This window comes from Prunus avium, chromosome 4, assembly GCF_965620075.1.
Source record: "Prunus avium chromosome 4, drPruAviu1.hap1.1, whole genome shotgun sequence".
Lineage (NCBI taxonomy): Eukaryota > Viridiplantae > Streptophyta > Magnoliopsida > Rosales > Rosaceae > Prunus > Prunus avium.
In genome coordinates this window covers 18,555,337-18,616,284 of record NC_142287.1, presented here as the reverse complement: position 1 = coordinate 18,616,284, position 60,948 = coordinate 18,555,337, and the positions used below count along the sequence as shown (strand labels likewise).

At 38.0% G+C, this 60,948-nt stretch overlaps 4 protein-coding genes, 3 long non-coding RNA genes and 1 other non-coding gene across 16 annotated transcripts; 4 read left to right on the top strand and 4 right to left on the bottom strand.

The window, feature by feature from the left end:
- Positions 1-554: 554 nt before the first annotated feature.
- LOC110760154 (uncharacterized) lies at positions 555-3,869 on the bottom strand. 2 transcript variants are annotated; one of them, XM_021962375.2, is made up of 5 exons: positions 3,620-3,869; positions 1,638-2,395; positions 1,405-1,554; positions 1,080-1,316; positions 555-875 (listed from the first exon to the last, which is right to left on the bottom strand). In XM_021962375.2, exons 2-5 carry the CDS (start codon positions 2,382-2,384, stop codon positions 666-668), a joined length of 1,344 nt encoding a protein of 447 aa, XP_021818067.1. In that variant the 5' UTR covers positions 2,385-2,395; positions 3,620-3,869; the 3' UTR covers positions 555-665. The 2 variants fall into 2 exon arrangements, with proteins under 2 accessions (XP_021818067.1, XP_021818059.1); XM_021962367.2 differs by having other exon boundaries at positions 555-923; positions 3,620-3,867.
- A 20-nt stretch (positions 3,870-3,889) lies between these two features.
- LOC110760169 (polyadenylate-binding protein RBP47B'-like) lies at positions 3,890-35,246 on the top strand. Of its 5 annotated transcripts, none has more exons than XM_021962387.2 (8): positions 4,013-4,199; positions 5,616-6,099; positions 6,275-6,351; positions 6,458-6,588; positions 6,838-6,934; positions 34,249-34,407; positions 34,572-34,672; positions 34,967-35,246. In XM_021962387.2, the coding sequence occupies exons 1-8, from the start codon at positions 4,017-4,019 to the stop codon at positions 35,055-35,057; spliced, it is 1,323 nt and encodes a 440-aa protein (XP_021818079.2). In that variant the 5' UTR covers positions 4,013-4,016; the 3' UTR covers positions 35,058-35,246. The 5 variants fall into 5 exon arrangements, with proteins under 5 accessions (XP_088108221.1, XP_088108222.1, XP_088108220.1 ...); XM_021962396.2 differs by having other exon boundaries at positions 6,278-6,351; positions 34,967-35,242; XM_088252095.1 differs by lacking the exons at positions 34,249-34,407; positions 34,572-34,672; positions 34,967-35,246 and adding exons at positions 8,662-8,763; positions 19,169-20,057 and having other exon boundaries at positions 3,890-4,199.
- LOC110760180 (uncharacterized) lies at positions 29,142-31,970 on the bottom strand. Of its 3 annotated transcripts, none has more exons than XR_015835256.1 (7): positions 31,658-31,970; positions 30,983-31,411; positions 30,766-30,896; positions 30,313-30,382; positions 30,155-30,229; positions 29,966-30,060; positions 29,142-29,379 (listed from the first exon to the last, which is right to left on the bottom strand). It is a non-coding gene; the product is annotated as an uncharacterized LOC110760180 (long non-coding RNA). The 3 variants fall into 3 exon arrangements; XR_015835257.1 differs by having other exon boundaries at positions 30,766-30,845; XR_015835255.1 differs by having other exon boundaries at positions 30,766-31,411.
- A 5,825-nt stretch (positions 35,247-41,071) lies between the features above and the next one.
- On the top strand, positions 41,072-42,891 carry LOC110760147 (DNA-directed RNA polymerases II, IV and V subunit 12). Its single transcript, XM_021962355.2, has 3 exons — positions 41,072-41,257; positions 41,350-41,442; positions 42,645-42,891. Exons 1-3 carry the CDS (start codon positions 41,218-41,220, stop codon positions 42,665-42,667), a joined length of 156 nt encoding a protein of 51 aa, XP_021818047.1. The 5' UTR covers positions 41,072-41,217; the 3' UTR covers positions 42,668-42,891.
- A 942-nt stretch (positions 42,892-43,833) lies between these two features.
- Positions 43,834-51,932, top strand: LOC110760414 (origin of replication complex subunit 1A-like). 2 transcript variants are annotated; one of them, XM_021962676.2, is made up of 16 exons: positions 43,834-44,759; positions 44,862-44,997; positions 46,931-47,080; positions 47,181-47,321; positions 47,412-47,563; positions 47,646-47,745; positions 47,876-47,998; positions 48,080-48,241; positions 48,402-48,459; positions 48,608-48,786; positions 48,918-49,032; positions 49,949-50,019; positions 50,523-50,618; positions 50,933-51,009; positions 51,434-51,517; positions 51,706-51,932. In XM_021962676.2, the coding sequence occupies exons 1-16, from the start codon at positions 43,909-43,911 to the stop codon at positions 51,767-51,769; spliced, it is 2,559 nt and encodes an 852-aa protein (XP_021818368.2). In that variant the 5' UTR covers positions 43,834-43,908; the 3' UTR covers positions 51,770-51,932. The 2 variants fall into 2 exon arrangements, with proteins under 2 accessions (XP_021818368.2, XP_021818376.1); XM_021962684.2 differs by having other exon boundaries at positions 51,595-51,733.
- On the top strand, positions 46,988-47,065 carry LOC148294963 (small nucleolar RNA snoR28). Its single transcript, XR_015835592.1, has one exon. It is a non-coding gene; the product is annotated as a small nucleolar RNA snoR28 (small nucleolar RNA).
- Positions 51,933-53,076: 1,144 nt separating the features above from the next.
- LOC148294962 (uncharacterized) lies at positions 53,077-53,690 on the bottom strand. Its single transcript, XR_015835005.1, has 2 exons — positions 53,407-53,690; positions 53,077-53,277 (listed from the first exon to the last, which is right to left on the bottom strand). It is a non-coding gene; the product is annotated as an uncharacterized LOC148294962 (long non-coding RNA).
- Positions 53,691-56,816: 3,126 nt separating this feature from the next.
- Positions 56,817-58,982, bottom strand: LOC148294961 (uncharacterized). Its single transcript, XR_015835143.1, has 4 exons — positions 58,773-58,982; positions 58,204-58,250; positions 58,061-58,105; positions 56,817-57,034 (listed from the first exon to the last, which is right to left on the bottom strand). It is a non-coding gene; the product is annotated as an uncharacterized LOC148294961 (long non-coding RNA).
- Between the last annotated feature and the right edge of the window lie 1,966 nt (positions 58,983-60,948).

The window sequence follows — 60,948 nt, the reverse complement described above, 5'->3', positions numbered from 1 at the left end:
GATGAAGTCCGAGAGCGCTTAGAGCAAACTAATGCAAAGTACAAGGCTACGGCAAACAAGCATAGACGCTCTAAGGTGTTTCAGGTCAGTGATGCTGTCATGGCGTTTTTGCGAAGGGAGAGATTTCCTGTGGGTACTTACAATAAGCTCAAAACTCGCAAGTATGGTCCCTATAAAATCCTACATAAGCCTAACGATAATGCATATGCCGTGGACTTACCATCTTCTATGGGGATTTCTCACACTTTCAATGTCGCTGACTTGTTTGAGTTTCATTTGGATGATGAGCTACTGTATCCAGATGATAACTCGGGGACAAGTTCTTTCCAAGAAGGGGAGACTGACATAGGGCTAGAAGAGGACATTAGGAGGCTTCACAACAGCATTTAGTTATTTTAATTATTTTAATAGTTCTTTTCTTTTCCTTTTAAGAGTTTTTTCCTTTTCCCTTTCTGTTACCTATTTCATTAATCTCTAGTTTTTCCCTTTCTGTTACCTATTTCATTAATCTCTAGTGTTTCGAAATTTTATCAAGGGGAATCGTTCGCGAACCCTTTTACTTATAACTTCCGTTGTTTCAGTTTATAAAAGTTGGATTGAAAGCAAACATCAGAACTGATTTTCATGCATGAGTAACCCATGATTCTTCATGGACCTTCAGCACGTCAATTCAACAAACCAGATGCTTTTTTCAACTCCGCCATTTCCATCATAAAATGTTGTTCCATCGAAGCAGCCTTCTTGCTAAAACCCTCAATAGCCTTCTTATTTTTCAAAGACTCACTCTCTACCCTCTCTTCCAAGTCAAACACTTTCTTCTTAAGCACCTGATTTTCCTTATGTACCTTTTGCAACTCATCCTTTGTACTTTGTAACTGATTATTCAAACCATGAAAGTCAGTCAAAGAGAGTTTACTATGGCCCTGCATCAAGATATAATGCAACTGTTTTAAATTAATGTAATATATAACACCACAATTGTGACTTTATTGATATTGTATTCCCTATATATTAACAACATATCACCAGCATTAAGTTTATTATTGTCTATATATTGCAAAAAGGTTTTGCTCATATACCTTCAATGACGATGGAAGGCAAGATATATCCTGGCCATCTTCTTCTATGTCGATGGTTGTATTTTCTTGCCCATCATCAGCACCCTCACCATCACCGTCCCTATCGTCACCACCATAACCAAGGGACTTCGTATCGTCATACTTTTCAACATTTTCTTCATCCTCTTCACTGTCATCCCAAATCCAATAAGCTTCTTGCTTCTCAAGTTCAGTGGGACGGACGAACTTCACGTCAACCTGCAATTGAAACACAAAATAAACTTTTCAATACAATTGTAAATTAATCAAAGGTATGCATAACATAACCATTACTAACATAACTAACCTCAATGTTTTCGTATACATGAGACATTAGCTCATTATAACGAGCCAAATTATTGCTCCTCCAATGTAAGATGCGTGGGCGGAGCGCATTTTCTTCGTGCACAACATATTGCAGCTCAGTCAAAGCTGGGAACACTTCAAATGCCCATATCTATTTTCAACAATGAACCATCAATTATGCACATCAATGTAAACAATCAAAATTAAGTTAAACATTAATGGATTTTTGCTTACCTGAAATGCAAATCCAAACCCTTTAATGTGGTACTCTCTAATCCTATCACATGTCATTGTTGTCTTTGCTTTCTTTTGAGTTCTTTTGGGTACTTTAACTCGCTGGTAATCTGCACAAAGTGCCCTCACAAGTGACTCATGCGTCTTTGCATATGACACAGCACCCCAAGGATACTTCTCAAATGCATCAAGATCTTCTGCCAACTTCAAATACCTCATGTTCATGTTAACATGTTTCTCTGTACCCAACAATACAAATACAACAAAATACACAAAACCAAGCTTCACTACATCCTCCTCGTCAGTGCAAGCCTTGAATGCCTTTTCGAGTTCCGAAAGACTCACAGTTTTATTCTTCTGAAAGTATTTGTTCTTCAATGCGCAATTCTCATTAGTAGGATTCCGAATAAATGGGAGCTTTCCAAACCTTAGCCCCGTGATGAGGCAAAACTGTTGTTTTGTGAATTGAATCAACTTATTACCAACCAAGAATGTAATACCTTTCACGGTCTTAACTGTCTTCGGATCAACCTTCCTCAGCAGCAACCCATGGACAATTTGTGGAGCCCACTTTAAGTCCTCAATCAGTAGTAAATGACCAAAACAACTCATCTTAAACCTTTCCAACTGCTCTGAACTGAACTTCTCTTTAATTGCAGTAATGGCGTTCTTTGTGTATGACAGGGATAATGCCTTTCCTTGAAACTTGTTCTTCTCTGCAATCATGAGCATCACATTCGAACCCATTCTTCACATCCCTGCACAACAAAATTATACATATGGAAATTAGATAATAAAATAGATAATAAACTGCTTATTAGAAACAAATTAGAAGCAAATCCTTCACGCATATCAAGCAATCACCACCAAATTCAGTACGAAACAATTATAAATGAAGTATGTAGCTTAAACTAAAATGGTCCTCACATATCCGATACATTAAATGGTCTAAAATCTCTGCTTATTAGAAAACAAAAACAATATGGCAGAATTATCAAAACCCTAATATGAATTAGCATTGAGTGCCTTATAAGTGATGAAAGAGCTCCAACGCAAACAGGGGAAAGTGGCCCAAAAAAATGTAAAGAGTGAGGACCAAGGATGGGTTATGGTTTTTTTTTTGGGGGTCTGAATGGGGTATGGTTTAGGTGCACAAGTTTAACAAAGGTGTTCAAGTGCTTAAAACCAAGGCAACAAAATAAATGATTTTGTGTCCAAAATAAACTTTTGGCTAATTTTGTGTCCAAAATAAATTTTTGGCAGATGATCACAGTTACCAACGTACTTTGAATAACAGAGGCAGTGTCCCTTCTGTAAATGAAATATCACCCACCTGGTATTGAGCAAAGACACTGTTCTTGGTTTTCTAAACATAGCCAGTGGCATCTGTGTTTTTGCCCAAGTTTAGATTCTCCACCAGAAAAAAAAAAGAAAGACGAAGGGAAATTTCAAAGTTTCTTTTTTCTTAAAATTTTATCAAAAAGTGTAGAGTTGAATTTTGAAGAGGTGGGTGGAAGCGGCTCTTGAGGTGCTACTAGCAAGGAAGATGGAAAATGGAGGTGGGTTCTCTCTCTCTCTATACAATAACCATTATCCTGTTGATATCAATCATTCTAACATGAATTTGACAATGAACCAAATGTAGGACGAGAAGACAATATCTACAATTATATACTGTCATGTTCAGATGATGACCATGATTTGATTATTCTGCACTTTTTTGTTTAGTATTTTTTTCAAATATTTTGGAGCACATATATTTTGGACCAAAATAGTCTCTATAATTTCACAGCCAATTGATAAAATAAAGAATCTCCATGTATTATTGTATCTCATGAACTCTCAAAGATTTGAACCCCAAATGTATCCCCGAAAATAAAAGGGTGGATTTAGTATAGAGTACCTAATGTAGCGATAATAAGGCAAGGGCGAGCAACGAATTTATAAGAGACAGAGAGTACAAAACCAATATCAGAACTCACCACCGTAGAGATCGACGATGGAGGTCGGGTTGCGACCGTGGCTTGGCTGTGGAGGTCGCGAGTCGCGGCGGCTTAGCTAGGGTCTCACTAGGGTTTCAAATTTGGGGTTGAGCCTTGAGGTTGAAAGCATCGGTGAGTTGGAAGAGATGGCTAAGAGGAGATAGGGTTAGGCGAGATGAGGTCGACGGTGGAGGTGGATTTTCTCTGAGGTTTCGCAGAAGAAGACCAGAGAGAAGAGAAAGTGATAAGAGGGCAATGAGAAGTATTTCTAGGTATTATTTTAGTAAGAATTATAAATGGGTAAATTTTACTAAGAAATTTTTACCGGGTGACATTTAACCAGATAAACAAAGGAGAGCAAAGTAAGGAAGTGAGCAGAGTTTCAAAAACAGAAAAAATGATGAGCGCTCAGCCTCAACCGCCAAGTAGTATGATGGCAGCTTCCACGACGTCGTCTCAGGGGTACCAGCCTCATCATCAGCAGACTTCAGTTGAAGAGGTCAGAACCCTCTGGATTGGGGATTTACAGTATTGGGTCGACGAAAACTACCTCAATAGCTGCTTTGCTCACACCGGCGAGGTCTCTCTCTCTCTCTCTCTCTCTCTCTCTCTCTCTCCATATAAATATCTATTAGGGTCTGACTGGCCATTTAGAGCTTATAATCAGAATTCAGTTTGAATAAAAATGGGATTTGCATTTTGCTTGTTGTATTGCATTGTTTGGGGTTGCGTGGAATTGATTTCTTTTAGGGCTGCTTAATCTTTTTAGAACATATATGTATATATAAATGTGTATAAACCCTGATGAATGTGAGATTCTATCTGTAGTTCATAATTCCAAGACAATATCTATGCTAGTTGGCACCTTCTTCTTTATTGTTGACATACCCTTCACATAATCTCTGGAAACTAGATCTATCTTTACTTTGTGTTGGGTCCGAAGTACTGTGTGAACTATGACATAGACGAGCTGATTAACTTGTGTTGAATGCATTCCTGCCTTACATATGGGTTTTGTTTGATTGTCCTGTCCTCTTTTGTATGCTTGTTTTATCTCTAATACAACCAGTTGGAGCAAGTAAGTTCCATTTGTTTTTACTTGTATTGGTCTTTATTTGGGAAGATATTTAGAATGTTGACTCATCTTTCCAATCTTTAAATTCTTACTTATTTCAGTTATCTGTGAATTATAATGCAGTAATTACTACTTACTGTTTTTTTTTCTTCCCCACTTTCTCTGCTATTTCTTGGAACTTACATTTAGGAGGAACTTTAAATAGAGAATTTTCAAAATTGTCAGGTCTATTGTGGTGGCTTAATAATAGCTGAATGATCCCAATTCGGTCTGACGAATGTTTTTAACTTATTCATGGTGTTTTTCCTTGCAAATTCCTTTCCCATTCTATATTAGAAAAACCAGTTGATCCCATTGTAGAGCCATATAAAATGATTTGAAAGACTGGTATAGCTACTAAAGTACATATTTTTTGGTTTGTGGTTCATGAATTATTACTACTTGTGTGCTCCGAGTAGAAGACATTATACTTGTATATCCCCACATTGGTGTATTATTAAGTTGCTGCAAGTGCTTGAATGATGTGGGCTTGGTGAAGAATTTATTCTTTGCTGGTTGAGGTTTATTTGACTGTTGGGGCAAATAAGAGGGGGATCACCTTTGGTGGTGTGTAGTTTTGGGTTCTCTTTTGATTTGTTTGGATGAAAGAAATAATAGAGTCTTTGATGATAAGGTGAAGGAAGTGGACTTTGAAAAAGAATTAAACTTTTTGGCTTGTCAGCATATATGGACATCTCATTCATCTTTTGTTGTAACTTGTAATCAGTCTTTCTTTGCTTTAATTAAAGTGTGTCCCATTGAAATGTAAATAATAAAAAAAGAATCTTTGCAGATGTCTTATTTTGAACAAAGTAAGCAGTTCTTTAGCAGTGTGATGAAAATAGATTCTATTATTTACTTTTGGATGATTACTTTATGCAGGTCATTTCAATAAAGATAATACGTAATAAAATCACTGGCCAGCTGGAGGGCTATGGGTTTGTGGAATTTGTTTCTCATGCCGCAGCAGAAAAGAATCTGCATTCTTACAATGGGATGCCAATGCCTGGAACTGAACAACCATATAGGTTAAATTGGGCTTCTTTTGGCATTGGAGAAAGGCGTCCTGATGCTGGGCCTGAGCACTCAATTTTCGTAGGGGATTTGGCTCCTGATGTTACAGATTATATGCTGCAAGAAACCTTTCGAGCTCAATATTCATCGGTTAGAGGTGCCAAGGTTGTGACTGATCCAAACACTGGACGCTCAAAGGGGTATGGGTTTGTTAAGTTTGCTGATGAGGCAGAAAGGAACCGTGCTATGTCAGAAATGAATGGTGTTTATTGCTCAACTAGGCAGATGCGTATCAGTGCAGCAACACCAAAGAAAACCACTGGTTTTCAGCAGCAATATGCTGCAGCAAAAGGTAATACCATTTCGTAAACAGATACAGAAATAACTTCAAGTTGTGGACAGGAAGACTTGCTCCTTTTCTTCTTTATTTATTATGCTTATGTAGTATTCTATTATCTCGATCATGTTCTCTTGCAAAGTCTAGTTATCCACTCCAAGATGCACTTACCTGTGGATTTTTCTGGCAGCAGTATATCCTGTTCCAGCATACACTACACCAGCAGTTCCTGTGCTTCCAGCAGATTATGATGTGAACAACACTACAGTAAGTCTCACATGCTTAACTGTATTTGTTTTCTTTTTCTTGAAGAGCTGTGTTTGGGTTTTGTGTCTAAGATTTTATTCTATCTATATGGTTAAGTTTGATGCAGATTTTTGTTGGCAACTTGGATCCTAATGTCACAGAGGAGGAACTGAAGCAAACTTTTATGCAGTTTGGCGAGATTCTCTATGTCAAGATTCCTGTGGACAAAGGATGTGGTTTTGTACAGTTTGGGACGAGGTATTTCAGCATTTAATGGATAAATGGAATTAGAATGTTGGCTTATTAATTAGCCCTTGTCACATTCCTCCTTTGCTTAAACAAAAGACAACCGCATAAGTATGAAGGACATAGGAAAGAAAATGTCTCAGTGTAAAAGGGGCTTGGTTTGTCTTTTTCAGGCCTTTTGTCTTCCCCTCCCCTCCCCAAAGAACGCAAAACTGTCACTTTACTTTTTTATTTATTTTTATTGTTTCACTTCCCATATAGGGCATCTGCTGAAGATGCTATCCAAAGGATGCAGGGAAAGATGATTGGTCAACAAGTAGTCCGCATTTCTTGGGGCAGGAGCCCAACAGCTAAACAGGTGATTGCTTTTTTAGATGGCTTGTCTATATCAAATGCTCATTTTGCTTCAACCATAATGATGTTTTGCTTCATGTTTTCCTTGTAAGAGATGGGTTCCATTTTAAAGACATGTGAATGGATGAAGTCTTTGAAAAATTGAGATGAAATGGTTTTGATTTGGGATAGGCTCGTCTCCACTTTCAATGGAAATGGAGAGGTCGTTGTTAAATCTGGACAGCCAACATGCAGGGCTCCCTTGTATAGTGTGCTTATGAGTTTAACTTCCCTCTTCCATTTTATTTGGTAAAAGGCGATATGCTTTTGACTTGGGAGTTGATAATTCAACTAAATATTAAGAAGCAACATCGAGGTTGAAAGTTCTTAAGTAAGAGCTTACTAATGGTCATAGTGATAAAACATATTGTTTGTATGTGCATGTTTACAACTTTGCCTAGAATTTAGATACTCATGGCTGCCGTAGATGCTTAGTCTCTTACCCTAACGCATTGAGAGTCGCATTGTGTACAAACTACAGTGTTCTGAATTATTGCATAATTAGGTGAAGTATATTATGAATAAAATGGAAAGAGAAAACATACCACTTCAAGTAAATATCAGTGCTGTTGTTATAAAATGTTTTTTTGGTGCCAAATTATGTTTTCCTCTTTTCGGCCGGGTAGGCCGATGGAAGGAGTTTTTTGGTCCTTCTCTTGAGATGCGTAGGCATGCCACCACCAAGCCACTTGATGGCTTGGATGGAAAGATTGTGTGAGTGTTTGCGCTTCTGACTTCTAATCAAACAATTGATCGGCCAAGCAAGGAACCTCCTCTTGGCCTAGGTTCTTTTTCTCCCTCGAGATCAAGGATGATTGAGCTTTGTATGACTATTTTTAGGATTTTTGTGATAAGTGCAGTGAATGTAAATGCAGTAAACGAAATGACAGGAATGTAAATGCTATAAAATAGATGACAGAAATGTAAATGCGATAAAATAGATTAAAGCGATAAAGACTTGAATTAAACTTGAATTTAAAGACAACTGAAATTAAATTGCAAGAAAGTGAGCTTACACTAGGAGAAATGAAGAACTTGGATAATCTAATGCGCTCGAAAGATAAAATCTTAAACTATGAATTGAAAAGTACAGGATAAAAAGATAGGTTTTGTGTGTTCAGTCGGAGGTCCTCTTCTCTTCTTCTGACAACCAATTTATAGAGCTTCCTTCAACTCGCAGGATTTGGCCATTAAATGTCCACAAGTAATTCTGTCTTGAAAATCCTTCCAATTTTAATGTCTTCCGGAGCTCTAGGCATGAACTGCCCAAAATGTCATTGGGATTGTGAAAACTCTCCCCTTGATATAAGGTGCAATGAATCTTGGTAGGTTGACACTTAATCTTTCATGTCTTTAAACTCCGCCACTTGCAGGGAGACTTTTGTTGGAGCTCCTAAGCATACTTCTTGGATCGGGCTACTTTGGCATTCTTGAATTGGGGAACATTTTTACAACCGAGGATTTTTTATTTAACACGCATATATACATATGATAGTTTTTGGTTGGCCAAAATAATTCAAACCGTGGGTGGGTCTAATCATGACATATATAAATATTAAAGTAAAGCTTTAGCCATCCTTCCCGTCACTTTCTCCCCATCATATGCACATATTATATCCTTAGTTTTATATTGAAAAGGTTTGATCAAGTTGCAACCCCTCACTGTTTAGCATCTTTTCTCATCTTTTGCAGAGAATTCCCACGCTCCTTTCAACAACTACATCCGCTCAACTCCAACTTCCCCATAGCCATCCTGTGCGTGAGCTCCTCCATAGCCAATTAATCCATCAACAAGTAACTCACTTTAACATGCCAAATTCTTTATCATATGAAAATTTAGACGGATAGCAATAGGCCAATTGATGGCCCTTGAATCATTTTCATATCTTAATGCATTTTTTCCTCTCATATATATAGCAATGGCCTGCATATATTTATTTATATATATGTAGATATGAACGCATGAGAAGAAACGTCTCTTACACTGACTATGTGAATTCTGCCAGGCCATGCAACCTCACCCACACTATCCCACTTTTGAGTTCCACCTTTGGATGGTGGATTTTTAACCACACTCAAACAAATGGCTACAAGTCTTCCCATCTTCGAATTCCACCACTTGCAACCTATATAAGATAAACTTTTCAGCCCAATTTGCTCCAGTTGCACCTTTGCATCCACCTTCCTATAATATATATACATATAAAGCAATAACTTGTCAGCCAACTTGCAAACCACCCAAAGGCTTATGATGGAGCTTATATATATAAACTTGGTGACATGCAAAATGGGCTGGAAAGTTCTTTATCTTTAAGAAGACTTAGGCCGCACATTTGCATTTGCTTTCTTATATATATATAAAAGCATACAATAGAATGAGGAAGGCTTTGAACAGACATTCCTTCGGCCGCACATTTATATATATATGGTGGACTCCAAAAACCTTCAGTCCAATTTTCTTCAGCTGCAGCTTTTCAACCGAATAGGCAGATAATCAAGAGATTCCAGCCATACTTTGCTCATTCATCTACCTATTATATATATATATATATATATATATATAATAGGACAAAAGGCTCCAGCCAAATCATTCCAACAAAGCTTTAGCCGTGTTCATTCATGCATTCATTCATATATATATATATATATTATATTATATTACCTTATCATAAAACATGAATGGAGGGCTTAAAAGTTGGGAGCTTCAGCCGCACACTTTCTCCAACCTAAAGCCCCACTTGCATTTATACATATAATATAGGCTTATTTACTGTAGTACTCTCTGAAACTATGGTCAAATCTCAGTTTGCCCCCTGAAAGTTAAAATGACCCACTTTACCCCCTTGATCGATGTTTTGCGTCTCACTTTGCCCCCCACCGTTAAGTCTGTCAAAAAATCTGTTAAAAATACTGATGTGGCATCAATGGGACCCACAATTTTGCTGAACTAAGTGCCATATAGGCAAAGTGGAGCCCACTTACACATGGAAACTTAATAAAATATTATTTAAGTTTAAAAATAAATAAAACATAAAAATAAAAGAAATTAAAACTAAAATCCTCCACATACGGACAACCCCCTAAAACCCCAGTCCCACCGTCACCCCAAGACACCTCCAGCCAAATCTAACCCCAGCACCGTAACCCCAATCTCCCCCACCCCAGCGGCCTGCAAGCCTTCAGACCCCGCTCAGAGTTTTTAGTGTTTCTAGGGCCGATCAACAGTTTTCGATTTGTGGGTTTTTTCTTGTTTTGAGTTTTTGGTTGTACTAAAATTGAGTTTATGGGTTGTTCTGCAGTTTCTTTAGGTAGCTTTTAAACTTTTTTGGTGAAATTTTGACCTAATTTAGTGTTGGTTGCTAAGAATACATCCGATGTGGGTTTTGGGAAATAATGGTGTGGAGGATGGGGAGATGGGATGGTGAGTTGGTTGCTTTCTCAGGGTAGTGGGAAGAGGAGGAGCGGGTGTTGGATTTTCAAATCAATGAGTTTAATAATCAGACTTTCAAAATCACTCAAAATTAGTCAAATCCTCCATCCGTTTTCATATCCTCTAGGATTGGCAAGCCTTCATCAAAAAACACCAAGAACCATTAAAAGCAAATGAGCTCTACTTGACCTTACTATCGAAGACCCAACCCCAATTCCAATAAAAGGGTTTCCATTGTTTCCTTAGGAGTTTTTATTCTCAAAACGTAGGACCTAGTTGTATCATACAAGGATTTTTGACTGGTCCAAGAAAAGAGAGAGAGAGAGAGAGAGAGAGAGAGAGAGAGAGAGAGAGAGAGAGAGGTGATCATGGTGCACAGTAGGGTTTTGGGTTGGAGAATGGTGATGATGATTTGGGTTAGAAGATGGGTGCCATGGTTTTGGTTCAAGGAGGAGGTTGGGTTTTGGGTATGAGAGAGAGGAAGAGAGAGGACGAGAATTGGGGATATTTTTTTATTTTTAATAGTTAAATTAAGTTTTTTAAAAGACAATTTTTTATTTTTAAATTTTTTTTGCACACATGGCACTTAGTTCATCAAAATTGTGGGTCACATTGATGCCACGTCAGTATTTTTAACAGATTTTTTGACAGACTTAACGGTGGGGGGCAAAGTGAGACACAAAACATTGGTCAATGAGGTAAAGTGGGCCATTTTAACTTTCAGGGGGCAAACTGAGATTTGACCATAGTTTTAGGGGGCTCTACAGTAAATAAGCCTATAATATAATTAGTTTTGGCCTTACAAACCATTCAGCCACATGTATTCGGCCGTTCCTGCTGTCTAGCACGCTCAATGCAAGCTGAGCTGTTTTGCTCAACTTTCTCCACTTTCTCCACGGTTCTGAGCATACCCAAGAGTATCACTGGTTGGGGGTCGTCCATATTCAAGACGTTGCCAAGGTACATCTTTTGCTTTTTGAGACTCCTTAGCTTTTGGTAGGTCCCTTTCAAGATTTCGGCCTCAACTCATTCTCTTACAACACCCGGTCGAGATTTCCAACAACCCCGCCTGTGAACTCCTCCAATCCCGACAGCAATCTTTTCGCAAGCTTTAAATTCGGTCGTGATTTTCAACTGCCCCAAACATTGCCCCCCGATTTGTTTAGCTCAGAATTGGTGTAGAGGTAAGCAAATCGAAACCCAAGACCTTTCAATTTATGAAGTTTGAGACTTTCTAATTGGCTTGCATGTTATTAAATTTTGAAATTAAATTGGAGGGACTTTTGTTAAAAAAATCTTAGGTATTACAAATACCCAAATGTTCTCTTTCATTTCCTCACCAAACATTCCCACCATAGCCATAGGTTTATAGAAGGTTTTCCCTCAAAACCCATATCCTCTTTATCTTCACATTCATCATTTCACACACCAAATCCATCCGAATCAACATCAAACTTGAAATTTGCAAGTTTCTAGGTATGTTGCACTAATTTTTTGTTGATTTTGGTATGATTTTGATGAATTTGTAGCTTTGAAAAGTGTAGACTTGAAACTTTGAATGTATGGATAGTGCCATGATGTTCTTCGGGTTCTTGATTTGAATCTCACTTTCTTCACTATATTTTCATTTGATTCGATTTTACTTCATGTTTTTAGGATGGACTCTATTCCAAATGATAGTGCCCAATTTTTTGAAGATATAAAAATGGCCATAGACAAAGATTTGGTCAAGCAAGTATTTGCCTACTTCCTCAATGCCTTTCCCAACTCCGCCCAATATATTCTTGACCCATTTTTCTTGGCCTACCCGGAAGAGGTGGCAAAGGTGTGGGTGACGCAGCCGAGAAATGGCCCAACTTATTTTTTAGACTTTACATGGGCAACTTTTTGGGAGAGCTCCAAGCCATTCAAAGGTTGGCCAACGGGGACCTCCATCAAAATGGATTCCGCCGGAACTAAAGAAGCCCCATCAAAGAAAGCATCATCTGCCGTCGGGAAATCCGACCCCTCGAGCTCGGCAGAAGGTAAATTTGATTGGTATCGTTGGTTCAAAATTTTAGAACCAAAATTGAAGGGCCATTGGAAGAAAATCGGAATATATGATACATTGCTTCTATTTGCGGGAAAAGCCTTTACTTGCGATCGATCTCTTGTTATTGCAGCGCTATGCTTTTGGTCTTCATCCACCAATTTCATGAGGCTCCGTTTCGGGATGATGACACCCAATTTGCTAGACTTGGTCGCCATTGCCGGCCTTCGCCCTCATGGAGATGATTGCTCGCCCACATATTATGCCTTTCCTCCTTTGTCTTTGCCGTAGGATATGAGGAAAGATCCAGGGCTAGATAATTCGGGAAACGGTAATCTAAGCAAATGGAGAGATGCTCCCTAGTCCTCTCCTGACACTCATAGAAAAATCGAAAGCAATTCTCAACATAATGCTTTCGGCGTGGGGCGTTGAGCAAGGGTGGACCCAGAAGAGCTTTATCGTTGGGGCAAACAGTGGCAGGACTTAGTTCCGGAAAATAGAGCTGGAGCCACAATTGAAAAATTCATATAGGGCCAGAAGCATGATAATCCATGGGTTTAGCAATTACCTCACGAAGCCCTCTATAAAGATAGGCAAGAAAGATTGGGCCCATGGCCACCTGATGGCCATCCACAAGTACTTCCGCCAAGGCTTGGAATTCCTTAGTAATTCCATCGGATTTTGGGCATGTCAAGAACTTGCACAACCACATCACAAGAAAAGCCACATGCTCAGTGTAGGATACGCCATTGATGGAAGGGGGGTCGGTGGGCTCTCCGCTATGGCCATGACACCCAACTCCCGGAGGTTTTGACCGACTTGTGAAAATCTAAGCCCACCTTGGCTTCCGGAAGGTTGGCGGCCGAGAAATCACCTCCATGAGGGTGAAGGCCGGCAATGGCGGCCAAGTCTAGCAAATTGGGTGTCATCATCCCAAAATGGAGCCTCATGCAATTGGTGGATGAAGACCAAAAGCATAGCGCTGCAATAACAAGAGATCGGTGGCAAGGAAAGGCTCTTCCCGCACATAGGAGCAATGTATCATATGTTCTGATTTTCTTCTAATGGCCCTTCAGTTTTGGTTCTAAAATTTTGAACCAACAATACCAATCAAATTTACCTTCCGCCGAGCTCGAGTGGTCGGATTTCCCAACGGCGGATGATGCTTTCTTTGATGAGGCTTCTTTAGCTTCATCGGAATCCATTTTGATAGGGGTCCTCGTTAGCCAACCTTTGAATGGCTTGGAGCTCTCCCAAAAAGTTGCCCATGTAAAGTCTGAGAAGTAAATCAGGCCATTTCTTGGTTGTGTCACCCACACCTTCGCCACCTCCTCTGGATAGGCCGAGAATATATTGAGCAGAGTTGGGAAAAGCATTGAGGAAGTAGGCAAATACTAGCTTGACCAAATCTTTGTCCATGGCCACTTTCATATCTTCAAAAAATTGAACACTATCATTTGGAATAGATTCCATCCTACAAACATGAAGTAAAATCGAATCAAAGGAAAATATAGTGAAGAAAGTGAGATTCGAATCAAGAACGCGAAGAACATCATGGCACTATCCATGCACTCAAAGTTTCAAGTCTACACTTTTCAAAGCTACAAATTCATCAAAATCATACCAAAATCAACAAAAAATTAGTGCAACATACCTAGAAACTTGCAAATTTCAAGTTTGACATTGATTCGGGTGGATTTGGTGTGTGAAATGATGAATTTGAAGATAAAGAGAATATGAGTTTTGAGGGAAAACTTCTAAAAACCTATGGCTATGGTGGGAATGTTTGGTGAGGAAATGAAAGAGAACATTTGGGTATTTGTAATACCTAAGATTTTTTAACAAAAGTCCCTCCAATTTAATTTCAAAATTTAATAACATGCAAGCCAATTAGAAAGTCTCGAACTTCAGAAATTGAAAGGTCTTGGGTTTCGATTTAATTCTGAGCTAAACAAATTGGGGGGCAATGCTTGGGGCTATTGAAAATCACGACCGAATTTAAAGCTTGCAAAAAGATTGCGGCCAGGATTGGAAGAGTTCACGGGCAGGGTTGTTGGAAATCTCGGCCGGGTGTTGTAAGAGAATGAGTTGAGATCGAAATCTTGAAAGGGACCTACCAGAAGCAAGAAAAGTCTCAAATAGCAAAAGATGTACCTTGGCAATGTCTTGAATATGGACGACCCCCAACCAGTGATACTCTTGCGTATCCTCAGAACCGTGGAGAGAGTTGAGCAAAACGGCTCAGCTTGCATTGAGAGTGCTAGACAGCAAGAACGACCGAATACATGTGGCTGAATGGTTTGCAAGGCCAAAACTAATTATATTATATGTATAAATGCAAGTGGGGCTTTAGGTTGGAGAAAGTGTACGGCTGAAGCTCCCAACTTTTAAGTCCTCCATTCATGTTTTATGATAAGGTAGATGAATGAGCAAAGTATGGCTGGAATCTCTTGATTATCTGCCTATTTGGTTGAAAAGCTGCAGCTGAAGAAAATTGGGCTGAAGGTTTTTGGAGTCCACCATATATATATAAATGTTCGGCCGAAGGGATGTCTGTTCGAAGCCTTCCTCATTCTATTGTATGCTTATATATATATATATATATATATATATATATATATATATATATATATATATATATATAAGAAAGCAAATGCAAATGTGTGGCATAAGTCTTGGTGACATGCGAAATAGGCTGGAAAGTTCTTTTTATATATATATAAGCTCCATCATAAGCCTTTGGGTGGTTTGCAAGTTGGTTGAAAAGTTCTTTGCTTTATTTTATATATATATATATAATAAATAAATAGATGAGTGCAAAAGTTCGGTTGAAGCTTTGGTTGGTATGCAAAGTATGGCTGAAAAGTTATTTGCTTTATATGTATATATATTATAGGAAGGTGGATGCAAAGGTGCAACTGGAGCAAATTGGGCTGAAAAGTTTATCTTATATAGGTTGCAAGTGGTGGAATTCGAAGATGGGAAGACTTGTAGCCATTTGTTTGAGTGTGGTTAAAAATCCACCATCCAAAGGTGGAACTCAAAAGTGGGATAGTGTGGGTGAGGTTGCATGGCCTGGCAGAATTCACATAGTCAGTGTAAGAGACGTTTCTTCTCATGCGTTCATATCTACATATATATAAATAAATATATGCAGGCCATTGCTATATATATAAGAGGAAAAAATGCATTAAGATATGAAAATGATTCAAGGGCCATCAATTGGCCTATTGCTATCCGTCTAAATTTTCATATGATAAAGAATTTGGCATGTTAAAGTGAGTTACTTGTTGATGGATTAATTGGCTATGGAGGAGCTCACGCACAGGATGGCTATGGGGAAGTTGGAGTTGAGCGGATGTAGTTGTTGAAAGGAGCGTGGGAATTCTCTGCAAAAGATGAGAAAAGCTGCTAAACAATGAGGGGTTGCAACTTGATCAAACCTTTTCAATATAAAACTAAGGATATAATATGTGCATATGATGGGGAGAAAGTGACGGGAAGGATGGCTAAAGCTTTACTTTAGTATTTATATATGTCATGATTAGACCCACCCACGGTTTGAATTATTTTGGCCAACCAAAAACTATCATATGTATATATGCGTGTTAAATAAAAAATCCTCGGTTGTAAAAATGTTCCCCAATTCAAGAATGCCAGAGTAGCCCGATCCAAGAAGTATGCTTAGAAGCTCCAGCAAAAGTTTCCCTGCAAGTGGCGGAGTTTAAAGACATGAAGGATTAAGTGTCAACCTACCAAGATTCATTGCACATTATGGGCAGTTCATGCCTAAAGCTCCGGAAGACATTAATATTGGAAGGATTTTCAAGACAGAATTAGTTGTGGACATTTAATGGTCAAATCCTGTGAGTTGAAGGAAGCTCTATAAATTGGTCGTCAGAAGAAGAGAAGAGGACCTCCGACTGAACACACAAAACCTATCTTTTTATCCTGTACTTTTCAATTCATAGTTTAAAATTTTATCTTTCGAGCGCTTTAGATTATCCAAGTTCTTCATTTCTCTTAGTGTAAGTTCACTTTCTTGCAATTTAATTTCAATTGTCTTTAAATTCAAGTTTAATTCAAGTCTTTATCGCTTTAATCTATTTTATCGCATTCACATTTCTGTCATATATTATCGCATTTACATTCCTGTCATTTTGTTTACTGCATTTTCACTCAATGCACTTATCACAAAAATCCTAAAAATAGTCATACAAAGCTCAATCATTCTTGACCTCGAGGGAGAAAAAGAACCTAGGCCAAGAGGAGGTTTCTTGCTTGGCCGATCAATTGTTTGATTAGAATTCTGAAGCGCAAACACTCACACGATCTTTCCATCCAAGCCATCAAGTGGCTTGGTGGTGGTACGCCTATGCATCTCAAGAGAAGAAGGACCAAAAAACTCCTTCCATCGGCCTACTTTCTGCTGAGGTACGTATCGGAAGGTGAATTATGCCAATGTCATCGTCCATTTTCCAATCCGCCCTCTAATAATTGGCCGAGTGAGCATGTACTTGATCAAATCGGTCTTGGCGATTATATGCACCACGGAAGGCAACATATAGTGCCTTAACTTGGTTGCGGTTAAGTATAAGGCCAAACAAAGTTTCTCCACCGGTGAATACTTTCTCTTGGTGGCTGTTAGAATTCGGCTTAGGTAGTACACTGCTTGCTCCTTTTTCTCATCGTTGTCTTGGGCCAAAAGACTTCCGATGGAATTCTCTGCGGCTGAAATATATAATTTCAGAGGTCGGCCTCGCTTTGGCGGGATTAGCACCGGTGGCATGGTCAAATACTTTTTAATGGAATCAAATGCCTTTTGGTGAACTTCTTCCCACTGAAATTTCTCCTCATCCTTGAGTTTTAGTAAAGATGAAAAAGGCTCGACTTTCCCGACAGAATTAACTATAAACCTCTGGAGGAAGTTTATTTGGCCTAGCAAACTTTGCAATTCTTTCTTGTTTCTCGGGGGCGGTGCATCAATGATGGCCTTAGCCTTATTTTTATCAATTTCGATCCCCCTTTGATGTACCAAAAATCCTAGGAAATTTCCGGCGGAAACCCCAAAGGCACATTTCTTTGGGTTCATCTTCAATTGATGCTTTCGCATTCTCTCGAAGGCTAACCGAACGTCACTCAAATGACCTGGTCTCGACTCCGACTTCACAACCACATCATCGATATAGACTTCTAATTTTCGACCGATTATGTCGTGGAAGATGGCATTCATTGCCCGTTGATATGTGGCTCCGACATTCTTTAGGCTGAAAGGCATCACGACATATTCAAAGGTTCCAATGGAACCCGGACATCTAAAAGCTATCTAGTGAATATGTTCTTCGGCTATGAAAATTTGATTATAGCCGGAATGTCCGTCCATGAAGGATAAAATTTCATGCTTGGCCACCCCATCAACTAAGAGGTTCGCCATGGGCATGGGATATTCATCTTTGGGAGTTGCGAGTTTAAGGTTACGAAAATCAACACAAATTCTTATTGCTCTCGTTTTCTTCTTTATAGGTACAATATTAGAAAGTCACTCCACATATCTTGCTGGCCTAATAAATTTGGCTTTAACAAGCTTTACAATTTCTTCCTTGACCTGTAATTCTACTTCCGCCGACATTTGGTGAGGTGGCTGCTTGAAGGGCTTCCTCCGTTGTCGACAGACGGTGCTCGACCAAATCACGACTTAGCCCAGGCATCTCAGTGTAATCCCAAGCAAAGCAATCCTTGAACTCTCTTAAAAGCTCTTCCATCTTGGCCCGAAGTTCTGGCTCCATCAGACCATTGATGTAGATCGGTCGATGACTGTCTTCCATCCCCAAGTTGATTTCCAACAAAGGGTCTTGGACTTCCGCCTTCGAATCATCCATCTCACTTGGTGCCAACTCTACTTCCTCGATTTCAAGTGCATCATCCTCAGGGCCTTCGTGGAGGAATTCCACCAAATGAGCAGTGGACCCATGCTCAGCCGCTCTCTCGACTCAAAAACCATATAGCCGTCTCAAAGTGTCTTCTACCGCGGCTCTCTTTTCTTCCTTAGTGGTTGTATCATTCATTGAGAGAGAAGAAATCAGCCATCGTCGGGCGCTACCCATCTGCTTGGGCATCGTGTGCCCCCAAGTTTATCAACTTTTGGGCCGAGACTCCTGTAGGTCGACCATTCCTATCTAACCCTGTAAAGTAAAGAGGACCAAGATTATCCTCGTAAAACCTGGCCTCCACCGCGTTGGCTGAAGCCATGAAAGGCCGTGAGTCAGCCTGAACCAATTCCATGCTCCCATCCTCGTGCCAGAACTGTAGAGTCTGATGGAGAGAGGAAGGGACACACATATTTACGTGGATCCAATCTCGACCTAACAACGCGGTAAAGTGAGTTGTTGTTTCCACCACAAAGAAAGCTGTCGCCCTGACCTTTTCCCCTACTCTGACTTGGAGTGGAATGATTCCTTTTGATATTGTGGTGTCTTCCACAAAGTCACTGACCATTGTCTCAGTTAGAATTAGTTCTTCTGAACTTTTCTTCAATTTCCTCATCACCGAGGCTGGGAGGTTTTCGGTTCATTTTTACACATGATTTATCATGTTATTCACCTAACATTTTGAGTTAGTTCTTGACATTTTGTAGCTTTTTACTTTCTTTTTGTGTTTTCATAGATTTTACCTTGGTTAGAATGAAAATGAAATAAAAGTGCATTATTGGTTATAAATTCTGATTTTGTTCATTTTCGTAGGTCAACTTCTTGGCCTTGGATCAGTATGCTCTGGTGCTTGGATGAGGTGAAGATCTTCATGAAACTTGTTCCAATGGATGTTGACTACAACATATCCAAATTTGAGCTCCATTGGACAAGTATAGCCTATCCAACTGATCCAGCATGTTACCACAGCTCTGAAAATCTGTTTTGGGCCAGTTTTACCTCCACTTGATGTCATCTTATTTCTACTTGTTACCATGCCATTTGATAACAATGAATTGCTTTAATTAAGTGGGATTTTTTTGAGACAAAGAGCATATTTGTGAAGACAAAAACACATCATGGCAAGGGGACAAGGAAGAGACAAAGGTTAAAGTGTCATGGTGGAAAGGAGGAGAGAGAGGGATGAAGAATGATGAGAGGCATCTTTCATTAGCCTATGAACGTGGGAATTGAATTGGTAGATCACTTTGGAGCTAAAGATCAGGTTTTGAGTTAGAAAGAGAGCTTGACTAGGCAAAAGGCTTTGGCAAAAGAATGTGTTTTATATTGAAGAATGAGCTGGAAAGGAGGGGAGAAGAGAGCAAAGAAGGAGGCAGCCATTTGGATTAGATTCATTCTACAACTTTACAGAGCTTGGGGAGCTAGAGAGCAAGAGGAAGAGAGGAGGTTTTTGGAGAGCACGAGGGGGGAGAATGGCATAACAATTGGAGAGAACCTTGGGGAGCCTTGAGGCAAGGATCCAAGGGGTTGAAGATGCAATTCTCTTTCTCCTCTTTGTTCTTAGTTTCTTTCATTTTAATAATTTCTTGTATTTTCTTAGTTTCAATGTAACTTCTTATATTCATAACTAGGGCTTCGATGTAACCTAACATGAATATTCTGGGTTTATAAGTTTGAAATTTGGAGTTTCAAGTTTGATTCATGATTCATGTTATTATTCATTATGCTTATCAGTTAATATGCTTGTTTGAATGATTGATCACCATTAGAACTTGTATGTTAGCTATCTTGGTTTGAATCAAGAGTAGACACCATGCTTTGATTCAAATTGAACTATGAATAGGAAGAGTATGTATGAACATTCGACAACAGGGATTAGATACATGCTTGGTTGTTTAAATTGTTCTTCTATGTTTAATGGGTTTCTAATGCTTAATTTTAGGTTAGACAACAGATGATCAAATTAGGGAATTAGGAACACAAGGTTAGAACCAGACACCATGGCCTAATCATACTTTAGCTAGAATCAATCTTTGAATATGAATTAGACTTGTTACTTGACTCCTTATAACCCAGGATTGAATTGTTATGGTCACTTGAACCAAACCTAAACCTCCCCTCCAAATTGTGTTTGTGTGTTTACATTGTTTTTGTCATTGCTTTTTGTCAGTTTTTGTACTTGGTTTTGGATTTTGATCCGCGATGTGTTCTTCATTTTTGTGTGCTGAATCCAACCGTATAAAGAACGTGAAATTTGGATTTATGGTTGGAAAGTTATAGGCCAAACACTGAACAGAGGTTGAAACTAAAAAACAGAGAAAACGAATCTACCAAAAAAAGACCGGTCGTCACTGTTCACGATCGGTTGCCAGCCACTGTTTATGCACTGTTCACAGGTGATAAACAGGTGATACAGTAGTGATAAAAGGGTGATAGAAAGTGCTGTTTGTGTTTTTCTTTGGTTTCTTGTTTTGTTTCTTTTCTTTTACCTTTCTTTACTCATTTTTAGTTTCCAATTTGTTTTGTGCATGTGTGGTGTGTTAAATAAGTGTTCTTTACGTACTCAAATTAGAACTTGTAGGAAGCCGACAGTTCTTCGTGGGATCGACCCCGTACTTACATAATCTATACCTCAATAGATTCGTGCACTTGCGGGTATTTTTAATTGGTTGTTTACACATTAATTTGTGTCAGTTATTAATACAATAGGAGGATATTCACCATGGCTCCCGTATCAACTAGAACTTTGCTCACCGGAACCCTATCAAAGAGAGCACTTACGTATAAAGGTTTAAGATGGGAAGACATATTCTTGGTGGGCATTTCAAAGCACACTTCCTCTGGCATTTTCTTCTCCGCACTCGGCATCACAATTTGAGGTTGAGCTACCTCTGCCTTCGGAGTCCCCCGAATTACCTCGATTTCCTTTTGTTCTCCCATCTAAACCATGGACTCGACTTCGTCAAAAACATCTCCATCCATGGAGTTTGGTTGACCTGATTGAGCTTCGAAAAATAGTGGAAGTGTGACCACCATAGCATTGACCTCGTCGAAGTCCCCAAACTTCACCCTGGTCTTACTTGTCTTCAATTCACTCTCCAACTTGGTAATCTCTTCCCTACATTCATTAGTTAGTTGCTCCATAGCCTTTTCTGGGAGGTCTTCAAAATACTCGTCATCACAATACTCTTCATTCTCCCCATAAAGTTCTTCATCATCGGCTAAGGTGCCTCCTAGGTTTTCTGAAGTCTCTTTGGTCTTTATGTCGGCCGTCGATTCGGCCTTTTCTTCCACTACGGATGTTTGGACGTCGACCATGACTTGGTCCTCCTCCGCTGTCAGTTCATCTTCCTTCGTTTGAGGTTTCCTCTGACATCCTCGACCATTACACAGTTGTTATCTTTTTCCTCCTTGACCTCGGGTGGTGACACCACTTTAATTGGTATTTGCCTTCTGGAGGTCAAAGGATTGGCCTTGGGCTGAATTTTTTTAAATTTCTCAACTTTTGATGGCCTATCACCCAACACCTTCATTGGCCAGCTAGATTCGGCCTTGAGATTTTTTACTTCAAAAGCTCCGGTCAAATGAGCCTCCAACTCCAAGATTGGCTCATCTAAGGTCGTCACCACAACTTGACCATTCACCCATTGTCGGTGTATTTTTATCTCCTTGGCCGCTGCTGCCTCTAATGAAGCCACTACATCAGCTTTGGTGAACTCCAACTCTTCCAGTCGAAGCTTCTCTTGAAGGTCGACCAATCGGTTAAGTTGGGCTTGCCTCTCATCCGCTCACTCAAACTCTGCATTACAAGTGGCAGCATATTGTCACTGAGCCCTTCTTGTTTGAGTTTTGCTCAAGGGTATCGGAGGCAACTTCGAACCTCTACTCCTATACCATTGTCCTGCCTTGGTGTTTGGCATCTTGAAAGTTGGGACACAACTACCATCAGATGGGCGAGGTCTTGATACATAGGCCACATCTCGACTCTTTCCTTCTCCCACAGAAACCCACATGCTTCTATTTTTATCTTGGCTTGGGTTCAGCAGATCAACATCTTCATACTTTAGTGGCATCTGATGATTTCTTCTCTTGGGTTGATATCGTGGCCTGTTGTACCTATCTTGGTACTCATGTAATGGTCGTTTATTCAGTCTCCAATGAGACCTCACATTGACATCGATTGCATAGCACAATAGCCATGGGAGGTTCTTCCATAATTGGAATTTTCTCATCTAGCGCCTTTGTCACTTCTAAGTACATTTTGGCCTTACCTTTCGCCTTAGGATCCATCTGGTTCTCCCTTGCTCTTCTCTCAGCTACTGCTTTTCCGGAGCCACCCAAGTCTAATCTTGGTTGAGGTTGATCTGGCCTTGGGAATTTGGCATTCACCATGTTGGGCTGAGCATTTAGGAATGGATTCTAATCAACACCCATGGTAGCTTTCTCTGGAAATTTCAAGATCTTTCTATCAATGAGATCCTGCACGACATTCCGAAAAACAAGGCAATTGTTAGTCCCATGAGACCATACACTATGCCATTTGCAAAAAATCTTGTTTCTAAGTTCATTAGCCAATGGAATATCATGACCATTTGGCAATTTTATCTTCTTTTCTTTTAAAAGTTGGTCAAAGATTAGTTCGGCCTTCGAAATGTCAAAGGTACAGGACTTGGTTCTGACTCCCTTTTGAGAAGTCCTGCTAAACTTAGACATTTGGACCGTTGTCGGCCTCTGGTCCTTGGAGGCTTTGGACAAAGCATTGCATACGTGTGGTTCGTTGGCAATGATTTCAGTCAAGTTTACCCAGGTCGATTCTTCTTCCTCTTCTAGGAAGACTTCATCGTCTGCCTCATTCGAGTCCACATTTTTGACATCCATCGCATGGACAGCCATGGTTCTAGATGTGGAAGGTTTTGGTAGATCTCTATAGAAAGTCGGTCGAGATGTTGGCCGATTCTTTTGTTGTTCCTCCTTTAGAAGAGCTTCATATCGATCCACTCGAAGTAGGAGGTCATAATATCGCGAAATTCAATACCCTCGAACTTCTTCCGTAGATCGAGCAATAACCCACCTTGAGTCAACTTTGCAAACTCATGTTCAGGCATGTTGACTGTACATCTAGCCCTTGCTTCTTTGAATTTCCCCAAGTATTCTTGGACTGACTCGTTTGGTCCTTGGCGCATCTTGGCCAAGTTGGCCATTGACACATCTGGCTTAGGCCGATAAAATTGTTCGTGGAAGATTTGCTTCATGATCTACCAATTTGGAACAAAGTTCTAAGGAAATTTGACATACCATGAAAAAGCAGCCCCCGTGAGGGTGCTCAGGAATAGCCTTAATTTAAAGACCTTGTGATGTCCGATTTCGGCACATTGAGCAGTGAATTGACCAATATGCTTCACGGTCGACTGGAGTCCATCTCCTGAAAATAATGCAAAATCCGGAACTTCGAATCCTCGTGGAAATTGCTCTTGATCAAAATGCTCGGGATATGGCCTCCAGTAAACGGGTCTACCAATTCTTCTAGCATGAGGCACCATATCTTGGATCATCTGCTCGACCGCTCCTCAGTCGATTGCTTGATTTCCTAGTAATGGATTATTCCCACCAAGATTATTCCATCCACTGACTCCAGCGAATTGGTAATGAGGCCCAACGAAATTGACCCCTGCCCCCTGGACCCCTACCCCCTGGTGAACTTGTAGGCGGAATTGGTTGTACTGCGGGAGTCCTTGGAATTGATTGGCCGCTGCATATGGGTTATTACCCATCGGTAGAACATTGACTGCTGGGGCTGGGTTGCCCCCAGCCAGTGCATTTGGTTGAGGCAGATTCGCCCCAAAGATGTTTGGTTGGGCCTCCACTTGAAGCCCTGCCACTAGCACTCCATTTGCCACCTGATTTCCATTTTGGCCATTTTGTTGGCCTGCAATCGATCAAACCTCTCATTCATCTGAGCATTCTGAGTGGCCATGGTTTGAGCCATGGTTTGAGCAACGGTTTGAGCTGCCTCCTGCATTCTCTTATTGCTCGACGTCTCTATTGTACGGAAGAGGAGTCTAGGGTTTAGGGACTTCTGGTTAACAAAGTACAGAGTTTCTTCAGAAGGTACATGGGGGATTCTTACCAAGTGTGGGTAGAGAAGCTTAATAACTGGAAAGGATACTACTTGAGACTGACTAAGTGTGCACATGGGATCGTGAAGTCTGTGGTGATCCCCAAGGGTCGACATGACAATGGGTGGATTCAGGTCAAAGAGAATTTAGAAGGAATTTTAACAGGGAGAAACGGAATGAGTAGCCACCGATTCCCAGAAGAAGCTATTAAAACAGATTTGAGAGTCAGAGGCAGAATATCGGGTAAGACTTACAGAGAGGCGGTACAAACTGAGGAGGCTGTACAAGAGAAGGAAAAAGGGACTGGTACCTCGGACGAAATGTCAAATTGGAGCTGGGTGGTGGTCTGTGAAAGGCAAGTATTGCATCAATCCTGGGATGATATCTCAAAGGTTGGCTGGAAAAAGATATAAAATTATTCCCCTACCAAATTAATAGGGCTTTTTTCACTTGCGAGCAGCAAATTAGAGGCGATGACCGTTAGTAGCAGCGGAAAACTGGCCGTGGAGGGACAGGAAGATGTTTTGCTATACAGTTGGGAGCACGGGTTGAAAAATAATGTCCCCAAAATAGTCAGTTACGGTGGTTGGATTGGAATTACTGGGCTTCCCATGCACTGGTGGAGCAAGAAATTCTTTCAGCGCATTGGCATGGAATGTGGGGGACTTCTAGAAGTGGACCAGCGGACTGAAAATTACAAGTATCTATTCGAAGCAAAAATAAAAACCAGAAGAAATCTCTCTGGTTTTTTACCAGAAATCTTGACTCTTACAGAAGATACAAAAACTTATTATGTGAAGATCAGGCCAATTTCTTCGGCAATTCGGCTCATTATATCATGGCAGGCTCCACCTACAGTTTCCGATAGCTGGATTGTTCAGGTCGCGGCTGAAGGTGAAGTCCTGACAAGTCAGAGTCACCAAAGGACCGACAATAATCCCCAGGAGGACTGGGCTCGAGGCAACATAAATGAGGTTCTCTACTCCAGTGGCGAAGAATTTAATTCATCCTTGTCAAATCTTAGATCTACCTAATAAGGGCACAAAAGAAACTGAGGCGATTTTGGGCCCAACTGAAGACAAGCCCAATTCGCAATTCACAGCCCAATTTAACCCTTTTAGTGGTTTTTCCTCTGAGCCCAAGCCTTTTCTGAAAACTAGGTCTTTTAGTGAACTGGGCCCTTTTTGTGGGATAGAAAAGTATAAGAAATCTGACTCCAAGCCAAACAGTGAGTGTACTGCAGATAAGCTGAAGCCAAAAACTAGATTTCTATCAAGATTCGGTAGAGCAAATGGAGAAGGAAGCAGGGGCTTTAGAATGGGACTGTCTCACATCCATGATCGACTCTCAAGTGCAGGTGATTCGCTGCAGATCAGTTCCCTCCCCTCAAAGCCAATTGCTGACAGAGAAGATGACGACTCTATTTCATCGATCCGCCATCAGTGGATTCAATGGTCAAAATACCATCATCAGAATCTGAATTCGTTGATGAAATTTCTTCAAATGAGGAGAAGAAAAATACATATGCTTTTGTTAATGAAGAGGGAATTCTTCATGAGATTTTTGACATTCCAGATATAATTAGCGGTGCAAATGGGTATGTGGAAGGATGTTATCCTACCAATATCCAGTCAGTTGAGCAGATGGGATTAGAAGATTATGAAGATGAAACTATTGTTCCAGAGACTATTCTTGAAGTACTGTACTACTCCAGAAAAAGAGGAAAATGCAGAGGTAAAGGACGCAAAGACAGCTTGCCTAAATCATTGTTGCACAAAATGGATATATCATTGATGCCCCTAAAGAAGAACTTGGCTCATAGAAGACATGGCAAGCTTTGTATTTCCAACGATGATTCGGGATCGAGGGGCACTGGAAAAGGTAAAGAGAAGATAAAGGACTATACTTCTCATTAATGAAGATAATTAGCTGGAATATTCGAGGTTTGGGAAGTCGAAGAAAAAGATTACTAGTAAAAGAGCATCTACGGAGATTCAAACCAGATATAGTAATTATGTTGGAAACTGAAAATGAGGTAGTAGACAGACAACTGGTGGCAAGTGTTTGGGGGTCAAGATTCAAGGAGTGGGTCTTCTCTCCTTCCATGGGAAGGTCTGGTGGTATAGCAATTTTGTGGAATTCCCAAGCCGTTTCGGTAATTGATTCTATGATTGGCGAATTCTCGGTATCTATTAAAATTGTTGAGAGTATAGGGACGGAATGGTGGCAGTCTGGGATTTATGGTCCATGCAGACAAAGGGAAAGAAATAGTTTTTGGGAAGAATTGGCAGATCTGTACGGGTATTGCGGCGATAAGTGGTGTCTCGGAGGTGATTTTAACGTGGTCCGCTTTACAGATGAAAAGTCGAATGGCGGAAGAGTGACTAAAAGCATGCGAGAATTTAATGATTTTATCTAAGATACAAATCTACAGGATCCTAACCTCCTCAACACTTCTTTCACTTGGTCTAATCTAAGAGAGAATGCAGTCTGCAGAAGACTTGACAGATTTCTGGTGTCGGGCAGCTGGGAAGATTATTTTCCTCATTACCGCCATAAAGCTTTGCCGCGAGTCACATCCGACCACTGCCCTATAGAGTTGGACACTTCTAAGGTAAAATGGGGTCCTTCGCCTTTTCGGTTCGAAAACATGTGGCTGAATCATCCGAACTTTAAGAGGAATATCACGTTTTTGTGGGGCGAGAACCAGATACTGGGATGGGAGGGATACAAATTCATGACGAGGTTAAAAATGATAAAATCGAAATTGAAAATTTGGAGCAAAGAGGAATTCGGGGAAGTAGAGTTACACATAAGGGAGGCCGAAGCTAGATTATTGGCTTTGGATCAACGAGAAGGTAGAGAAGGATTGGATCATCTTTTGAGGATTGAGAAAGAAAATCTTCTCAAAAAGATCGGAGATTTGTCCCAAAAGGAGGAAGTCAAATGGCGTCAAAGAGGAAAGGTAAAATGGGCAAGAGAAGGTGATGGAAATACCAAGTTCTTTAACAAAGTAGCAAATGGAGTCAGGAAAAGAAACTTCATAGACAAATTAGAAGTGGAGGAATTGGGTGTAATAGAAGACGAAGCAAGCATTGAAAGGGAAGTGCTTAAATTCTTTAAAAAATTATATAGCAGCAACAAAAATGTAGGCTGGGGTGTAGAAGGTCCAAATTGGTGCCCTATTAGTCAATTGGAAGCTGATTGGCTCGAACGTCCATTCGAAATGGAGGAAGTTCATAAAGCAATTTTTGATTGTGGCAAGGATAAATCCTGGCCCAGATGGTTATTCTATGAGTTTTTTCCAATCTTGCTGGGAGATTGTCAAGGGAGACCTTATGAAGGTTATGCAAGATTTTTTCCATAATGGGATTGTAAACGGGGCTACAAATGAAACCTTCATTTGTCTTATTCCTAAAAAGGTGAATTCTGTGAAGGTTACTGATTACAGACCGATTAGTCTTGTTTCGAGTCTATATAAAGTGATATCCAAGGTTTTGGCTTCAAGATTGAGGGAGGTTCTTGGAAATACTATCTCTCAATCTCAGGGAGCTTTTGTCCAAAAGAGACAGATTCTAGATGCAGTATTAGTCGCAAATGAAGTTGTAGAGGAAGTCAGGAAACATAAAAGAAAAGGGCTAGTGTTCAAAATAGACTTCGAGAAAGCCTATGATCATGTGGAATGAAATTTTTTAGATGATGTGCTAGAAAGAAAAGGTTTTGGAGCCAAATGGAGAAGTTGGATTAAAGGCTGCTTGGAATCTGTTAACTTTTCTGTCATTATTAATGGAAAACCAAGAGGAAAATTTAGGGCGTCGAGGGGACTAAGACAAGGGGACCCTTTATCACCATTCCTATTTACTTTGGTTAGCGATGTATTAAGTAGAATAATAGAAAGGGCTGAAGAAACTAACCTAGTACATGGTATTGTATCTGGGCATGACCAAGTGGAAGTGTCTCACCTCCAATTTGCGGATGATACCATTTTCCTTTTGGATGGCAAGGAAGAGTATTGGTTAAATCTGCTAGAGCTGTTGAAGTTGTTTTGTGATCACTATGCCAAAAAAGGGCTTTAGCAACGGATAAAATCCGTTGCCTATTACACATAAATACCGTGGTATTGGTGACTGTTGCCTATTCCTATGTAATAGGCAACGGATATTCTCCGTCGCTGTTTATCACTTGCTACATCGGATATCAAGTAAACTCCGATGCCTAAATGATTTCCCGGTGCCAAAAAAAGGTTGACTTCTGACGCCTAAACCCGAAACAACATCAGTACTTTCAAAAGAGAGGAGGCTAAAGAGGTCTAACATCATCAGTAGTTTTAAAAGGGGTGAGGCTATGGAGGTCTAATAGCATCAGTGATATCTACTATGCTGATGCATATTATCAATTACAACATCGCAGAAACAAATAATGGTGTTGTGAATTATATTATACATCATCGCTTTTTTTATTTTGCGGACGTGAAAAGCCTCTAATAGTGCTGGTGGTTACATAAATACTGATGCTACTTCTCATTTGAGGCATCAGTGATAATGGATGTTTGGTTGTTGTTTTTATCTTTCAACTTCAGTTATTTCTGGAAAACTGAAGTTGTTATAAACAATAAGCATCATTTATGTAAGGAAAGGGTAGGTATTTTGCTTGTTTCACATAAACAGTAATTTAAATATATCCATACTTGTCTACATATATATATATGCGCAAAATACTTGAATTATCCATACTTGTCACATCCAAATCACAAATTTACCAGCCCTACACCACAAAATACTAGCTAGAAAGATATGTAAAATGAAGGAATGTTTAGCTCAATCAAAAAGTCATTCTAGGACATGAGTTGCCAATTCTTCTCGCACCTCATCCAATTCCATTTGGGTGTAAGTGTCCTTCCTTCTAGCTCTATACCGGAAAAAAAAAAAAACACGTAGAAGGTAAACACAAAATATGAACATAAGCTTAAAAAGTGCAAGGTACTAAATTTGCATAAGATATGTTGTCACTTTAAAATAACCAATATGCAAATTTACGAAATCATATTGGTCAACAAGAATATCTAATTTGTCAACCAATCTAATTAGATAACAGCAAGTCATTAAATGTACCACACAAAAATACCTTCTTTTGAATTTCCTGCAAATTGAATTGAGGTTCAAATAAATAAAAGATTTCAAGTATATTATTTTCTTGTAGATGAAATTAAACTCTTAACGAAATAAGCCATGTACCATTAGTGCAAATATATACCAAGTAGGCACAACATTTAAGAGTAAGATAAGAATTCATAAGCCATGTACCGTAAGTGCAAATATATATTATTGTCTTATGATACAGAGATTGAAAATTTGCAGAAACAGAACAATAAGGCCCTTCCCACCATTGACTTCTAAATCGTGCATGCATTGATTATAAAAATTGGGAATTTTAAATCCAAGTTGCTATAAAAATTGGAGTGGGATAAGTGGGGGAAGGAACATAGAAACTCAACTGGAACACAAAGTCAGGGATGGTCAACAACTGCTCACGATGAACATATCTGAAGAGCTGCAGTAATCTATCTACATATACCACTTTCTTCCAGACCTAGAAACAAAAGTTAGAATGACATTCACTTGAAGCCATTTTCAAGTGATATGTAGTCTTAATGAATAATAATCACAAACAAAGTTAGGCATACCAAATTGTCCACAAACAATTGCAGAGCAAATATTGCAGCCTTCATTCCAAAAGTTGGGTGAAGGACATATATTGCCTATATAAAGAAGATAAAAGTTCAGAGAGATGATGGCATATATATAATTGCTTAAGTACTTGGACAAACTCAGTGGTACCTACATGCAGATTACGTTGGGGTTTACGACCAAGTATTTGTTGTACTCTTCTCATCCACCCCAAGTCTAGCTGACTGCAATACATGCAGGAAATGAAACCGAACTAGTTACAGATATTTACATATAAGCTTTTCAGGTACAGTTTTATCACTTCACTTGTATTCAAAATTAGAAATTAAACTCCACCGGACAAGTTCACATGGAGCGGAAGTATAGATTAGAAAAGTATAGATTAGAATTGTTTCAAGCTTTGCAAACTTAACTATGAAGAACTTACAGCTGTAAAGATGCTGCAGAATGGAAGTATACAAAAGACAAAATAAACCAAAAAATCTATGCTGCAGAATGAAGCTAATTTGTGAAGCTAATCAAGTACCCTACATTAGCATGAATCTGGATACTACCAAAAGAAAATTATCATGAAAGATTATACTAATTGGGAGAAACAAATTCTTACATTAATATATCTAGCAAAATGATTCCTTTTTGTTATGAATCTGATATGGGCATCCGCCTTTGTTAGAATACAAAACCAAACTGAAAAACAAAAGGGAATGGCTTACATCCAAATATCCTATCTTGACTTTCCTGCAACTTGAATTGAGGTTCATATAAAAAACACATATAAAGAAATGAATTTAAAAAAACATAAATAAGAGGAAGAAAAATAGGACCAAGTCTCGGCCATTCTTTGTGGATCCATCAGATTTTCTAGTAGCCCAGTACCTAAATGTCAAACTCAATCATTCGTCGTGACATCTAAAATTAGCTCATTTAGTAAAACATCAGAACTTAGAAACAGCAACACAACACAATCATGTTACAGTTAAAATAGCACAACACATTCACATATATGAAACTCGTATCAAAAGCTCTGCTATCCACAGGAGTATTCGAAACCAGGTGCTTTACACCCAATCTACTACACATTGTGTTGTTTTCTATAGGATGAGAAAAACCTAAAAGAAAATCACATCAAATCATGCTTTGAAAACGAATCAGCTCAGTTCAGTTCAACTGGCAATAATGATAAGGCAAATAACTTTTGTTGACCACCGTAACCATCCCCTACAACAGCTCTTGTAGCAGCGAGTTGAACAAAACTGAAAAGAAGAAACTGTACAAGTTCAGAAGCTTCCATCCCAAAAATAAAAACAAAAAGCCCCAATTAATCTGCATCTACAACAAACACTAAATCCTATTTAAAAATCATCCACACAATTAAACCTCAACCACTGCCTTTATATGTAGGGATTTGAAATATCAAGAGCCCCAAATCTCTAACTGAAACCCTCATTGATCACAAAAATCTTCGCAAAGAGAAAACCAGAGAGAGACAAAAGCGTTACCCTAGTCTTCATCGATTGGGTGGTCAGACGCAACCTACCACAGCTCAAGAGAAGAATCGCGCATCCAAGGCTGCAAGAAGTCGCTCAGGTTGCGGTCCAGCGTAGAGTATAGGGAAGATGGTTCCACTGAGAGTTCGCGAGTAGGGAGAGAACAGTGCGAGAGAGAGACTATCGGGAGTTGGAGAGAAGAGTTTGTCAGCAGATAGAGAGAGACAAAAACTTTCCGCTGTTTGAGAAAGGAAAGAAATGGAGAGTCTGAAATTGAGTGAGAGAGAGAGGATGAGAGAGAGTTAAAAATTTCCCAAAAATATAGAGGGAGAGTCTGAAATTGCGAGGGAGTCTGAAATTTTTCGTTAAAAAAAAATTACTGTAGCGGGTTGACCATGGTTTTGGCATCGGTGGTTAAATGTTCTGTTGTAAAAGAAATTTGAAGACCATTTTAGGCATCGGTATGTTGAACCACACATGCTAAAGTAGCATCAACGGCATCGTAGGCAAAGCCTAAATTTTTTTATGATGTCTTTATACCATTTTAGTCTTATTATTTATAAAACCGGTGCCTAATATACTAATAACATCAGATTTAAGTTTATCGATGCCTATGTGGTGTGGTGTAAAGCAAAATTTGGCATAGTGGATGTTTTTGGAATGAAGATTAATAAGGCTAAAAGTTGCATTTTTGGGATCAATTTTAATATCGAAGCACTGAACAATTTGGCGGGCAGGTGGGGATGTGAGGTAGGTTGCTGGGCTATGGTGTACTTGGGTCTTCCTCTTGGAGGAAACCCAAGAGCTCTTAATTTCTGGAACCCAGTAATGGACAAGGTGGAGAAAAGACTACAAAAATGGAAGAGGGCTTGTTTATCCAAGGGTGGAAGGTTAACGCTAATCCAAGCAGTGTTGAGTAGCATTCCTTCTTATTATATGTCATTATTCAAGATGCCTATAGGGTTGCCAAAGTTGAATAGCTTATGCGTAACTTCTTATGGGAAGGACTAGAAGAAGGGAAGAAAAACCACTTGGTCAGGTGGGAAAGGGTAACTAGATCGAAAGAGGCAGGTGGTCTCAGAATTGGCTCTTTAAGAGAAAGAAATGAAGCCCTTAGAGCTAAATGGTTGTGGAGATTTCCACTAGAAACCAACTCGCTATGGCATAGGATCATTAAGAGCAAGTATGGAGTCGACTCCAATGGGTGGGATACTAAACAGATAGCTAATGTGTCCTGCAGGAATCCTTGGCGAGAAATTTCGAAAGGGTATAATTCTTTCCTTCAATGCTACAAATTTTCTGCTGGAAATGGGGAGAAAATCAGATTTTGGGAGGACCTTTGGTTGAAAGAAGGGATACTGAAAAATCTGTTTTCTAGACTCTTTTCCTTGTCCAGGAAAACAATTCAAAGCATATCCCATTTTGCTAACACTCAAGAACTACCTCTTAATTGGAATTTTGATTTCAGAAGAAATTTGTCCGAGGCTGAAATTGCAGAAGTGGTAATACTTTTGGATATATTGGGGAAGGTGAGATTAAACAGTTCTAGATTGGATCGGAGATCATGGGAGATCGAGGAGCAGGGTTCGTTTTCGTGCAAGTCTTTCAGATCTTTTCTTCTCTCTAAGTCCAGAGATGTCTTTCCCCCCTTCCTCTCAATCTGGAAGGCAAAGACACCTCCGAAAAATTCAATTCTTTGTGTGGCTGGCAGCAATTGGCAAGTTTAATACTTGCGATATCATGCAAAGGAGACAACCAAAGATGTGTTTATCCCCTTCTTGGTGTGTTCTTTGTAAAAAGAATGCAGAAAACATTGATCACTTGTTCATTCATTGTTCGTACTCCCTAAAATTATGGTGGAGGATGTTGGAAGCTCTTGTAGCGGAGTGGGTGATTCCTAGAGGGTGTCTTGAGCTCCTTAGTATCAAGTTGTTGGTTTTGGGGAAGGGAAAGAGAGCTGGAATCCTACGAGACTGTCTAGTGCATGCTATATTCTGGAATATATGGATGGAGCACAATCGAAGAATTTTTCAGGGTCACATAGGAGTAAGGGCTGAGGAATTATGGGATAGAGTTAAATTTTGGGCTTCTCTTTGGGCATCGGGTTCAGGGCAGTTCAAGGATTATCACTACTCTGTCATCTTGAGAGACATGGCAGCAGTCTTAAGATGATTTTACCTAAGTTTTGTTTTCTTCTTATAGTTTTGTTTTCAGACTTAGTAGGCTAGATTCTCTTTATTTTAGATGTTCTGGAGCTTTCCTTTTATTGTTTGATCGAGGATTTTTCCCTTTTGATTATCAATACAAACGTTTCTATTCAAAAAAAAAAAATATCAACCTTGATAAATTATTTAATTTTGTCATGAATAGAAAGTATTGACTTAAGGTGGAGATGTGAATACCATGAATGAATGGCATGTGGGCTCTCTCTCTCTCTCTCTCTCTCTCTCTCTCTTGTGGGAGGGGTGTGGGTGAAGGAAAGAGGATTCAATGAACATGCTTTCAAGTAGTAGGATAACATGGTTAACCTGACAAACACCCATAGATGCATAAGAGATAAATTTATAGTTGCATGCATAACCTGATAAACTGCCTTATTGTAGGATGTAGCTGGTAGCTGGAGTCAGCAAGTAGATCCAAGCCAATGGGTTGCATATTATGGTTATGGACAAGGTTACGATGCCAATGCTTATGGGGCTACTCACGATCCATCTTTATATGCATACGGTGCATATGCTGGTTACGGCCAATATCCTCAACAGGCAAGTCTTTATCAATTCAGTTTCACTTGTATACCGGTGGTTCTTAAATGTTGGTTTGAAGAACTTTCAATTTATAGTCTTCCATATTGTTTTGCTAAGAAAGTGAAGGATGTGGGGATTTGTTTGCTTTTCTTTGAATATATGTTTGGGTGTTTTGTTTTCAGGTTGAAGGAGTTCAAGATATTGCAGGTATGGGAGGTGCTGCCCCCTCTATAGAACAGAGGGATGAGTCGGATGATCCCTTGGCTACACCTGATGTTGATAAGTACATCTTCTCACCTTTTCCGTTAGTGCAGCATATTTTAATTGAATTACATTTAGTAAACTTAAAGTTTTTTTGTTCTGAGAATTAGTGAATTATAAAGTTAAACGAGTTATATATTGTACGTTTGTATCTTTTAACCATGTGAGAAAGTCAATGTTTCAATCATTATTGTAAATGGCCTCACATGACATTAAAACATGCTTTATTTAAGTTATCTCTTCTCTGTATAAAAGCTTTATTTTGAGTCTCACTTTAATAAAACTATATATTGACTTGTTTGCTTCTGATTGCCAGGTTAAATGCAGCTTACCTCTCCGTTCATGGAAGGGCCATTTTAGGCAGTCTGATGTGGCTGAGAATGTCATCATTTATGCAGCAAGCTTAGTCATGGTTAGCATAATGTCGTGACCTTGGTTTGGTTGGGATTCTGTCTCAATTTTCCTAGAGTCAGACAGGATACATCCAAGAGAAGAAGCCATGATCAGGGTGTGCTTCACATTCATAAACAATGGCTATATAGTTAGTGCAACTGAGGCTGGGTAGAGTATAGTTGGCACACTGCACTTTGATCTCGTATTCCGTAGGATTGAAGTGTATATATATATATATATATATATATATTATATATCTCTCTCTCTGAGGCTGGCGATATGGATGTCAATACGAAATGGTGTCAAGTTTGAGAGCTGGTTGTCAATGATATAATTTTACAATTTGACCACAGTGCTTAGAAAAATTGGGTGTACAAACTACAAAGACAGCTTCGGCTTTCACTAAAACCCGTCTTCAACCCAAGTTGCTATGTAACAATCCTAGTCCAAAACCAAGTTCAGACCACGATGCATCGATGCATATCATAGTCGGTCCTAAAGAATACACAACAATATGTAGTGGGCATTGAAACCAAAGAATCGGAAAATTGATCCGAACCAAGTTTCCGAAAAGAAACACATTGACTGAAAAAATAAAAATTGGGACAAAAACCTAACTGGATCAGTTCAGACCGGTTTTTGTTAGGGATGATAATGGGCCAGTTTTGGGTTGGGTAGGGCAATGCCATCCCCATCCCCGATAAAAAAAATTCGGGCAATGTCCGTCGGGGGGCTACCTCCCAAACCCGCTTTGAATCTGTGGTTTGTTTTTATTATAAAATATTTATGTTGCATTATAATTTATAACGCCTTAATTTCATCATAAATTATCATTTTACTCAATTACATTCAATTGGCACATGAGATGGCACCATAGTAAAAAAATGGGTCAAACTCTCCTCCTCCCCCCTTAAGTGCACTCATGTTCGATTTATGTAGGAGACAATTTTGAGGAAACCCAATATAATATTACCCCCTCCCACTCCCTAACGAATAACCAAAAAAAAAATTACATTCAATTGAATTATAAAATTTAACTAAATAACTCAAAATAATCTTAATTTAATTTGACAAAACTAAATATATATTATATTATATAGTTATTGATTAGATTATATTATAATCATACATAGCTACATTATATTAGGTATTAATTAAAAATTAACTATACCATTCCAGGCCATTAGAAATTTTTAAAGTTCAAGGATCATGTACCTGCCCCTGATTTTTCCCAGAAATCTCCCCCATTAGACTAGGGGATCTGATGAGGAACCACCCTGATTTTTAAAACACTATGAACTGAACCGTGGTCTAATTTTTTTTTTATGTTTTTTTGTTTGGCAGATGGCAGCATTTTATTGGTAACTTCCACCAATCCTACACTAGAACCTTGAGCTCCAAATTTCTCACCTGTAAGGGCAAGTCCACCGCATGTGAATAACCCGGGCAGGAGGGGGCCCAAGGGCCAATTGCAGCTCCAACGCGCCAAGTCTAGCCCAGGCAAGGGTTGGGTCCCACGAGCCTAGGCAAGGCCACAGGCAAATTCAGCCCGAGCTACTGCTTGGGCAAAATGACACAATGCTGACATCATAATGATGTCATCAACCAAAAAAATTTGAAAAAAAGTCCAGAATTTTTTTTTATAAATACCTAGCCATATTCTTTACTTCCCACACCAAAAACTCTATACAAATTCATCTCCTCATATTTTATGTAAATAGTAAGGGCCCGTCTAGTAATGTTTTCGAAGAATGTTTTCGGAGAATATTTTCAGAGAATGAAAACAAGAAAACGAATTTGCATTTTTAGGAAATGAAAATGCGTCTGGTAGATTAATTAGAAAACATCTTCAGAAAACAAAAACAATGAAAACGTGTATGGTAGTACAATTTGAAATAATAATATGTGAGTTATTTTTATGAAAACGTTTTCCACGAGAATGAAAACAACTTTTTTCTATTTTCTACAAGTACACATGAACTTGTTTTCATTTTATGAAAACATTCTCAGTGTTTTCTGTTTTGGGCCACCAAACGTGTTTTTGCCTCATTTTTGTTATCTGAAAATGAAAACAACCTCTTAAAACGTTACCGAACGGGCCCTAATTGTCCTTACCCTTGCCCTTATCCTTACCCTTGCCCTTACCCTTACCCTTACCCTTACCCTTAGAGCATTTCCAGCAGTCAAACCCTTGCCATGGTAAGGGGGGCCTAGGGCTGACACTATTCATGTGAATAGTGGCTGCCCTTGCCTTTTTTAGCTATGTGTGTTTCCAACAGTCAAACCCTTGCCATGGCAACTACTATTCATTTTTTTGTTTTTTTCACAACTTTTTTTACTTAAACAGTTATTTTGGATAATGTTTTCGGGTAAGATTTTTGGGTTCCTACGTGTCAATACTATTCATATCAGATAAGATTTTCGGTTTCACATTTCAGAAAAATTTCAGAAAAATTTCGAATTTCAAATTTCAGATACATTTCAAAATTCAAATTTCAGATAAATTTCAAATTTCAAATTTCAAATACATTTCAAAATTCAAATTTCAGATACATTTCAAAATTCAAATTTCATATAAATGTCAAATTTCAAATTTCAAATGAATTTCAAATTTCAGATAAGATTTTCACCCTCTAAAATTGCGCCACGTGTCATCTCTATCTGCCTAAATTATTCTATAAAACCAGAGGCTCCCCTCATACCTCCCACACCATATCTTCTCTACATTTCCATTTCTCAGATTTCCATATCTTCTCTACATTTCCATTTCTCATATTTTAGATTTCAATCTCCATTCTCAATGGCAGACATGGAAGAGGTTCTGGAGAGACAAGAGCGAGAAACTAGAGAAAGAATGCGTAGAAGAGCTGCAAGCAAGAGGGTACAGAGAGAACTAGATGAGCAACTTGGCATAGCAGTGGCTTTGCTTGAGGAAGAAAACCAGAGCCGCCGTGGTTCACGTGAAGGCCGTCTCCCGAATGTGGACAGACATAGACATTCTCGGGGTAAGAATCTTCTAGAAGATTATTTTATCCCACAATCTCTGTACTCTGATGTTCATTTTCGAGCAAGATATAGAATGCAACCCCATTTGTTCAATAAAATCATGCATGATATTTGCAATTATGATGAATACTTTGTTCAAAAGAAAAATGCTGCTGGAAATTTGGGACTTCTTCCCGAGCAAAAGTTCACAGCAGTGATACGAATGTTAGCGTATGGGTCATCTGCTGATCAGGTGGATGAGGTTGTCCGTATGGGGAAGTCCACTATTTTAGAGGCCTTGGTGCGATTCTGTGATGCAGTGGAAACTCTGTACACCAGGGACTACCTGCGCAGACCTACGCCCAGGGACCTGCAACGGCTTCTACAAAAAGCTGAGATTCGAGGATTTCCTGGAATGATTGGCAGCATTGACTGCATGCACTGGCAATGGAAAAATTGTCCAACTGCTTGGCAAGGGGATTACGGAAACAGGAAAGGGCAGAAATCAATCATCCTTGAAGCAATTGCTGGATTCGATACATGGGTTTGGCATGCCTTCTTCGGAGTTGCCGGATCTCAAAACGATTTGAACGTCCTGGGTCAATCCCCGGTGTTTAATGATGTATTGAGTGGTGAAGCCCCAAATGTCACCTATGAAATCAACCATACCGTCTACCAAAATGGGTATTATCTAGCTGACGACATCTACCCAAGGTGGACCACATTTGTCAAATCAATTCCACATCCCCGATCCCATAAGCAAAAATTATTTGCTACCTATCAAGAGGGTTACAGAAAAGATGTGGAGAGGTGCTTTGGTATCCTCCAGGCGCGGTGGGCTATTATTAGGGGCGCGGCGCGTCTATTTGACGAAGAGGTGCTTAGGAGCATAATGACGACTTGTATCATCCTCCACAATATGATTGTGGAGGATGAGTATGATTATCTAGCTGATGAAGTGTATGAGGCAGATCCCATGAACACGCCCTTGACACGAATTTATGAAAAACCCATGGGGCCAAATGGAGAACCAGTGCAACATGAACCGTTGGTTTGAGATGGTAGTTTCATGCCCCGTATGATTGATCGCTACAAGGAGATGCAATCGTCGTATATTCATGAACAACGTCAAGTGAATGAAGTGAAGTGAAGTGAAGTGAAGTGAAGTGAAGTGAAGTGAAGACGTCTTTTTAATTTATTATGTTGATGTTGTATTTTTAGTTATGCTTTGTTTTTTTAATGCTTTGGTTGTGGTTTGATTTTTATGTATGGAATGTTTTGAATAAAAAGGAATTTTGTTGAATATTTTCTTTATTCACTAAAAGAAAATCAATACAACTAAGAAAACAAAATACATGAATTACCACTAATTTATTAAACAAAAACAAACAATGAAATGAAAGGCAAGCAAACTAAGAAATGAAAGGCAAGCAAACTAACTTAATGGTTTTGATCATTTAACCAATCCGTGTTGCTAGGTCCATCGTCACGAAAAAGCTTTCGTCTCATAACATCCCTTCGTTCTAGCTTCCAAAATTGTTTTGATTCAGGGGACATATGGCTTGTATTCATGGCCATGGTTTCCCGATCCTTTTTTTCAATGTTTTCTTGGCGTACATACTCCTTTTCTTTGCGTATATACTCCCTTTCTTTTGCATATTCTAGTTGAATTGCCATATCATGCTCTTTTTGTTTCATATCCATTTCAATCCTCATGGCTTGGTGCTTTGAAATGTCCTCCAAAAATTTAGATGCATTCTTGGTAGAATTACTCCCTCTCTTCGCCTTCGCCGCTTTCCTCCCAATAGGCCTAGGCTCCCTTTCGATAGGTGAGTCTTGACTCATCGGGGAATCCATAGGTGAATCCAATGTCGGTGTCTCATGGAGTGGCGTTTCGTTCAACACCACCTCTGGACCCGTTAGAATAATTTGGAATCTCTTACAATTCTTCACTGCCTCCCAACATTGGGTATGATTGAAGCTTTTTTTGCCTTGCCCAGTAGCACCAAACCACATTTGTGCTTGCATAATCTATAAAAAAAAAATTAATGGAAATGCAACAAACTTTAAAAAATATTGTCAATGCAACATGTATAAAAAAATAATAATAATGGAAATGCAAGAAATTTTAACAATTTATTAGAAATGCAATAAATATTAACAAAATATAAATATTGCAAGAAACATTTAAATAAAAATTAATATGACATAGAAATTAATAAAACGAAAATTACAAATAATTTACCTCATTGCTAAGGTTTTCCCCACTTCTATGGTTGTTCATCGCTTTTGCCAAGGTATCTCTCCATTTCGTCAACTCTTTATTAAGAATTTTCCACCTACTAGATAATGCCATTTCCGTACGGGTAGAACCCATTGCCCTTTCACAAAATTCCTGATGAATTTTTTTCCACATATGATTTGATTTCATCTCATTGCCCGTGACGGGACAATGAGAAATTTGGACCCAACACTCACACAACAAAACATTTTCCATGGTGCTCCATGCCCAACACCATCGATAGAAGAAGCCATAAAGATTATATGGAAAAATAAAACTAGAAAGTGAATGAAATGTTGAGTAAAAAGTGAATGATAGTAGAAGTAGAAGAAAATGTATGAGGATTTGGTGTTGAAAGTGAAGAGTATTTATAGGTATTTATAGAAAAAAAAATTCCAGTATTTTTTGGTCATTTTTTAAAAAAATTTCGGAATTTTTTTCATATTTTTATTGCAAAAATATTGAAAGCCGTTGGATTGGAGAGAAAATAACAATTGGAGCGCCCAGACGACGACACGTGGGCCATTACCGTTGGAGTAGTGCAGGGCTGACGTCATCGATGACGTCAGCTTGTCCGAGTTTTGGACCTGGGGCTCGCCTTGCCCTCGGGCCAGCCCAATTCGCTGGGACATGCTCTTACTCTTTGAATGGAAACCAAAAAGGCAAAGGCTGCCACTATTCACGTGAATAGTGACAAACCTTGTCTTGTCTTTACCTTGCCCTTGCCCTTTGGGGTGGAGGTGCTATATTAAGTAATTTCCAACTTCTCTCCTCTCTCTCATTTCGTTCGACCTAAACCCTCCTCTTCCTCGACCAAAAGAAAAACCCTCTTCTTCTTCTGGCTTCTTCGCTCGCCTCCGCCACCGACGTCTTCATCTGCTTCGCTCGGCTAATGTGGAGGTAATCTCATGGATCCGCAGCCAGAGCCAGTCTACTACATCTGTGGAGGTACTGATTTTGCGTTTGTTGTTGGAGAAAGTTGGCGGCTAGGAAATAGAGAAGGATTTCTGATACTAAATCAGTGTTTGTCTTTGCTGTAGATTGTGGAATGGAGATTCCCTTGAAGCCAAACGATGTGATTCAGTGCCGAGAATGCGGTTACCGGATCTTATACAAGAAGCGTACTCGTCGCAGTAAGTCGCCTATCCTCATTCTAAAGTTGTTATATTACCTTACCACCATGTATCCTTTGTTGGGATTTTTAAATCAACTTTTTCTTTTCTTTCTTGTTTTTCCTCAATGAAATTATCTTGTATATGTTTGAATTTCGAATTTTTGCAAGCAATTTTTCTTTTTCTTTTTCTTTTTTTTCACTTTTTTATATCGAAAGGGTGCATATTCAATTCATCACTTGCTATTGAAAATTACATAAATTTGGTGATTGGAATGGTATTGTTAGTTGAATTTTTTAAAGCCCGCTTAAAAACACTGTGTGTTCGTCTGGTTGCCACCCTTTTAGTTTAAGATGTGGATATGCTTTACATTTCATGCGTTCATGTTTAGTAATTAGTAGCTGTTATCTGTGCAGCACTAATAAAAAGTTATTACTTTCAACATAGCCTATCACTTGTAAGTAAAGTTATGGGCTCTGTGGAAAATAGTTATGGTGATACTGGTGAGAGTGAAATGAACTTTTAGTTAGTTTTTGGGGTTCTGGCTTTGAGGATATGGTTTTTTGTGCACATAACAGATTGTGATTAGTCTACACCACGATGCACAATGCTGTTACTGAACTTAATTAGTGGGATTACTAGAGCAAAGTCAATTAAAGCATTGCACCCAATTATGCGCTTTTAATTGAGTTTGGTCTCGACTTGCTGCTAATTAAGGTCAGTGATTAGTTTAGCAGTATGCATCTTGGTGTAGGCTAATCACAATCTGTTGTGCGAATAAAACAATAGGCGCATATGGCTTTGATTCCCTGCTCATTGTTCTTCTTCCTAGAGCGTTAAACTGATTTGATTAAAGGCAATTGTTTGGTGTGCCATTTTGTTCATGTAAAGCGTTAAATTATGCTAGTCGTGTAGTAATGTGCTATATATAGACTCATTTCTTTTCTCATCTGTCATAATGGTCATCTTTGGAAATACACAAAAAGGACATACACACACGAACACTCAAGTTGTATTGCTATCATATTTTTTCTTTCTATTTTGTTGTACTGCCCTTCATGTAGCACCGTGGAATCCCTTTTGGCTAGCATTTTGATGGTGTTGTGAGTCCAATTTCCAGTACAAGTGTTGGTCTTGTGTTTCTTTGCTGATTATGTCAATCACTCTCATATTCTATATAACATTATTCAATGCTTGATTTGTACAAGTCGTCGTTTTTGCAGTTGTTCAGTACGAGGCACGCTGAAGAAGGACAAAGAGGAGAAGCAAGCTTCTTAGAGAGTTTCAAGGGGATTTTGTTTAATTTTTACATACTTCCAGTTTTCTGAAAGATACTTGGATTCCAAATGAACTGAAATTGCTTATTTTGGTTGATGGCCAATATTTTGTGAACTGAAGTTGGCCTTCACTTTCTATTGCGGTTTCAAGTTTCTGGTTGTTGGCCAATATATTGTGAACTGAATTTGTTTATTTTGTTATAACTGTAACATGCCTCCTTCAATTTCATTCTCTGCCAGATCGACTTCCTCTATCAAGTTATGAGTGTCAATTTCATCATCCCTTATAAATCCAGCACAATAAAGCGTTCCCTGCATAGACAAAATCCAAACTCGATAGCCCACTTAGACATTCCAAAACAACATAATAAAATTACACAATACAATCACAAGATCAGTCATACTTACATAGGATATATTGCATTTCCAAAAAGTCTACCACAACTCCTATATGTTCATTTGGTGGAAACGTAACATGTCCATTGCTAAAAAATTTATAGAATCTTATGTAATATTAAATAAGATTTCTAAAAATCTATATATATAAAGCAAAAGGCAGAGAATAGTGAAACATTCAAAATACCAGAAAATGCCATTGGTTAATGCAAACATTAAGAATTGAAATTATTAATTAAATGAGGATAATATGGTAAATTCACACTTTTTCATATTAAAAAAAAATAAAATTAAAAGAAAAATCAGATAATGGATCCTATTTTTATGGAACACAACTACACATTATCTTTTTTAATTCTAAAATAAATTTTTAATTTTTTAAAAAAGGCCTCTCACAGGCACGGAAGCGCGTATAAAGAGGCTAGTAAATAATAAAATTTGAATTCTAGCACCCTAATCCCTAACTATTCGAACGAGAAAAAGTTTGGGGCTATATTTCAAGAATAGTGTCGTTTTGGTGGAAGTCCAAAAAATATCCCCTACTCTCTTACCTCACCACTAGACATGCTCTTATATACGATATATTTCTAGCTATAACAAGGTGGGAAATATTAAGCCCATAACTATTTTAGATAAATGGGCTAAGCACACCAGTTGGGCCCTCTGGGAGTCACCCATCAAACCTTTAATGAACAACTGTATCAGATCAGATCTTCCAGTTTCCCGCCATTTTTTGTCTCTAGAAAACCTCTCTGTCTCTCTCCACTCTTCTCTTCTGTAATTACGTTACCATTCTCTCTGCACGCTCGGAGCAATGATGGCAGAGACTCCCAAGAGAGGCCTGCAATCCCCTAAGAAATCCAAGAGTTTCAACGCCAAACCCTCGCCTTCTCTCACTCCTCCAACTCCACAAACGCTGACCACTCCTCGCCGGTCGGCTCGCCGAGCCTTGCTACAGTCTGATTCCACCGTCCCTCAGAAACTCTTCGAAGATTCGAAGAAGAAAACCTTGAGAAAAGATGCGTCGGCTCGAACATTGAACTCCCAGCAAAATGATTCGCCCAAAACACGAAGAAAGGGGGAAATTCCAAAAACCCCAAAATCTGCTGGGAAGGGCAAGAAAACGAAGCGTAAAGAGGAGGGAAATTTGACTGAGGTTGAAGTTGCATTCTCTCCAGAGACGCCAGGGCAATCTGAGACTAAGAAGAGGAAGAGGGACGAGGAGAGCAAGGTAGTTACACGCTTGAGGGCCTCGAAAAATGTAAACTTTGAGAAGAACAAGGCAGTATCAAAGAGACGGGTTTATTATAAGAAGGTTGTGTATGATGGGGGTGAATTTGAGGTCGGGGATAATGTTTATGTGAGGAGGAGAGAGGATGCAAGCTCGGATGACGAATTGGTTGAAGTGGATGAATGTAGGGTGTGCTTTAAGTCTGGGAAATCTGTAATGATCGAGTGTGATGATTGTTTAGGTGGGTTCCATTTGAAATGCTTGAAACCTCCATTGAAGGAGGTTCCTGAAGGAGATTGGATATGTGGGTTTTGTGATGCTCGCAAATTGGGAAGGGAAGTCAAGCTTCCGACACCACCAGAAGGGAAGAAAAGGGTTAGAACGTTGAGGGAGAAGCTTCTCTCGAGCGATTTATGGGCTGCCCACATTGAAAGGTAGATGTTTAATTTGGTTTAATTTTGCAAATGGTGCAAGTGTGTGCTGTTGTTTTGGTTGTAATGTATGTGGCCTTGGTTTGTGCTTTTGAATTTGTGCAGTATATGGAAAGAAGTAGATGGTATCTATTGGTGTCGGGTACGTTGGTATATAATCCCGGAAGAGACTGTGGCTGGAAGACAACCTCATAATTTGAGGCGAGAAATTTATCGCACAAATGATTTTGCTGACATTGAGGTGATAGATGACATCTAATCTTGATTATTTGTCTACTAGAAGAATAAATGGTTATATAGCTGTGGTTGCTTTATCCCATAGAAATGTTCCCTTTCTGTTTGAATAAATTTGTTCATGATGGGACCTAGTTGTTTTTCCGCATGAAAGAAATCAGAATCACATGAAGAAATAGCAAGACATCCTACTTGTTTTATTCAATTGTTCGTTTTGTATTTTCTAGTAAAGGATCCTTGCAATTCTTCTAAAAAAATGTAGCAAACCCTTGCACTTGTTAATTAAAGCAACCAAGCCAAAAACATTCAGGGCATATTTTTAGCATAAGGGTAAAAAACGAAGCAAAATGAAGTTAACAAAAACATATTTAGCCAACCCCAATAACTTAGGATTAATTCTTAGTTCCAAAGGAGTTGAGTTATAAGTTGAATGATGCAGCATTGGTCTTAACATTACTTTCTGAAGTTCAATAATTTTTTCCCCTTATGACTGTGGAAACCTTGCATTTCAAATGGGGCCAGGTTGTGCAATTTTGATCACTTTCATTGGTAGGTGAGTTCTGTCGGTGAGAATTGAAGGTTTCACTTGCTTTTAGTACCTTATTGCTCTTGAAGAAAGTTAGAGTTGATCTTCGATGAAGCAATACTTTTGGATTAAGGATTTAACATGCGGATTCAGATTATAGGATCCTGCTGATTTAAGTTTAAAGAATTATGCTGATTAAGTTTATAGGATCATGGTCAATAAGTTGCAAAAATTTATAAAAGAGTGTGAGGACCCTATCGCAAGCAACATCGTTTCTAGTTTAAGATGTAAATTTTAATTTCTATTATAGGAGTGATCTTGACACTATGAGGAGCTTAGAGAAAAACTTGACTGTATGATGTTGGCCTGAGTTGGTTTTTGTGTGAAGGTTGGACTTCCTTCGAATTGAAAGGCTGGTAAATTTGTAGTTTTTCTTTCCTGCCCAAAAGATATTGAAAACTGGAGGGACATGCTAAAGGTGGGATTCTTATTTAGGCTTTTATGGGAGGGAAAGGCTAGTCTGCATTGGTTTGCATTTGTGTATTGAGAGAGCTTAGAAAAACTTTAGAAAGTTTGAACTTTAGGCAATAGGTGCATCTTTTAGTAGGGATCTGGAAGTTGACCGAACTGATTGCAATTTGAAAACTTGATATGAGAAAAAAAAAAAAATTAATGACTTTGACTGGTAACTATTTGGTAAACTGCCTCGTATGTTTCTGCACTAGGTTCTTCACATTTGGATACTTTTTGTGCCTTTTAATATTGTTCTAATTTCAAGGAATAACACCCTGTAGGGGAATGCTTATTGTCATTTTACAAATAAATATATACTTCCTCTTACACCAAAATTGCTTGTCATGAATTTACCATTTCCTGGCCATATTTCCAGCAAAATAAGTGAAGTTACCATTTTCTGTCATGAATTCACCTGAAGTTCATGTGATTGCTGCCAATCATTTAAAGCATTCAATGTGAGGACTCTATAAACCATTTGGCCTTTGACTAGGGTTTTTCAGCCTACCAAACTTTGTTTCAGAATCCATGATTCGCGCTTTGCTAAAAACAAGGCAAAAAGAAAAAGAAAGAAACAAGGAAAAGAAAAACCGGTAATCCAGTTTGTAAGGGGTTATTTTTTCTGTTCTCCACCCTTTGTTTTCTTTTGTTTGAAGTGATCCTCTTATTCTGTATGACTTTAGGTTCAGTTTTGACTTTGGATGTGGTTGAGGATTTTCACAAAATTTTAGCTTTAAGCTAATATGGTCCTTTTTATATATTTCTACTAATGTAGTTAAATACTTTTCAACTCTTGTTCTGCTGCTTAATATTCTCTCAGTTTTGGATAAGATATTATGGTGAAAAGAGGTATATCTTGCCATCCTTCAGTTCATAACTGTAATATTTCATATATTTACAGATGGAGTCTATTCTTCGACATTGCTTTGTCATGAATCCCAAAGAATATGCCAAAGTGAATGACGGGGATGATGTTTATTTGTGTGAATATGAATATGATATTCATTGGCACAGTTTCAAGCGTCTTGCTGAAATTGATAATGGTGAAGAGGTAAGCGTTTCAGGAAATGAGACTCAGCATTTGAAAATTCTTCAAAAATTTCAAATGGATTAAATTGAGTTGAATTTATGGGGTTTTAACTATTTGGTAGGATGATGATGGAGCTGAAAGTGATGAAGATTGGAAACTTAGCAAAGACCCAGACTCTGATACAGAAGAAGAAATGGACTATGATGAGGAGAGCATAAAAAATATACTAGCCAAACCATCTAGAGCTCATGAGTTGGCTGCAGTATGGACACTATCTTCTAATTCTATCTCGTACTTGTGGCTTTAGTTTGTTTACTTCCCCAAATTGAACTAGTCCATTCTGTATCTACAGAATTCACAGAAGGGGCGGTTCTTTGGACTTCAGAAGATAGGAGTTAAGAAAATCCCAGAGCATGTAAGATGCCACAAGCAGACTGATCTTGAAAGAGCAAAGGCAGCACTTCTGTTGGCATCATTGCCTAAGTCTTTACCTTGCAGGGATAAGTATGTGAGAATCAGTTCATTAAAGGTTTTCTTGATCTGCGTTACTTTAACATTGTAATCATGGAGACCTGTTTGTGTGCAGAGAAATGTTGGAGATAACTGCATTTATCAAAGATGCCATCTCTGATGATAAATGTCTGGGACGCTGCCTGTACATTCATGGTGTTCCTGGAACTGGCAAGGTACGGTCTGTGGTTGTGTTTATAAATAGGTAGCTACATTGTTTCAGATAGGCTGTAAATTTCATTTATGTACTTTTCATGGATAAAATGAGTTTTATTTATTCCTTTTGTAATATCTGTGTAACTGCAGACAATGAGTGTACTAGCAGTAATGAGGAATCTAAGAACTGAAGTTGATGCAGGAAGTATAAGACCCTACTCTTTTGTGGAGATAAATGGTCTAAAGTTGGCATCACCAGAGAATATTTATAGGGTAAACACATATTTATTTTTGATGTTCTATGCTTATCATGATGGCATGCATTGCTGCCTTGTAACACACGTGTTTGCACAGGTTATATATGAAGCATTAAGTGGGCACAGAGTTAGTTGGAAGAAGGCTCTCCACTTGCTAAATGAACGATTTTCTGAAGGAAAGAAAATTGGCAAAGAGGATGACAAGCCTTGCATTCTTCTCATTGATGAACTTGATCTTCTTCTGACCAGAAACCAGTCGGTAACCATTTTTTCTTATATCAGTTGGCACCTTCTGCATTTTATGATGTGACTATTTTTTAATAACTATTCCAGTTTTGCGGTATTTATAATATAGTTGTTACTACCCATGATCTTGAAATAGTCAAAATTACATACTTGTAGTGCTTTTTTGGTTTCAGGTTCTATACAACATTCTTGACTGGCCTACCAAGCCACACTCAAAGTTAGTTGTAATAGGTATGCTTTTATTTATTTTCAGTAGGCATCCTCGTCGAATGATTTTTGTATTCTTTTATCTCATAATGAAATAGAAAAAACAATGATGATGACTATGAGATTGTTAATGATTGCATCATTAACTGTTTGTAATGAAATGCATGTTCAGGCATAGCAAATACCATGGATCTTCCTGAGAAGTTGCTTCCTCGTATTTCAAGTCGTATGGGAATCGAAAGGCTTTGCTTTGGCCCCTATAATTACCAACAGCTTCAAGAGATAGTTTCTAGTCGTCTTAAAGGAATTAATGCCTTTAAAAAACAAGCTATAGAATATGCTTCAAGAAAGGTTAGCTGCAGGTTAACTGTTTCATCATAAAATTGATTTTCTTTTGTCTTTTTTCTAATAGTTATTAGTTGGCCATAGTGGATGAGCGCATTGGAAACTCCATCTCTGATAGTATTTGAACATATATTCAGGTAGCAGCTATTTCAGGAGATGCCCGTCGTGCATTGGAGATATGCAGGCGTGCAGCAGAAATCACAGATTATCGACTTAAGAAGCTAATCTCAAATTCTAATAATGCTTCTGAAGGTATAGACTTCAACCACAACCCCTTTAAAGTTGGAAACTTGATTTGAACAATCCTTATTTTGTTAATGTTTTGGTAATCTGTCCTCTTCTCCTTCCACTTCATTGAAACTGTATCACTGTAAGTTTCAATTGCTGGAATTATCTAGTAGACAGAAATATTTTTGTTTGGTTTTATTTCTGTCAGTCATGCACCTGTGGGAAAGATGTTTTCTGTTAGTCATATTTCACACGTTTTAGCTATTTCTTACAACTGATTGCTTTAATTTAGTTCAGATTAATGACTAATCTTGGCTTCTAGTTTCCACTGACCACATCAACAGAACATAGAGTATATAAGTTAACCTTCCATGAACATCACTTGATATTGAGGTTTGAATAATTTGGTTTTATAAATATACAAGCTCCTTCTCAAGGGAATTTTGACATGGCTCCATGTTGGGACTTCCTCACAAATTCACAATCTAGCAACATAAGCATCATTAGAGTAGTTTAGAATATCACTTTTGTCAGAAAAATAAAACATGGCCTTTCATTGGCAAAGAATCAGCTGGTCCCATAATGAAAGTTTGTGTCGTGGAAGATCTGTTTTAAATACCAAATAATACATGTTTTGTTTTTTGTTCTGTTTTTGGTATTGGTTTTGTTTCATTTTCTTTTATTTGAAAAAATGAAAATTAAGCAGCCTTCAAACCAGTATTCTTTTTTGGTCAGCCAAGGAATTAGAATTGTCAACTTCTCTTCTTCCCTGTATCCTGAAGTTTCAACAGAAATACTCCGTTACTACATTGGTATTATTAAGCACCAACATCTCATATAGCTTAAACTGTATGTGCTTGCTTTGTTTAGAAGCGTTATTATCTTGCTTTGAAGCTTTAATTCTTGTCACTTACAAGATTTATATGTACCCACTTTGCAGGAAAATCATTTGTTGGAATGGCAGAGGTTGAAGCAGCCATACAAGAAATGTTCCAGGCACCTCATATTCAAGTGAGTCAGATTATATCTTACAGTCATGATAAAAAATGATTTCTGTTGGTGAAACTTTTATTTAAATGGTATGTTACATCTTAGAATAGGTAATCAATAATCTTGAATGAGGCATATGACGCAGTGATTACTACATTAATATGCATTCCTAATATGAAATGCATGAGATCCAGATAGCTACATAGTTTTATGGTCGAGTAACAAAGATGAAAATGGTGTCAGTTGGAGTTTGCTAAATCTTGTAAGTGCCATAAAGGAGTAGCATGGGAAAAAATGGCTTTCAGGACCCAAATTATCTGATGCTGGTTTAAAGTAGTGAATTTCTGCACAAGTAGCATTCAACTCCATACAACTTTAGCTGCATAAATTGTTGTTGGGTTGAAAGGAAGTTTTGTTTATCTATGTTGTATTTGGAAGAACAAAAAAAAAATTAAATAAAAGTTCTCTCTACCTTCTTCAGAGATATATTTATGCTAATTCTTTTCATTGTTTTTTCCTGGCAGGTGATGAAAACTTCTTCCAGGCTGAGTAAAATATTTTTGACTGCCATGGTGTATGAACTCTACAAAACAGGAATGGGGGAAACTACTTTCGAAAAGGTGAACTTCTCAAGCTTTTTCCTGAACGATGTGTGCATTTACTTTTTTTGTATTGTACATTCAGAGTAACTTCGGTTCAAATAATAGTATTTAACACTGGAGGTGATTATTTTTGGGCCGCAGGCTTGCATTAAAATACTGACTAAAAGAATACTTATTGTTCTTGACTGCTATACTGCATCTCAACTACAAACCAGATTATTTTTATTTTGGTTCACCAGTTTCTTTGATGCCTTCACTGTATCTAGCGCTGGAATTGAAAGATTAATTGATATGTAATAGTGTTTTCATTGAAGTTATGTTTTTCTTTGCAGTTGGCAATGACAGTCTCATGCCTCTGTACAAGTAACGGAGAAGCATTTCCCGGACATGACATGCTATTAAAAATTGGGTAAGACGTGCATTGATACTAATATCTTGCTATATACATGTGTAGAAACATAGTCTGTTGATCTCCTCTGGTCCTTGTTGTCTTGTCAAATGGGAGTGTTATGAACCTGAAGAGCGGCACTAGTTTTGGCTTTTGACTAAGAAAATATTGAGTGTTAAATAAAATGACTGCTTTCATTTCTTTTGTACTTTGCACATACTATTTTAGGTGATGGTCCCCCTCTATTTGAAGTTTTCTTTGATGCGGATGTCAGGTTGCATTTTTAAATGGCTTATGATGTCCATTTTCGAGTGCTGTTATTTGTGTCTGCAATTGCCTTTCTGGAGAATAGTTAGTGAGAACGATTAGAGGTTAATTTCTGGAGTTGATACTAACTTTATGTAAGCATGGATTATTTAATATCTGAATTGTACATTTTTGGCAGTTGTAAGCTTGGGGAGTGCAGAATTGTTTTATGTGAATCGGGAGCAAAGCATAGGTTGCAGAAGTTGCAGCTCAATTTTCCGAGGTTAGTTTTCTGTCCAGCTCTTTACATCATCCCTCTCCCAAAACTTCTGATACCTATTAGAATTCTGTGTAATCCAGCTACTTTGAACTTTGGCTTTGATGGTTCACCCTTTCATGCAACTGCATTACCATCAGAAGAAAACCTTGGACTATTCTGTGACCTCATATGATTTTATGTCTGTCTTTCAGCGACGATGTCGCATTTGCACTCAAGGACAGCAAGGAGCTACCTTGGTTGGCCAAGTATCTATGATTCTGGATTCAATCATTTTCGATTCTTCATTCAAAAGAACAGTTTTGACCCTCATTCTTCATTTGTTTCAGTTGCTACATTCTCGTCATAAATTTATGTCACTTCCAATTGGGATACCTACATCTTTATTTTCTTCCTAATAAATTATTGTATCACATTTGAGACAGAAATTTTGGCAGAACATACTTTAAGCATCTTTATTTATTTTGGTGAAACATATAACTGATGGTATGAGCTTCGCATAATATGAAATAAACCAATTAAAATATAAACTTATCTAAACTTAAAAAGATAAAAATAAAAACTAATTAAAATGAAGTCTTGAAAGTTGAAACCGCCCCCGAGCAACCTGGTAAACTGTCAATTGCAGAAAAGACTAGCTCCTTCCAAGCATTTAATTGCCATTATGCTATGCAGTGGCGGATCCAGAAATTTTCATTCCGGAGTCAAGGTGTAAAAGGTTAAAAAAATTATATACAAAATAGACGCATCAAAATGAAATGATAATATTTTAATTCACAGTTAATAGATAAAACCGTGCAAAATACTCATGTTTATTATCAAAGAGAATTGCACCAACTTTAAAAAATAGACACACTGCTATACACCAGAAATATCACTAAGAATGTGATAATAAACCAAAAAATTAGCGTTCCTCTTCACCTCCCAAGGCGTCTCGTCTCGTCGTATTTGATGTAAGAGCTGTCATATATTAGCCAATCCTACTCATTTTATGGCATTTACATCATTTTTGAGGTCCATTGTCATTTTGATTTTGGGCTTTATCTGCATTTCTTTTGGGTTCTAGCTCTCAAACTTTGGACCTTTATGAGTACTGTCTTAGGGAGAGCTTATTCAAACAAATATTTCTTCAATACGTCAGAGTTAAGTTATTCTTGTAAAACTCTTTGTGGATTGAACATCTAAGGCTTTTTACCTAGATTGACCTTAGGTCCCTTCATGCATTCATATCATACATGAAAAATTGTTTTATGTAAAAATATTGGTCAAGTATGAAAGTTGGTTTTTCTGAATAATCATTTTCTCAAGATAATTTTTGGCAGCTTTTATTCCTTACACATTAAATAAGAAAACTTGATTTTATGGAATTTTAGTATGAAGTATATATTGACTTAATGAGCCATCATTTTTAGCCTAAATCTTATTTTGCACTAAAACCGATTTTTCATATTTTGATTTGGTAGGAATTTTATTTTCTATTATTTTTATTTGAATCCAAATGGGGGGTATTTTCTTATTTACATTGTAAACTTAAGTAAATGAAGTAATATAAAAATAAATGAGAGTAAAAGGACAAAGAAATTTATGTAAATGCTGAAAATAGAAATAAGGTAATCTGCCTTCTGTGCTGGTGTGCTGTGCCCTTTGGAGCATTTCATCAAGCAGTTTGCAAGGAACAACATCTTCGCCTCTAATGATGGATTATGGGCTTGCATGGGTCAATTGACCACTCTTGCTCCTATGTGGATCCGCCCTTGCTATGACCCCTGCTAGAGTAGAATAAAAATTAGACCTAATTGAATTCCAATTAAAACAATAAAACTAAATAACATCTAATCCTGTTAATAATAAAGTGAATGTGGGTGAGATGTGTTTCCGAAGTGAGGGAAAAATACCACCACGGCTGGTGTCCCCCCCGGGGCTAGGTCCGGAGTTGCGAACGAAGGCCCGAATACCATGTTTAGCGGTGATCCCGAATAGCTCGGGGGCTTGGTCTGATCGATCAAAAGTAGGAGGAGAAGACAGGGTGGAATTGCATGCACGAATATTGATAGAAATAATGGAAGAGAATAAAAGGATGAAAAGGAAGCAGCCATGTTGGATTGGGTGATGAGACTGCACTAGCATGTTTCTTCGTGAATGCGCCATGTCTTTTTGAAAGATTTATTTTGCCGACAGACAGCTGGGTTGTATATATTTTTTATGCTAATGGTTTGTAGGCACCTTCTACAGTGCACCAGGTGCACCCATGCACCATTTGTCCTTTATGATGCTCCTAGATTTTTTAAAAAATTGGTTACCGGTTATACAAGTTATCAAGTTTCCACTTTTTGAAAATGTAATTGCATAAGGGTCATGCAATTATGCCCTTCCTGTTTGGCAATTGGCATATGATTGGATAGTGATTTACAGTAGTTTAGATATGAGAGTACCATAACATTGTAAGAGGATCCTAAAACTTATAAGTTACAAGATTTGGGCAGCTGTTTACAAGTTTTTGAACTATGATTACAACATTAGGGTTCACCTAATTCATAGTATTGTAAACATCCCAGTTTACAAGTATAAGGACCCAATTTACCATCAGAATGTTCCTATTTACCCTAATATTGTACTACATGTCTTTATCTTTGTAAATTACGATGTTACAAGATTAAGGATGGGTTTTACAATGTTCTGGAATATAACTATCCATAAAAGAGTAATACAAGACCTTAGTATTGTAAACATCCGAGTTTACAAGTATAAGGACCCAATTTACCATCCGAATGTTCCCATTTACCCTAATATTGTACTACATGTCTTTATCTTTGTAAATTACTATATTACAAGATTAATGATGCATTTTACAATCAAATGGAACATAACTGTCCAAAACCGAGTAAAACAAGACCTTAATATAGTAAAAGTTTGTGTTTACACATATAAGGACTCAATTTACTTTCCTAATGTCCATAGTTACCTTAATATTGTACTAAACGTCCTTCTCTTTGTAAATTACGATATTACAAGATTAAGGATGGGTTTTACAATGTTCTGGAACATAACTATCCATAAAAGAGTAATACAAGACCTTAGTATTGTAAACATCCGAGTTTACTAGTATAAGGACCCAATTTACCATCCGAATGTTCCCATTTACCCTAATATTGTACTACATGTCTTTATTTTTGTAAATTTCGATATTACAAGATTAAGGATGCATTTTACAATCACATGGAACATAACTGTCCAAAACCGAGTAAAACAAGACCTTAATATAGTAAACGTTTGTGTTTACACATATAAGGACCCAATTTACTTTCTCAATGTCCCTAGTTACCTTAATATTGTAATACATGTCCATCTCTTTGTAAATTACGAAATTACCATAATAAGGATGGGTTTTACAATCTCCTGGAACATAACTATCCTAAATAGAGTAATACGAGACCTTAATATTGTAAACATTCATGTTTACAATACTAAGGACCCAATTTACCTTCCGAATGTTCCCCTTGACCCTAATGTTGTACTACATGTCTTTATATTTATAAAGTACGATATTACAAGATTAATGATGCATTTTACAATCATATGGAACATACCTGTCCAAAACGGAGTAAAACAAGACCTTAATATAGTAAACGTTTGTGTTTACACGTATAAGGACCCAATTTACTTTCTCAATGTCCCTAGTTACCTTAATATTGTAATACATGTCTATCTCTTTGTAAATTACGAAATTACCATAATAAGGATGGGTTTTACAATCTCCTGGAACATAACTATCCTAAATAGAGTAATACGAGACCTTAATATTGTAAACATCCATGTTTACAATACTAAGGACCCAATTTACCTTCTGAATGTTCCCATTTACCCTAATATTGTACTACATGTCTTTATCTTTGTAAATTACGATATTACAAGATTAAGGACGCATTTTACAATCATATGGAACATAATTGTCCAAAACCGAGTAAAACAAGACCTTAATATAGTAAACGTTTGTGTTTACACGTATAAGGACTCAATTTACTGTCCTAATGTCCCTAGTTACCTTAATATTGTACTAGATGTCTTTATCCTTGTAAATTACAATATTACAAGATTACGGATGGGTTTTACAATTCTATGGAACAATTTACAACGAATTTTTTGTCAATTGCATTATTCGTTTGCAATTTCCAACTAACTGTTTGTCAATTGCATTATTCCTTTGCATTTTCGATCTAACTGTTTGTCAATTACATTATTACCTTTTCATCTTAGGTGAGGCAATCTATCAGTGCCCTTTCCATCTTATGGTCACTTCCTTTGGAATTAACTAATTGAACCCATTGAGATAGAACAATACACGATCATATTTGACATCATTATATAATAAGTCTATAGCATCAAACAAATTACAGTAAGCAAAAGCTAAGCTAAGAATATATAAGCTTACAATTGTACTGCTCAGATGATTGAGAAATATACAGAAGCTTTGATTTCTTTCTTCTATTGCTCTCTTTGTTCTCTCTCTCTCTTCCCTTCCTTTCTTCTATTCTTGAATAATCAAACCTTCATTTTAACAAGCCCAACTAAAGAAGAGAGAGAAGAAGAGACACGAGTCGTGCGAAGAAAAAAAGATAGAAGTGCCAAGAAGAGGAAGAGATAGAAGTCGCAGGAAAGCCTTCTTTCTTTTCAGATTTCTCTTCTTTTTTTTTCCTTTTTTTAACTTGGAGCAACCCATTTAACCGGTCACTCACTATTAAGCAATGTTTTTATGAATTCTACTAAGTTTTTTTGCACATAGATTACAACCTTTTGAACATACAATTAATTATGAAGGATTTATCATTAGTGAGAGATTCTATGTTTCATAATTGTGCAAAGATAACAATTATTGCAAGACTGAAATGCAAATAGGACTACTTTGATTGTCAATTGCACTACTGGAATGCAAATTACACTACCTGTTTGTCAATTACATTGACAAATCACATATTATATTTACATTTTCAATTAATTGTGCATAGATAATGGCAATTGCTCGACTTGAATGCAAATAGTACTACTTTGTTTGTCAATTGCACGACTGGAATGCAAATGGAACTGGCTGTTTGTCAATTACATTGACAAATCACATATTGTATATACTTTCTCAAAATTGAAAAGACTATCAATAACATGGCAATATACATACACTAATCTGAAAATACAACTTTATGGTACAATGCCCATTCACAATGCTAATGGGATGATTGTTTCAATTGGCACATAAACTATGATATAACAGTCAAATTTACTTTAAAAGCTTATTCTCAATGGTACTATATCCTCATCAAAGCCAACATAAACTTCATTCATGTAATTGAAAGTATTGTTCAATACATTCACTCTACAATCTATCCTCTGTTGTTGAGCATCTCTAAAACTACATAAGCAGCTTTCTCAACTTGTTCTTTGGCTTCCTCTAAGCCTCTCTTCTTCTCAAGACTCTGCTCTTTGCACTTCTCTATCTCTTCGGTTATTCGGCCAGAATTCTCATCAATTTCGCTAAAAAAAAAACAGATCGCCATCAGAACTTTATAATATGCAGAACGATCAAACAGCTCCTTGAAATTAAAATCAAAATTGAAAACTAACTCTCAACCACCTTGACGGCCTTAATTTAACAGAAAAAATCATCTACCTCAACCCCCAATTCAATTTAGAAACCCTAATTCGACAAGCCTAATTTAATAGAAAAAATCCTAAATTTTGAGCAATAAAAATTATATATCCTTGCATTTAGCTCCTAAAACTATAATTGCAGGGTCATGAATCACTTATCCCTCAAATTAAATGGAAATCTCATCATTCACAATTCGAACTTTAACTGGTTTCGAGCTTATAAATACTTGACCAACTAAAAACAGACCAAATTTATATTCAAAAGAGAAAAAGATGTAATTTCACGCTAAAAACATACCAAAACAGAGAGAGAGAGAGAGAGAGAGAGAGAGAGAGAGAGAGAGAGAGAATGCAACCAGATTATCATAAATTTATATATTGCAGACCCGAAAAAGGGCCACACCATAGAAAACCAATCATCTCAAAAGAAAGCAATTATAATGAATGTATTGCCTATTTCATCAGAATTTATTACAAAAAAATTACATCAACAGCAACCAAACCACTTTTAACATTGTTGAAATAAGCTAATTGGTAGTTTATTACAAGAAGTAACATCACCAATGAAAAACAGAGGAACTAATTTACCCCATCCTTCCTAAGGAAAAAAATAATCTGACCCCCATCAACCAAGATTTCATTTCATGATCACAAGTACGCCCAAAAATGATTCTGAGCCAAGGAGAATGTTAAAAGACCAAGCAGCTGAGATATTTTATAACACAAGGCAAAATAATATCTGCAACATCATGCATCCCCTTAAAATCCTCTATCAAGCATTTCAATTTACCCCACAAACCTCCTACAGCTCAATGAGAACAAAAGCCCCAAATTTACAGCAAACAAAACCTAATTCTATAAATTCAAGTTGAAATACAGAGGAATTGGAGGAAGCAACCACATTCGTACTTGATATTGATATGAGAAAGGGAGCTAGCTGAGATAGAGGAGCGCCTGTGAAGTGAAGTTTTGAATCAGAGAGAGTTAGCAGAGCAAGAGAAGCTGACATTACTAAATCTGCATCTAGTTTAACACTAATATGAAATCATCACCTTGTCTCCAAATTAATGGTCCAAATACAAATTAAAAAGATCAAAACCTGCACAGACCATAGCCCAAAATTAAAACCTAAAACTTACAATATAAATTAGAAAACTCAAACCTTGAATAATTAAAATTATCTTTTGGCACAGGGAGAGTGATGCCCATAAGAATGCCCATCACTAAACTTTCTGGCTAAGATGGTTTCAATTTAACAAAATTGAAACCCCAAACTTTCTATTTCAAAGGATTCCCATCACGCACAGATTTGTGCCCACCCATGTTTGGTGCTCATATCTAAGAGAGAGAGAGAGAGAGAGAGAGAGAGAGAGAGAGAGAGAGAGCACGCCAGAGCTATAGAGAAAGAGAATCGAGTGAGACGGAGAGTGAAGGCTGAAACGATTGAGAGAGAGAGAGAGAGAGAGAGATAGACGGCAGGGATTGAGCAAAATGGGGGTTTAGATTGGGGCTGAGATTTTTGGTATGGGTTTGGTTTAGAAACGAAGCCTGGGAAGGAAATTGAGAGACCATGAGATATAGAGATGAGAGAGACAATTATGGAGAAGAAAGAGAGAGATACCTGAGAGGAGAGGAGTCGCTGTCTCGTCGTCACAGGAGGAGGAGAGGAAAGAGAGAGAAGAGAAACCTTACCCTAACTCGACTTGAAAAGGAGAGTTTCTGCTTTTTTTATTCTTTTTACCTACAACAACCGATTTATCCGGTAATTAACTCAACGGTGTGGATAACTCCACATCACCAACTATTCATCCAATGGCTTATAACAGTGGGCGCATCCATGCGCCACGCCCACCGTAGAATTTTCCATGGTTTGTATATATATATGTAGAAGCAGCAAGTTGGAGAGTGGGTGGGTGGGGCAATTAGAAGTGTAAAAAAATATTTTTTGTTATTCGAGTTAGGCACGGCAATTTAAACTGAGTGTTGCTATTTTGACTCTTAATTTTTATTCTCGCATTCATCTTATCTTCAAAAATTTAAAGACAAATTTACCCTTTGTAAAATGACTTTTAAGGATTTAGAAAGAAAAAAAAACCCACATATTCTCCCTCATCCCGTGTCAACCCCCACCCCTCATCCCGACCAAACCCAACCGCCCCACCACCCAGTAAAATAAGTTGATGCTGTTGGTTTTGTTGTTGGCTTTTCGTATAAGGCCCTCACTTGGCTTTCTCCATTTCGTAATCTCTCTCTAAGCCATAAACATGAGAACAAAGGGTGGGGTTTGCTAACCGAGAGTTGGAGTAGCAGGAGATGTGTGTTTTCATGAGGAGACGAAGGACTTCGCCGGCGATACGTGGTGCTTAAGTTGTCCTTTTTACATGTAAATCAAAAAAGCAGTAGATCAATTTAGTTCAAGATATTCATCCCTATTTACAATACGTTATTATTTGAAATCCAATAAGCATTTTTATCTAAGCTCATTATCTTGAGTCTCTTGACTGTCATCTCTAGGGCTGGGCGCGGTCCGGTTCGGCCCGGTTCTGAGCTTAACTCGAAATCGGAATCGTTACTGTTCATCCGGTCCGATTCGGTTCGATTTTTAAAAAAAATAGAAGAAAAACCGGATCAAGCCAAACTGTCTGATCCGGTCCGATTTTCCGATTTGGGCTGGTTTACTTTTTTTTTTTTTTTTAAAATAAAAAAATTTGTTTCTTTGTGGGCTTAAGTAGCATATAAGACCCTATTCACATTCCTATAAAAATTTGGCCTAAAATAATTTCTACATGCCATCTTAACTTCCAAATACAAAACATGGTCATCCAAACCAAACATACAATCTTAAGAATTATATCTCAATGTAAAAATTAATAATTAAATTACAAACCAAATTTGAAATTTGAAACATAAGCCAAAAATTAACATATAACACCAACGAAGGCTTCGTTCACATATTAAATTATCACTGGAACGAAGGACTTGAGTTGGTTGGTGTCGGTAAAATTGTACGATCTACAAATAAAAACACACATCAAAACATTAGGCAAAAATGCAACTATATATATATATATATTAATAGTATACATCATTAAATCACATCAAACTAAAAACAAATACCTAACTCAATGAATTCAACATAGCAGCATTAATAAACTGATAAACCCATCCAATTAATGCAATTAATTATTTATCAAAACTACTATTAAACTGCTTACCTATGGCTTATGAGGAGGTGAACTGCTACTGCTGCTCTTGCTACTGCTTCTTCTCCTCAAAGATCTGCATAAAACACCATCCACCATCAGAACAAGCTAAAGCCAAATACCAGATATTTTAAAAACCAAACAACCCACCAGTCCCATAGAAACATGAGAATTTTTTAAAGTTAAAAAACAAGTAGTAAGAACAAATTTCATAGATAAACTAGTAAGCACAATTCAAACAACGAAAAGAGGCCTGAAATCTAAGTTACACTAACAACGACATCAATCAAACAATTCAAATTTACTACAAGGTTGCAGAAAAAACCAAAAGCCAACCTGATAATATCTGCCATCAAGCTTCTTAATACCATAGCCCAACTGAACTGTGCCAAATGACTTCATGTCAGTAAGAACTCCATTTCTTCTGTAAACATGTTTGCTTACTCTAGCAATCAAGTCCATTAGAGCCTCCTTCCTTACATGGGGTTTCATCAGCAGCATACAATCATACAGAGGGGGTGGAAATAATAATTAAAGCGTATTTTAGAAATAATGGTGGGAGGAAAGATATGATTGCGTTTTTTCAAATTTCCA

Bases quoted from the DNA above. Each gene is read 5' to 3' on its own strand.
- LOC110760414 (XM_021962676.2), top strand. From the start codon at position 43,909: ATGATGGCAGAGACTCCCAAGAGAGGCCTGCAATCCCCTAAGAAATCC. The intron at 47,746-47,875 runs GTACGGTCTGTG...GTGTAACTGCAG, and splicing joins GTGTTCCTGGAACTGGCAAG to ACAATGAGTGTACTAGCAGT. The intron at 49,033-49,948 runs GTATAGACTTCA...CCCACTTTGCAG, and splicing joins TTCTAATAATGCTTCTGAAG to GAAAATCATTTGTTGGAATG.
- LOC110760147 (XM_021962355.2), top strand. From the start codon at position 41,218: ATGGATCCGCAGCCAGAGCCAGTCTACTACATCTGTGGAG. The intron at 41,258-41,349 runs GTACTGATTTTG...TCTTTGCTGTAG, and splicing joins AGTCTACTACATCTGTGGAG to ATTGTGGAATGGAGATTCCC. The intron at 41,443-42,644 runs GTAAGTCGCCTA...TCGTTTTTGCAG, and splicing joins CAAGAAGCGTACTCGTCGCA to TTGTTCAGTACGAGGCACGC.
- LOC110760169 (XM_021962387.2), top strand. From the start codon at position 4,017: ATGATGAGCGCTCAGCCTCAACCGCCAAGTAGTATGATGGCAGCTTCC. The intron at 6,352-6,457 runs GTAAGTCTCACA...AGTTTGATGCAG, and splicing joins ATGATGTGAACAACACTACA to ATTTTTGTTGGCAACTTGGA. The intron at 34,408-34,571 runs GCAAGTCTTTAT...TTTTGTTTTCAG, and splicing joins ACGGCCAATATCCTCAACAG to GTTGAAGGAGTTCAAGATAT.
- LOC110760154 (XM_021962367.2), bottom strand. From the start codon at position 2,384: ATGGGTTCGAATGTGATGCTCATGATTGCAGAGAAGAACAAGTTTCAA. The intron at 1,317-1,404 runs GTTAGTTATGTT...TTTCAATTGCAG, and splicing joins ATGTATACGAAAACATTGAG to GTTGACGTGAAGTTCGTCCG. The intron at 924-1,079 runs GTATATGAGCAA...ATCTTGATGCAG, and splicing joins GCCTTCCATCGTCATTGAAG to GGCCATAGTAAACTCTCTTT.